Source organism: Nicotiana sylvestris, chromosome 6, assembly GCF_000393655.2.
Source record: "Nicotiana sylvestris chromosome 6, ASM39365v2, whole genome shotgun sequence".
Lineage (NCBI taxonomy): Eukaryota > Viridiplantae > Streptophyta > Magnoliopsida > Solanales > Solanaceae > Nicotiana > Nicotiana sylvestris.
The window spans coordinates 14,008,328-14,080,416 of record NC_091062.1 but is presented as its reverse complement, the minus strand read 5'-3'; the positions used below and the strand labels follow the sequence as shown (position 1 = coordinate 14,080,416).

Sequence of the window (72,089 nt, the reverse complement as noted above, 5' to 3'; positions counted from 1 at the left end):
CTTGTTGGTAGCATTCCTCTTTTTGCTACGACCGCTCTTGCCAGCAGTATCCTGGATGACATTGGCTTGGGTGTTGGCAGCATTAATTTCTCCGTTGTTCGCCATTCCCTTAGTGGAAACCTTCGCTCTAATACCACGTTGTCACGTCCTTAGTTGTTAACTAAGTACACGTGCAGCACTTGACAACTCGTTCACGATCTTGCAAAACTTGTTCACGTTCTTGATATGCCAAGTCAGCCTTACTACACTCAAGATCGCTAAGAGAATGGAAGAAAGAATACAAGAGAATTGTTAAAGGAAGCTTTGTATTAGAGAGAACTTGAATTGTTTGCTTGATGAATTACAAATAAATGGACCCCTTTATATACTAGTCTCCTAGGGGCTAGTGTGTAAATATTAATTATTACACAAGTCTTTGATATTTACAAGATAAGGGCTTTTTCTAGAATTCTCTACAAGCCTAGAAGATTCCAAGGACTTTCCTAGTAAATTTATAAGGATCTAGGTTCTTCCTAAGGAAATGCCCATACTTCTCTAGAATCTTCTCATAAATGCTAGTCTTCTTCTTATGTAAGCTTCCACATGGCATTAATATATGATAAATGGTGCCTATATGGAATGATGACATGGTGGGTCATCACATTATAGTTAGAAACAAATTGATGTGTAAAGAATGGTAATAGTTGTGACCTTTAGACTCTTGTGTTGATTAAACAATCATCAAGTGATCTTTCGAGACCATTTGTGTTGCTCAAATATTAGCTAAGGTTGTTGTGGGACCTCGACTCGATCTCTTTAGCAATCCAATAGCTTGTGTGGTAAGTTATTAATTTGCAAGTCCAAGTCCCGTGCCAATAAGTCTAGAACTTGCCCTGAATGTTTGTCTAGGCGAAATCCTAAGTGTAGCTCGACTTGAGAAGTGATTGTAGGATCTCCTTGATCCAAATTGAGACTTGAAAGAATCCATAGCCCACCAAATATGCTATCCCTAGTCAACCCCTTGAGCCATAGCCCTTGTTATTTCAATAACCATGATACAAGCCTTTGTCCGTTCTAAAATGACCCTCTCTTGGTACCCGATCTTTTCTTAGCACAATTGGCAAAAGTATAAGTTTGGGGGGAGAGACGAGGAGTGGAAAAGTGATAAAAGGTACCAAATGAAGAAAGGGCAAGGCAAAAGAAAAAGAAAGAAAAGCCGAAAAGTCAAAAAGAAAGTTAACAATGTAGAAAAAATGAAGGGATTCAATAAAAGCAAAGGTAAAATGCTTGGAATGGTTAGAAAGGAGAAAAATGATTGACATGAACAAGAAAGAGTGACAATGTCTCTCTCTAGTCTGCTAGGGAAGAAGTAAAAGACTCAAAGAGTCAATAAAATGTGAGCCAAAATGAAGAAAATGAAGTGCTTAAAGAAAGATGAAACTTTCATAGACCGATATATCCTACCTTGAACCAAAAGGCTTCACTACATTTCCGCAAAATACCTATATGATCTTGAGTTGAGTGAGCTTACATTAGTGGTGATTCACATGAGGGGCAAGCTTATAGTACTTAGAGCTGGACTTGTGACCTTCCTTTGAGAGAGATGAGTGTAATTTTCCTCAATCCTTGTTCTAAGTGTTACAATCAAAAGTGAGGTTTGCATATGGAGAGTCGAGGAGTATGAGTTTGGGTTCCACAATGACCAATATAGTAGAAAAAGTTTCCATGATGAGTTGAGTCAACTCTTAATGCTTTTGTGTCGCTCTAAAGCCGTGGTGCTAAAAAGGTTATGTGTTTTTAATAATGCATTTGAGTTGAGGGTAATTGTTAGTCCTAATTGATGCTTGATGAGGTCACCTTAGGATAGCTGGAAGTTTCCTTTCTTTTATCTTGATGAGGTGGGAATTACTTTATTTGCTTGAGGACAGCAAAAGCTTAAGTTTGAGGGAGTTGATAACTAAGGATTCTAGCTTATTTTATGCTTCTTTTTCTTAGGTTTTGGTTAAAAAATGTGCAGAAGTATTCTCAAAAACTAACTTATTGTGCTTGTTTGCAGTGTTTCGTCAAAATGAAGCAAGAAAGTCATAACCAGCTTATAAAGGAATGAAACATGCACAAGTTCAAAGCTAAGCTAAAAGCGCTGATAGCAATGAAATAGTGTGGTCGCGAAAGTTGAACCACTGAGGCGACCATAATTACACTCTCAGCGGATTGAGGTTCAGAGAATACAATTTTGGGCTCAACAGACACCGCTGCCCGCGGTGAAATTGCACGGCAGCAGAATTACCTGACGCGACCGCGATCCATATTCTGCTGAGGGCGAAAGTTAGAATCAGAGAACTGGAGATTTGGGCTAAAATGAAAAGCGCGATCCGCGAACATATTTCGCTGCGTGGTTGAAGACTACGCTGAGGCGGTTGATTTCTTGCTCCCAGCGGAATCAAGTCCAGACCAAGCTCAGAAGAGAAGAAACGCGGTCCACGCTTGCTTTTGCACGGCCGCAGAAGTCCAGCACTGAGGCACTCAATTTTACGCTGTCAGCGGAACCTCCGTATGGGCATTTTTGCCCAGTAAATTCAGCTGTGTATAAATAAATCTTTTTCAGATTTTTAAGGTATCTGTTGTTTTGTGGAGAACGTGAACAACCGTTTTTTGCTTTTTAGAGTAATTTTAGAACATCTTTAGCAATTAATCTTAGATGTTACTCTTGTAATTACTTTTTATGACTTATATTTCATCTCCATCTTTGATTTCTTTCTTGATTATGAGTAATTAAACCCATTAGCTAGGGTTGTGACCCAACCCTAGTGTGGGTATTTAATGGGTCTTCAATTTTAGGGCTTAATTGTTTATGGGTTAGTGATATTTAGCTTGTTTCATGTTTTAATTGTAAAATTGGTGGTTGCAAATACTGATTCATGCCTTTATGACTTAGACTCCTCTTGAGAAAGAGGGTCTAAGTCTAGGAAATTCAGACTAACAAGGAATTGGGGTGCATTCAGAGATTGATAGCCTCAATTAAAGGGTTAAACCTAGAGATAGTAATACCCGACTTGAGCCAATTTTACTCGTATTGTTTGAACACCCAATTGAGCTTGAGAAAGCCAATTCGGACAAAGTTACTCAAACTACCGAGAGATGTAGAGTGAGTAATTATGTGTAATGGTTATATCGCGACCCCAAATATAACAAGCTTGTCCTAAATTTTAGATCATATTAGATACTTGCCTAGGTGTAAGTCACTTCCCTAGTGCCTTTTATTACTTGAGAAAACTCTTATAAAAATATTGTACTTAGATTCTTTTCAGCATTCATTAGCATTAAATTAGAATAGTGACAAACCCAAATATGTTTAGAAGTGCAATTAAGACAACACACATAGCTAGATTGGATAGAAACCCGATTCCAAACCAATATTAACTCTCTATGGATTCGATCCCGATCTTTCGGGTAAAAGCTGCATCAATCACTCTTGCCATTCTATAGTGGTATAAGTTTGGAACCGATCAAGGCACCCCCTCGAAACAAAGGCCATGGCCAATATACTCAGGGACTAACTTTTCGGACAAGTTCGAAAAGTTATCGGGAAACAAGTCCAAGTGACACATCCGAAGGCTACGGCCATATTAAAGACTACGGTCATATAAAAAGGCTACTACCAAAATAATGTGGCTCAAATACGTTCGACTTCCGCTATATATTAAAGGCCTTAAAACACTTTGAAAATATCGGTTAAATCAGGCTACCTGATCGCTGCCGACTCGACACTACACTATGGTAGGAAGAGCGAATCGCAATAAATTTTACCCGAATAGAGGTCCGGGATCGAATTTCTACAGGGAGCTAGTAGTGGAGTTGTATTTTCTGTCTAGCCTAGAGTTGCGGTTGTGCTTCTAATGTCACTTCAAGCATCTTTTGATTTTTTTTTGTATTTATAACTACTATTATAAAACTATGGATTAAAGCTAGATTATGCTAGGAGAATATTGCTAAGTTGTAATTACTGGGAAGGAAGAGCACTAGGGTCATGGCATTACCTTGGTGGCTAATTGACGGGTAGATGTTACTTAGGTTCGATTGACTTATTTGGGGCTTATGCTATAACCGTTGCACAATTTTACCCACTCTCACACCTCTCGGTAGAGAGAGTGATTTTGCCCAATTGACTCTCTCAAGACCAATTGGGTTGGCAAATTAGACCAAGCAACTAGGGTTAAAGTAGGGTGATTACTCTCTCGAGATTTAACCCGTTAATTGGGACTATCATTTCTCATGAGTCCATCCCAATTCCTTGTTGGGTCAATTTTGAGGTCATAGACTCTCTTTCTCAAGAAGAGTTAAACTCACAAAGCTTGAATCGGTGTTTGCAACCACCAATTCTAAATTAAATCATAAAATCAACCCAAATAACGAACACTCATAGTCAATCTAACACTAGGGTTGAGCCACAACCCTAACTAATGGGTTTAGCTACACATAATTAAAGAAGAAACTGAATAAATAGATGAAGAACTACACATATTAATTAATTACTAAGAAGAAACTACAATAATCTATTGTTAATGGGAAGCAAATATGCCAAAAATGGCTACAACACCAAGCGCAACTGTTCTTCTGTTCTCAGATCTGACCACCCCCTTTAAAAAAATAGTAAAAATGTTCTATTTATACTAGGCTGGAAAAACTAGACAAAATACCCATGTGGGGTCAGTGCGGGCCGCACAAAATAGACCGCGGCCGCACTGGCTCTTGGGCTTCGGTTGTTTGATGACTTGAACTGGGGGATATGGACCGCGTGGGAGTGTACCGCGGCCGGGAAGACAACTGGCGCGGTCCGCGCAGACATGACCGCGAACCGCATGAGGACAAATGCCCTTTGCTGAACCCTATGAACGCAGACCACACAGAGCAGGAGTGCGGCCGCGAAGCTTCTCCGCGGGCCACTTGAATCCTACCGCAACCGCGTGACCTTAAGCTTGAAAATGTCCAGTCTCTGAAGCTCCTAGTGCGGCCGTGATCACTGTTACACGGTCCGCACTAGGCCCTTTTTTTCTTCACTTCTCTTGGTCTTTGATACTTGAGTAGGTTTCACTCCTTTTTGAGCCGATCTTTGACATTTCGTCACTTTGTCAATCAACTCTGCAATCAAGCACAACTTGTGAGCATTTTGGGACTGTTTTTGTATCAATTTATACCCAAAGCATAGGCAAGTAGGGACATAAACACTTTAAAATCCTAACTTATCAACTCCCCCAAACTTAAACTTTTGCTTGTCCTCAAGCAAACAAAATAAGACCCACCCCTTAAAGGAACATCCAAATAATTCCAGCTATCCTAAAATAACCTCAACAAGCATCAATTGGGACTAACAATTGCCCTCAATACGAATGCATCATTAACACATTTAAAACTTTGAAAACTATGGATCAAGTGTGACACAAGAGCATCAAGGGTTGACACATTTCATCAAAGAGCTTTTCTCACTTACTTTGGTCATTGTGGAACCCAAACTCTCACATCCTCAACTCTCCCTAAGCAAACCTCACCTTTTAAATATTGACACACAAATCGAAGAAAATGAAATTTCACTCATCTCTCTCAAAAAGGAAGGTCACAAGTCCGGCTCTAAGTACCATATGCTTTCCCCTTATGTAAGTATCCACTAATGTAAGATCCCTTCAACTTGAGATCAAATAGGGCTTTTGTGGAGTCATTGTGAAGGCTTTTAGGCAAGGGTAGCACATATTTTTATTCACGTGGGTTCAATCTTCCCTTAAGCAGTTCTTTTGATTCATTTCGGCGCAACTTTCTTGGCTCTTTTTGAGGATTTCACTTCTTCACAAGGGGTTAGAGAGACACATTATCACTCTTTCTTATACAATTCAAAACATTTCTCCTTTTTCTACTTTCTCCACACCTTTTTCACTTTTGTTTTCCTTGAATCCCTTTTTATTCTTATTCACATGGGACTTTCTTTTTGTCCTTTTTCTTTTCTTGCTTTTTTTTTCATTGCCTTCTTTTCTTTCTTTTGTACCTTACTGCTTTGCTTCCTTTCTTGTCTCTCCCCCCAAACTTAGATTTTTGCCATTACGCAAGGGAAGATTTGGGTGCCGAGAGAGGGTAATCGTTTAGAACGGGTATAGGTTTGTAGCATTGGTTCTTGAAAGAAAAAGGTTTAAGGCTCAAAAGGGTTAACTAGGGATTATTTCATTGTAAGGCTATGAAATTGTTCAACTTAGCATTTGGATCAAGGAGAGCCTATAATCATTTCTCAAGTCAAATTTCACCTAGGATTTCGCCTCAACAGACATTCAGGGCAAGTTTTAGACCATTGGCTCGAGACTTGGACTCAAATTTCAATTCCTCACCACACACGCTAGGGATTTGCTAAAGACATCAAGTCGAGGGCCCTCAATGACCTTAGTTATGATTTAAACACACAATGGTCCAAAAAGACCACATGATGATCATTTGGTCAACGCAAGAGTCTCAAAGCCACGACTTTCACCATCCTGAACACAACATTATGTCTTTGACCATGGGATAAAAGGCAAATGTACTAGGCCCAAGTGAAGCTTTGCTTGAGGTGCCTTTAACTACACTATCAAAAACAAAAGAAAAATCAAAGAAACGGACTCAAACCATTAAGAAGGTTGTCACGCCATCTACCATTGGGAAGAGCCACCCGGTTCGCTCAATACTCCACCCTTGAAAAGAACCGTGGCATTAAGAAAACCAAGGGCTTATTGGAAATGCCAAAATCAAAACAAGCGGCTACTAGCCTAACTACAAAGCTAAAAACGAAAATTTTGTGAAAATAGAAAATAGAATGAATATGTACAATATGGGAGTAGAATATACAACGGGGGATGAATATATACAGAAATGTAAAGTTATATACAACCCAAAGTAAAAAAAACACAAAATCAATAAAAATAAACTAAGAATCTATATATATACAGTCATCCAGAAAAAAGTAGGGCGCACCCCCACAAATAAAAGCTGGCATTGTCCTCAATGCCAACTATCAAATAACTATCAAAACAAAAGAAAGGATATATGATCTCCCTATGCCTGGTCCGTTTGCATGGGATCTTCAGTAGTCCCCAAGTCCTCTGTATGTACGGGAACCTCAGACTAGTTCCCGATCTCCTGCTGCTCAGCTGTTGGGATTGGGGCCTGCTCCTGAACCGGCTGACTGATAGGTGCATCACTGGAGGGGGTCTCATGTGGGTCTGGTAGCTCAATAACTGCACCAACTAAACTGGGGAGCTTCCTCTTCTTTCTTGGGGGTCTGGGTGCTTGCTCTTGCTCCTACTGTGGCTGTGGCACTTGTGCTACTGCTCTGTTGCTGGGGCTGGATCCCCGAATAACAAGTCTAAAGGCATCAGGTCTGCCAATAGCCTGTCTACATCAGTCCGTAGCACTCTCACCGACTCCTTAGACTCCCTTGACTTCCTCATCTTCTTGTGCTCCTTGGCAAGCTCCCTCAAAGCCTTGCCATGTGAATCCACCGCCATAGTCAAGGCGTCCTGAGTCCTCATAATCTTCTCTTGATTTTCCAGGAGCTTCTTTAGTGTGTCCTCAATGGACTGAGGAAATGAGTAGTGAAAGGTGTTGAATGGGCCTCAACTGTAGCAGGCAATGTAGACAACTTGGATGTCGCAGCTGACATCCAATTGTTCAAACTGGATAGTGTCCGGCTCAACTGCTGGGCCGTGAAAAGATGAGTCTGGGAAGAAGGGACCCCGTGTCAACTGAAGTACTGGGGCTAGCAGAGGAGGAGGGTCGTGGAGGCAAATCATCATCAGTGGTGATAGTAGGCATGGTGGAAGGCTCTGTGGGGGCTCAACTGAAGACACTACCACCACTGGCTCCTCAAACTGGCCAGCTGGAGTAGAGGAAGGCGGCTTGTAACTTTTGTCTTTGGGGTTGTCTGGACCCTTCAAACTGTACCAAGAGAATGGAGCCACAGGTTTTACCTTGATGTCAAACGGTCTGTTCTCCACCTCCAAGTCCTGGAAATACAAAGTAAGGGTGCTGGGAAAAGGGTAGTTCCGGTCATGCTCGACCCCTACTGCAGAAATGGTGCGGGACATCACATTGCCCACATTAATAGGATGAACTGCCATAATAGAAGCAATAAGAACCGCCCGGGCAATTGAAATAGTCTGGTCATGAGTAGTCGGATCGATCCGACTGCATATAAAGGTCAACCACCCTCTAGCCTCGAAGTTGAAAGTTCTCCGAAGTATTTTGGTCCCTGCTTGTAACCATTCTGGAACTGTACCCGGGATTTCCGGGTACGAAGCTAACCACGGACAAACCTCCTCACCCATTGCTAACTTTTCATTGTACAGGGACTCATCTTCGTCAATGAACCCCAAATACTCATTCAACGCCTTCCCAGTGAAAACCACATTTTTGTTTCTCACTTTCGTCACTTTAGTGCCTTTCATGATATGAGCCACGTTGTTGTAAAACTCCTTGACCATATGCTCATTTGCCTTTAAACAATTGTCTTTAAAGAACTCCCAACCCGCTCGAGCCTGGAACTGTCTATGCACATTGGGGTTTAGGGGTAGAAGGTCTTTGTCAATAAAGCTCTGCTCAAGTATTAACTTCTGTGACGGCCACCATTCTCTATATTTGTGGAACGCCACCTGGCTGACAAATCGATCTTCCCAAACTTCAAGTTTTCTAGTTCTCTCAACACCCCCAACCTGGGGCACCCCACTGTCCGGTACCTCATTATCACTATTATTTCCGCCTTCTGCACTCTCCTAGATACTGAAGTTGTGGGGGAGGTGGAGTATTCACCACTGCCTGCTGTTGAGCCATCGGACGACTCAGAATGTATACGTTGTGGGGCTTGGGCAGTATGTGAAGCCGGGATTATAGTAGCTAGCCCTGAATCAGAAGAGAGGTCCTAAGAGGGTACGTACTCACTCCCCGATTGGTCGTCTATAACAATTTGTTTCCTTATTTTCAGTTTAGGTCGGGAAGTGAGTTTAACTTGTTTCCCTTTTCCTCACCGGGAGGAGTCACCTCGGCCGGGTTGTTTAGCACCTCTTCCTCGTTGTTTTACCATTGTCTGCAAACAAACACATCTAACATTGTTAGTTGAAGCACAGGCAGTGAAACATGTGACTGAATTAAAATTGCAGAAGCAAAATGAAAGTTGCAGACACTGCTGCAGAACCAGGCACCGCGAATCGCACCACCAGGAATGTGGCTGCATTGGAGGCACCGCGGACCGTGCTAAGGCGACCACGGGACGCACTGAACAAAACCCCAGGAAGAGTCTTCTTTGAATCTCACACCGTGGTTCGCACAAAATAGGGTCGCGGCCGCGGTGGGCCAGCGCGGACCGCACAAAAGTTACTGCGGCTGTGCTGGACACAAGTTGTTCCTCAGTCATTCAAGCATCGCGGAACGCGTGGAAGCACAACGTGGACCGCTTTAGGGCACCGCAGACCGCACTAAGGCGACTGCGGGCCGCACTGGGTTAGGTTTAGTGAGTAAGCTGGGGATTGCATGCTTTTGTTCTATTTTTGTTCAACTTTTTACCCCTACTTGTCCCTGCTCATGTACCCAATCCTTAGTTATTTCAAACTAACATGGAAGCTACCCTAGACTAACAATTCGAAGACAATTGTGAAGGCAAAGAAGTTACATACTACTGGCAAGCAATTAAAATAAAAATAAAAGAGTAATAATAAAAAATGCATGAAATGTTACCAGGATTATGAAGAATGAATGCAATCTATCCACACAAGCAAGAATCTCAGTTTTGGACGGGGATGAATAGTAGAATTAGGGTTCTGGGTTTCCAATTTGCAAAAAGGGTAAAATGAGACCCTTGATCTCTATTTATAGAGCCCCAGTAGGACCCGTACTTACCTACCAGCACGGCCGCACAAAAGTGACCGCAGACCGCACTGGGTTTATTTGTGTGACCCCTCATGATGAAACCTACGCGGACCGCACAAACGTGTACCACGGCCGCGTTAGCCCACCGCGGACCTCACTAACTTGACCGCGGCCGTGGTGAAGAATTTTAGAGAGTCCCCCTTTTGACTCATGCCAGCGCGGACCGCATAAATTGCACTGCGGCCGCGCTGACAATCTTTAGAGACTATGCCATTTTCCAACTTTGTTTTCCACTTCTTCAACACAATCCCTGCAACATCTCATAAACAATTAGCTAAAAAATCCTAAGCTACACATGGGTTGCCTCCCAAGAAGCGCCTGATTTAATGTCGCAGTACGACGCATGTTACCACCACATCACTTTAGATGAAGAAGCGCCACTACGTGGCTTCCATCAAACTTTTTGAGATAATGCTTGACTCGGTGACCATTGACTCTGAAGACTTTACCGTTTTTGTTTTTTAGATCAAGAGCATCAAACGGGGTCACGAACACAACTTCAAATGGCCCACTCCATTTTGACTTGATCTTACCCGGAAACAGACGTAACCAGGAATTAAACAAGAGAACCATATCCCCAACTTTGAACTCCTTGCCCCGAGCATATTTATCGTGAAAGTACTTTATTTTGTTCTTATATAAGGACGAGCTGGAGTATGCATGGAATCTAAACTCATCGCGCTCATTAAGTTGTTCAACCCTCAGATTTGCAGCAACATCCCATTCTAAGTTCAACTTCCTCAAGGCCCATATAGCCTTGTGCTCCAATTCCACCGAAAGATGGAAAGCTTTCCCAAACACCAACCGGTACGGGGACATACCAATCGGAGTCTTGTAAGCTGTCCGATAGGCCCAAAGAGCATCATCCAATTTTTTCGACCAATCGGTCCTATTTGCATTTACAGTTTTAGACAAGATACTCTTAATTTCTCGGTTGGAGACTTCCACTTGACCGCTAGCTTGAGGATGATAGGGGGTAGTTACTTTGTGATTAACTCCATATTTGTCTAGTAGTGAATCAAAAGCTTTGTTGCAAAAGTGAGATCCCTCGTCACTAATGATAGCACGGGGAGTGCCAAACCTCGTGAAGATACTCTTTTTAAGAAATGCCACAACACTCCGGGCTTCATTGTTGGGCAAAGACACGACTTCAACCCACTTGGAGACATAATCTACCGTCACCAAAATGTAAGTGTTTCCACAAGAGCTCATGAAAGGACCCATGAAGTCGATGCCCCAAACATAAAAAATGTCTACCTCGAGAATTGTATTGAGGGGCATTTCATCCCTTTTTGAAATGCCACCGGCTCGTTGGCATTCATCACATCTTTTGACCACATCACCGGCATCTTTAAACAAAGTAGGCCAATAAAATCCGCAACTAAGCACTTTAGAAGCCGTTCTCGCCCCACCATGATGGCCACCATAGGGTGAGGAATGGCAAGCTTCCAAAATACCCAATTACTCCTCTTCCGGGACACAATGTCGAATCACACCATCGGTGCAAATCTTAAACAAATAGGGCTCGTCCCAATAATAATCCAAGCTATCCCATTTGAGCTTCTTCCTTTGGTTAGAAGAGAGCTCACACAGGATGATTCCGGTAACAAGATAGTTTGCAATATCGGCGAACCACGGTATTCCACTCATTAACACCGCAAGGAGTTGCTCGTCGGGAAATGTATCATTGATCTCAAGGCCGTCACAAGGCCTCCCCTCCTCCTCCAAACGGGACAAGCGGTCCGCCACTTGATTCTCGCTACCCTTCCGGTCAAAAATTTCTAAATCAAACTCTTGAAGGAGAAGAACCCATCTCATCAATCTTTCCTTTGAATCTTTCTTGGTCATCAAATACCTAAGGGCGGCATGGTCGGTGTGCACAATAACTTTATCCCCTATAAGGTAAGGACGAAACTTTTCCATAGCTAAAACAATAGCCAACAACTCCTTTTCGGTGACTGTGTCGTTCCTTTGAGCCTCATTCATGGTTTTGCTTGAGTAATACACCGGATGGAACATCTTGTTGATCTTTTGGCCTAAAACCGCCCCCACCGCAACGTCACTCGCATCGATGGTAAGCTCCAATTTGGTGCGGTGATGATGGGGGTAGTTGTCAACTTATGTTTAAGTAACTCAAAAGCGTCCATGCATTTCTCATCAAAAACAAACTTGGCATCTTTCTCTAGCAATTTACACAACAGGTTAACTACCTTAGAAAAATCTTTGATGAACCTCCGATAGAAACCCGCGTGGCCAAGAAAACTCCTTACCCCTTTGACAGAAGTAGGGGAGGAAGCCTTGAAATAACCTCGATCTTGGCCTTATCAACTTCAATTCCTCGCTTTGAGATTTTGTGACCCAACACTATACCCTCTTCTACCATAAAATGGCTCTTTTCCTAGTTTAGAACAAGTTTGGTATCTTCACACTGGGCCAACACTCTATCCAAGTTTACCAAGCACTCCTCAAAAGAATCCCCAACCATGCTAAAATCATCCATGAAGACCTCCAAGATATCCTCCACCATGTCGATAAAAATAGCCATCATGCAACGTTGGAAGGTCGCCGAAGCATTACATAATCCAAATGGCATTCTAGAGAAAGCGAATGTGCCATAAGGACATGTGAAAGTCGTCTTCTCTTGGTCCTTCGGGGAAATGAGAATTTGATTGTACCCCGAGTAACCATACAAAAAACAATAGAAAGCCCGGCCCGCAAGACGATCAAGCATTTGGTCAAGGAATGGCAATGGGAAATGATCTTTTCTAGTCACTTTGTTCAGCTTCCGGTAATCCATGCAAACTCTCCAACCTGTCACTGTCCGAGTCAGAATAAGCTCATTGTTGTCGTTGGTCACCACAGTCATTCCACCTTTTTTCGGTACACATTGCACCGGAAAAGTCCATGAACTGTCAGAAATAGGATAAACCACACCTGCGTCAAGCCACTTGATAACCTCTTTCTTTACTACTTCTTGCATAGACTCATTTAGTCTTCTTTGATGCTCAAGTGAAGGCCTCGCATCCTCCTCCAATATGATTTTATGCATGCAAAAGGCGAGGCATATACCCCGAATATCAGCTAGAGTCCATCTGATTGCCCTTTTTTGCTTTTGAAGAACCGCCAAGGTGGCCTTAACATGCATGTTAGTAAGGAAAAAAGAAAGAATGACAGGTAAAGTAGAATTTGAACCCAAGAATTCATACTTGAGGTGTAGAGGAAGTGGCTTCAACTCGAACACCGGTGGCTCCTCAATTGATGGCTTCGTTGGTGGAGTTTTGCGGTTTTCAAGATCTAAAGATAGCCTTCTTGGCTCATAAGAATATTAACCCATACCATGCAATGCATTCACGCACTCCACTCTACTAGCATCATCATTGACATCCATGTTAAGAAGCACGGCCTCAAGAGGATCTTCAACATTGATCATGGAATTTGTGTCATCCACTATCACAGTTGTGACAATATCCACAAATGATCACACCTCCGTGCTATTGGGTTGTCTCATTGATTTGCAAACATGGAATACCACTTTCTCATCTCCCACTCGGAATGTCAATTCACCTTCTTTAACATCAACTAATTCCTTCCCCGTAGCTAGGAAAGGTCTTCCAAGAATAATCGGTACTTCAAAATCCACCTCACAATCTAATATGACAAAGTCGACCGGCAATATGAATTTATCAACACAGACAAGAACATCATCGATTATGCCCAAGGGTCGCTTCATCGATCGATCCGCCATTTGAAGTCTCATTGAGGTAGGTCAAGGTTGCCCAATTCCCAAAGTCTTGAAGACCGAGTACGGCATCAAATTAATACTAGCCCCCAAGTCACAAAGGGCTTTAGCAAAATCCGCACTTCCGATAGTACATGGGATAGTAAAAGCTCTGGGATCCTTAAGCTTGGGAGCCATTGAATGCACTATGGCACTCACTTGATGAGTCATCTTAGTTGTTTCACACTTCACCGACCTCTTCTTTGTAACCAAATCTTTCATGAACTTTGCATACCCCGGCATTTGCTCAAGTGCCTCAACCAAAGGGACATTGATTGTGAGACTCTTCATCATGTCACTGAATTTTTTGAATTGATTGTCACTCTTTTGCTTTGCTAACCGTTGAGGATAAGGTGGAGGTGGCCTAGGCAAAGGTGCCTTGGCTTTTTGTACAACCGGCTCGGGCATGTCAATCACGTGTTCCCTAGACGGGTTCATGACATCTTGAGTCTCTACCTCGGCCTCATCATTAATATCAATCCGCACATCATTATTTGCATTTTGATTAACCACATCATCAACAATAAAAGGTACATCATCGTCCCGTAACTCAACATCTTCATCCATAACTTGCTTTTGCATTGAGGCATTCACATCACCGCCTCTCCTACTTCTTGTTGTAACCGCCATCACATGATTATTATTCCCACCCTTCTGATTCACCACCATATCACTTGGTAGCGCAACCTTGGGACGAGTATTCAATGCTTGAGAGATTTGGCCTAATTGCACTTCCAAGTTCCGGATAGATATGTTATGCGAAGCTAGTTGGGCCTCAGAATCTTAGTTCTTTTTCATCATTTGCTCGAACATGCTTTCAATTCTCCCCATATAACTTCCGGACGAACTCGGACCTTGATAAGGAAAGAGGGTGGGTTGTTCGGTTGTTGGTACATGGGGGGCCTTTGAAAGCTTTGCCCCCGATTACCTTGGTTCCCGCTATTGTTCCACCCTCCTTGATTGTTGTTGTTGCCCCAATTATTGTTACTACCATTCCAATTTCCTTGGTTGCTTTGATTACCCCAATTGTTGTTTTGGTTGTTGTTATTCCAATTACCTCCGCCTTGTTGTTGATTGCCCCAATTTCCTTGAGGATGCCATTGTTGATTTGAAGAGTTACCTCTATTCCCTTGGTAGTTGTTGACATATTGGACCTCTTCGCTTTGATCATCATAACACTCATTTGAATAACCACCACCATCATTGTTGTTTTCATATTGTTCACAATTACCTTGAGGTTGTTATCCTCTTTGCCTCCTTTTCAACATAGAAATACCTTCCATTGCATTGACTTGGCGCGGGTTTTGGACTTGTTGCAATTGCGCCTTTGCCAATTGATTCATAGTTGTTGTAAACTCAGCGATGTCTTGGCCATGATCGTGCAATTCCTTGTGCAAATAGATGATCGTGGGGCCACCTTGGGGCACATTTGCTCGGATTTGCCATGCCGAAGAGGTGTCGGCCATTTCATCAAGTACATCACATGCCTCTTGGTAAGAAAGTTTCATAAAGTTCCCTTCAGCCAATTGGTTCACAATGCATTGATTCGTGGTGTTGATGCCCCGATTAAAGGTTTGTTAAATCATAGCCTCGGTCATGTCGTTATTAGGGCACTCTTTCACCATTGTTCTATATCTTTCTCATATCTCGTGCAAAGGTTCCGTTGGCTCTTGCTTGAAAGGTAGAATTTCATCCCGAAGAGCTGCCATATGACTTGGAGAAAAGAACTTGGAAATAAATTTGTCTGCCAATTCATCCCATGTTGTAATAGAATGATTGGGGAGCCTTTCTAACCAATCCAATGCTTTACCCCGAAGAGAGAACGGGAAAAGCCTCAACTTCAATGCATCCTCGGACACGTTTGTCTGCTTGCTACCCCAGCATGTATCCACGAACCCCTTCAAGTGCTTGTAGGCATTCTGATCGGAGGCACCGTGAAATACCCTCTTTGCTCGAGCAAGATCAGCATAACATTTGTGATTTGAAAGTTCCCAGCCTGGATTCAGGGAGGAACAATAGCACTAGCGTATCCTTGATTTGGTAATGGGAGCCACTCTCGGTGGTGCCGGAGGAGGGTCTGGAATATGGTTGTTCTCATTTGCATTCACATTGACATGTTGGCCTCTCCGTGGAAGTTGAGGTAAGACCTCATTTGGTTCTAGATCCTCTACCTCCTACCCCGCTATCACATTGCCGAGAGGGTCATTTGCATTAAGAGCCATTGTACCTGATTGATCGACACAAACAAAATTAGTAAACAAGAAGGAAATAGAAGCAAAACACAAAACTAACTAAACAGATAGTCAACATCGTAAGCTCCCCGGCAACGGCGCCAAAAGGTTGATCGATGCTGACTCGACACTACACTATGGTAGGAAGAGCGGATCGCAATAGCTTTTACCCGAATAGAGGTCTGGGATCGAATTTCCACAGGGAGCTAGTAGTGGAGTTGTATTTTCTGCCTAGCCTAGAGTTGTTGTTGTGCTTCTAATGTCACTTCAAGCATCTTTTGAGTTTTTTTGTATTTATAACTACTATTATAAAACTACAGATTAAAGCTATATTATACTAGGAGAATATTGCTAAGTTGTAATTATTGGGAAGGAAGAGCACTAGGGTCGTGGCATTACCCTGGTGGCTAATTGACGGGTAGATGTTACTTAGGTTCGATTGACTTATTTGGGGCATATGCTATAATCGTTGCACAATTTTACTCACTCTCACACCTCTCAGTAGAGAGAGTAATTTTGCCCAATTAACTCTCTCGAGACCAATTGGGTTGGCAAATTAGACCAAGCAACTAGGGTTCAAGTAGGGTGATTACTCTCTCGAGATTTAACCTGTTAATTGGGACTATCATTTCTCATGAGTCCATCCCAATTCCTTGTTGGGTCAATTTTGAGGTCATAGACTCTCTTTCTCAAGAAGAGTTAAACCCACAAAGCTTGAATCAGTGTTTGCAACCACCAATTCTAAATTAAATCATAAAATCAACCCAAATAACAAACACTCATAGTCAATCTAACCCTAGATGGAAACACCCATCAATTACCCATACTAAGGTTGAGCCATAACCCTAGCTAATGGGTTTAGCTACACATAATTAAAGAAGAAACTGAAGAAATAGATGAAGAACTACACATATTAATTAATTACTAAGAAGAAACTACAATAATCTATTATTAATGGGAAGCAAATATGCCAAAAATGGCTACAACACCAAGCGCAGCTGTTCTTCTGTTCTCAGATCCGACCGCCCCCCTTTAAAAAAATAGTAAAATGTTCTATTTATACTAGATTGGAAAACCTGGACAAAAATACCCCTGTGGGGTCAGTGCGGGCCGCACAAAATGGACCGAGGCCGCACTGGCTCTTGGGCTTCAGTTGTTTGATGACTTGAACTGGGGGATGCGGACCGCGTGGGAGTGTACTGCGGCCACGAAGGCAACTGGCGCGCTCCGCGCAGACGTGACCGCGGACCGCATGATGACAAATGCCCTTTGCTGAACCCTATGAATGCGGACCACACAGAGTAGGAGTGCGGCCACGAAGCTTCTCCGCGGGCCATGTGAATCCTACCGCGGCCGCATGACCTTAAGCTTGAAAATGTCCAGTCTCTGAACCTCCTAGTGCATCCGCGGTCACTGTTACGCGGTCCGCACTAGGCCCCTTTTTTCTTCACTTCTCTTGGTCTTTGATACTTGAGCAGGTTTCACTCCTTTTTGAGTCGATCTTTGACATTTCGTCACTTTGTCAATCAACCCTGCAATCAAGACAACTTGTGAGCATTTTGGGACTGTTTTTGTATCAATTTATACTCAAAGCATAGGCAAGTAGGAACATAAACACTTTAAGATCCTAACTTATCACTACCCTCGGCAAAAGCAAAATATAAAGGGCTTCGATAAATTCAACCCTCGAATAATTTAAAAGCTTCGATAACATCAGCCTTCGAAAAAACCTCAAGAGGTATTCGATTATGTTTACACAAACTAATTACTAATAAGGTTCCAATATGTCGAACCTTCAAAAAACCCAAACGGGTACAAAAAACACATGCTAAGGCATACAAAAAATTTCACTAAGTCTTTTAGCCAAAAAGAGGGAAAAATTATAGCCACCTTAGAGGCCGAATCAGCCCAACTTAAAGAGACTAAGGGCCGATGTATAAAAGCCTAAGGGCGAACTTAAAAAAGCTTAAGGGTCAAAACATATAGAGGTCGAGACCCCATTCTCACTCAACTCAGAATCGGCAATTTCGACATCCCGAGCTCACATAAAATCAATTTAAACTTAGCTCGAGGATTAACAAAACCTGAAGGGGTATCATACTAATCAATAAAAACCTAAGGGTTTATTATGTTAGGAGTCTGAACCAGTACTCGGACTGATTATTTGAATTATACAATCAAAATCTTCCACAAATGAGAACAAAATAAAATTCAACACAAGTTGAGGATAGAGCAAAAAGATACTTTATATTCATAAGAGATGTTTTACAAAACATATTACAACTAATATATTTTTGGGGTCACATCTCCGAAAGCGCCATCCTCAGGAACTGTACCCTCGACAGCTCTATCTTCAGGAGCCTTCTCTCCCTTGGGAACTTCTTCTTCACCTTCCCCGTCCCCAGATCCACTCGCAACATCCTCATCATCGGAAGAGACAAGAAACCTGGCATCGGTTTCCCGCGCCTTTGCTTTAGCTATCTCCTCGGCAAGGTCAAATCCTCAGGCGTGGATCTCTTCGAGAGTCTCCCTCCGGGCTTGGCACTTGGACAAATCATTACTATGTTTTTCTCGGTCGGAGGCCTTTCTCAACTCAACTTGAACGACCGTAGTATCCCTTAAGTATACAGCGATGCTTTTATCAACCACAGCCTTTGTCTTCTCAGCTTCAGCCTTAGCCTGTACATCTTCGGCACGGGCTCTAGCGAGCTCTGCCTCTGTGAGCACGTGATTTTTGCCCTATATATGAGTTATTCCCAAAAATTCAAACAAAAATGATTTTTCCTTATTTTTACAATTTTTGTGAATTTTTGTGTCATTGTTTGTTAATTGTTTGCATTTTATTTGTGCATGTTAATTCACATGAAAATACAAAAAATATGCATTTGCATTTAGGATATAGTTTCATATTTTTAGGATTAATTAGGGATTAATTTGTTTTTGAACAAAACATGAAAATTACAAAAAATAGTTCACTTTAGCATTTTTATTGTTTTAATTGTGAAATTGTCACAAATTAGTTTTAAAGTTTTTAGACATTAATTAGCTTAGTTTTGTTTTTAATTTTTTGAAATCTTTGCAAATTAGATAATTAGTAACAAAAATGAGGTGGAAAATAAGGATGAATTAATTTGGAAAATCAAAATACAAAGAGAAGAACAATTGAAAATGAGGAATAAAAGGGCTGTCTCTAGCAAAGAAACAATTGGGCCTCTTCTGAATTGAGCATCAGCCCAAACAATCACGCCAAATAGCCCAGTCCCGTTCATTAACCCGGTCCGGTTCCTAAATAAGTCCAAACGACGTCGTTTCCAGAATCAATGCTAGCCCTCCATTCTTGATCTAACGGTTGATAGTATCCTAGGATGTTTGACATAAATATGTCCAAACGAGCCCCTACCCCCCTCTCACCTCATCGTCTCTCACAGAGACAAACAGATCCGCCACCGTTAGCCGCCGTCCTCCGCCTACCGGAAATCGCCCCACGGCGGTTCCGGCAAGCCAAATGACCCCATTTACACACCACGAACTCCTCTCAACCTCCCCTTTCCAACCAGCACCATGGCTTATCTCGAATCTTAGCCATGGTCTTCGAATCTTCAATCGAAAAATGGCTGGGAACCTCCAGTCTCCGATGACCTCCAAAAACACACCATAGAACCGCCTCAACCTCCTCTTACTGAATATCCAAACCTCTTCCTTCGAATCACAACCTAGCTCGTCGAATGTAGATTTGAAATCAAGAACCCTAGCGCCGCCACAAAATTCCCTGGTGGCAGCGCCACTTCCAACTGGTCCCAAAGTCATACCATACACTCCCCGTTCTTCCCTCATCACTAATCTCTACACAAAAACCCTCGAATCTTACCAGGCCACCCCAATTTCAAATCTAGGGTTCACTACGCCTAGTCACTCCGTGATTTATCAAGGTCGAGCTACCTCAGGCTAGTATTATAGGTTTATTTCGAGAGAAATGGACGTATCGTACTAACTTGAAGTTTGTTTCGAAAGTTTGCATGAGGGCCAAAATTCAGTGAGTGTTTCTTCTCTGTATTTTATTTAGTTTTCTTTTTCGATTCAGTGTTGGGTCTGTTCATTCAGGCATAATTTTAATTCACAACTTAGTCGCCATAATGGGCGTAAATGTTTTGGTTAATTTTTAGGTTAATCTTCCTTTCTTCGTCCAAATTCTGATCTTATTTTGATTCTTTTGCTAAGTTTGAATGATCATTATTAATTGGTCAATCAGCCACTAGTTTAATTTGATTTTCCCTTTGTTTTGTTCATGTGATACTGATTTGGGACTTGACCGGACTTCAGTAATTAATTAGGTGGCATATGTTTGGTAGATGCTTTCAGTTCACTAGTATAAAGTTCATATTGCTTTTAATCTGCTCCAGTAGATGTTAGTTGCTTGATTTCAGTTTTTGATTTTATTGGTTAATCGATAGTGCAATAATGGTGTTATTTGATATTTGATTAATTCAGAGTTTAATTAGGTTTAAGGTTTGGATACAGCTGGTTAATGCCTTTATTAGTTAACTTCAGTTAAGTTCTTAGCTAAGGGCAAATTGGCTGATGTAGTTAACTAGGGTTGGTAATTTTAAGAGGCAACAAGGGTAGTTTGGGCATTAGAAAAGGGTAATTTTATTAGGTTTGGTAATTTCAAAACAGGGGTAAGGGTGATATAGGCATTGTATAGCTAAAAGAACCTTCTAAGACATTCCAAATGGGGCTTTAGTGTAAGTTTTAATAATTAAGGGCATTTAGTTGGGTAACTATCACACCTCCTTTTTCGCCCGTGCCGCCCGCAAGGGGCGCGGAAGGGAGTTTTTTCCAATTAAAGGACAATCGAAACGGGATTTATTTATTTATTTCAGAGTCGCCACTTGGGAGATTTATGGTGTCCCAAGTCACCGGTTGAATCCCGAATCGAGGAAAATATTGACTCTGTTTAGCAGTCTGCGCGCCAGAAATCCGGATAAGGAATTCTGTTGACCCGGGAGAAGGTGTTAGGCATTCCCGAGCTCCGTGGTTCTAGCACGGTCGCTCAACTGTCATATTCGGCTTGATTATCTGATATAATACATGTTGAACATATGTGCGTATTTTAACTTTTAACCATTTTTATCTTATTATTATTTTAACAGAGAATTGCAACATCGTGAAAATATATCTCGAACCACGTCACATCAATGTACCCGTGGTTATCGACATATTTCGACTCTGTTGAGATTTGGATTTGGGTCACATAAATGTGCACCCGAGTTTAAGAAAATAAATTGTTAAAGGCGCGCCTAAAGCGACTAGCGTATCATTATTTTGGGTAAGGCCGTGAAATTTGCTAAACGAACGATCTCGAAGTCTATACAATTATTAACCATTTATTGAGGGCCCCGCAACTTGTGCGTTTTATTGGGTGAGGCTCATCTCATTTATTTTTTTTTAAAAAAAGGATAATCCTAAAGTGCCTACATTTTTTTATTAAATTTGTCTCTAAAAATGAAAGAGAAAAGGTCCTAATTTATTTACATGCTTACGAGTTGATATAGTCGGGTTCCGAATGCAATTTGTTAAATCGGAATGTAAACACAATATGGACAACCCGTTGACCAACGTGGACACAGGCCCAACGTGTATGGCACAAAATTGGACCTGGGCCATCTCATTCTTATGTTACTACCTAGTTATATTATACTAGGCATGTTCACAATTTGTCAAATTAAAAAAAACTTGGCAATCTAATTTTAATCCTAGACCATTTACATGCTGAAATTAACCAATAGTTTCTAGCTAAACAATATTCCTACAAGTTCCGAAACGGTCTATTCATTTAATGGGCTAACTGTTGAATGTTTAAGAATAGTCTAAATCAGCTAACATGCTTTTTGAGACATGATAATCATCCAACAATAACAAACTAACTGGACAGAGTTACTACACCATTTATTTATTTTTAGGCAATACATAGACAGTTTGTCCACTAAGCTACTGTTAGATGTTCCATTATATATATTAAACAACTACATGATTCTGATTTAGAGGAAGCTAAATAATGTATATATACAAATAAAATTCAGAATATAACTAAGTAATTCAGAACTTCAACTCTTCATTTCATATTCATGCTTCATGTTTCAGTTTACAGTAACCAACGTGTCAGTTGTGTACCTGATATTGGAAGCAAAAGAAAAGGAAGATCAGTAGGAATGCAGTAGCATACAACAACAGCAACAACAAACAACCAGTAGCAGTAATGCAATAGCCCAGAAACAGAGTTTGAAAACCGATGGAGCAGTAACCCAAAAGAAACCAACAAGACTTAGGAAAAACCAAGCGAAGACCCAGAAATCCCAATAACTCTCACAGACAGGACAGAATGAACCCAAAAAAACAGAAGAGACAATGGGATAATTCTGATTTTCTGTTCTTTAAGACTCGAAGTAGAACACTCTCAAACTATTGACTCTCTATGATTTCTAAAAATTAGTTCTTTTCTCTCAATCCTCAACTCTCAAGATTAGAAGTCTGTTTTTATCTCCTCTTTAGTTCTGAAATTTTTATCTCCCAAATTCCGTCCCCCCTTTTAAGTGTCAAATGAGTCCTCTTTTATATCCAAACCAAGACTCCTCCTTTTCTTTTTACCTATTTCCTTTTACTTTTTTAAACTATTATTACTACCCCTTTTGCCTCTTTTACTTTTTAGCCCAATATTCTTCTACTATGTGTACCTTTTAACTTTTATTATTATTTATTATTACCTATACTATTTTTGATTTTTAATTAAGTAAAAGCAGTCAACACGGACCCCACGGTTCCCCCCTTTTCATTGGTCAAAGAAGACCTCATTATTAACCCCCCTCCTTTTTACTTTACATCATTATGTCTTCTCCCCCACTACCATATGTCTTGTCCCCCACTAAAATATTTTAATATTATTAAGCCTAGTGGACGGAGCACTTCAAATTAAATAAATCTACAATTGGTTAATTCCCGTATTACCCCTAAAACTACTATTACTGCCCTGATTCAAAAATCTGTTCAAACTTCAAAAATTATCCAAGAACTAAATCAAATTAACAGCTATAACCAATTCACCTAATCAATTAACCAAAGTATAGTAGCTATAACCAATTCTTAATCAAATTTAATCAACAAATTCAAACTAAATGTTGAACAACAAAGAAACAACTGGAATTATTTTGACTGAACAATATCCTTAAACAACAAACCTACTTCCAGATTCAACAACAATAACAAACAAGCATGTTCAAATTACTGAGTTTAAATTCAAATTAAGCTTAAACGGAACAAATAAACAGATTCAAATCACTAAACTAAATAACCAATTGAACCTCAAACTAAATATAACAATATTACAGTCAAGACGAAGGATTCAAGTTATCAAACTAACATACTTCAATATTAAAACTAAATCCTTTTAAATGAATAAAAACAAACTGAAGAAATAATTAAGTGAACTTCAACTTAAATCTAACAGCATTATAATTAAATTAACAATTTCTATATTAAAAATAAACAAGAACAAATGAAACAAACTGAAGAAATAATCAAGAAACGATAAACACGAACAAAAAACAAGAATCAAACATTTACTGATTTCAGATCCGAGAATATCAAAACAAAATACGGACAGAAATGAAACTTAAACCCACTAACCGGATCGGAATGACGATGAACTCGAATGAAAACAAATCTGCCCGGAAACAATTATCGCACCAAAATAACACGACACCGAAGACGACCACGAACGGACGATCGAAGAAGATGGTCGTTTGGTGTCGTTTGAAGACGAAGCAGTGGCTGTTTTGGTGGTCGTCCATGGCTGGACGTAGCAGAAGGCAGTAACAACGACGGGAGGGCGGTTACTGCATCGCCGAGCTGGAGCTCGATGGAGGAGGGCAGCTATGGAGGCGGTGAAGCTGTAGCTGCTACTGCTGAACATGGAGCTCGACGGGAGGGCAGCAGCAGGGCTGGCGTGACAGTGGAGCTGGAGGTCGATTGGGCAGTGTCGACGGTCAAGTGGTCATGGTCGACGAGGGTGGTGAAGGGGTGGTCGTCGATGGTCTAGTTCACGTCGTTACTGGTGGAGATGAGGAGGTGGGAGGCGGACAGGTTCTTTAGGTTTTTGGGTTTGTTTTTGTGAAATGAAAGATAGGGAGATAAGGGTGTTGGGTCTTTTGGGTTATGGACTGGGTCGACCAGGTTTGAAATGGACCGGGTCATAGGGGAAGGTTGGGTATCTTTGGGCCTGTGGTTTAAAATTGAAGAAAAGGCCCAATCCGGTCTTCTTCTATTTTTGTTCTTTTCTATTTATTCAATTTCCTAATTAATAAAGCTAAAAATGCTGAGATTAAATTATAAAACACAAAATTATCTAAAAAAAACTAATTAACTCCTAACAACAATTATCACACATTTAAATAGCAATTAACGATAAAATCACACAATTTGGACGTTAAATGCTAAAAATGCAACGTACGTTATTTTTTATGATTTTTTTATTTTGTAAAACAAACTTAGTTAAATATTAAATGCAAACGCGACATATTTTTATATTTTTATTAATTTAAACAAATAAAACATGCACAGACAAAAATACAAATAATTATCCAAAAGTGCCACGAAAAATTCAGAAATTGCACACAAAGGAAAATTGTTTTATTTGAATTTTTTGGGAGTAATTCTCATATAGGGCAAAAATCACGTGCTCACAGCTGCCCCTCTTTGTCCGAAAACACGAAGAGTTTTCGTGCAAAGATAAAGTAAGCGGATACGAGCGATTTTTGCCCGTTTGATTACTCCGTGTGAAGCATCTTTTTGAAAGGATTTGACCAAACCTTTGCTTCGAAGGCTTCCTACATATCCTCGGCTAAAAGGGAATTAGGCCAATGTAGTTCGGGAAGTTTTGGTAGCTGGGACTACCATGGCACTGCAATGTTACTGCTGTTGTATGCTGTTATTACTGCTTGCCGACCACTTTATTACATCATGCTGAAAGAAAACAAGAAGCTAGACTAAACTATAGTCTATGAATTACAAAATCTTATCCAGATCTTCACGCGCTCTGGTTGTTTTGCTTTCTTGTCGGCTTGTGTTTCCTCTGGTGCCTTTCTTTCGAAAACTGCTGGGGATGACACTGGCCTTTTGCTTTTACAAGTGTCATCATTTTGTTCGGTCTGCTGGGGATACTGCTCCCTAAAGCTTGTTATGCTGGGGATTTTTTGTTTTAACCCTTCTCATTACTGACTTCTGAAAGATGACACAACCTCCATTCTTCAGGCGGGATCCTGACTTCTTCAATTTAAAAATATAACAACCTCTGTTCTACAGGCGGGCTCCTGACTTCTCCAACCTTAAAAATAATTCAACCTCCGTTCTACAGGCGGGCTCCTGACTTCTCCAACCTTAAAAATAATTGAGCCTCCATTCTCCAGGCGGGCTCCTGACTTCAACAACTTCTTAAAAATAATTCAGCCTCCATTCTTCAGGCGGGCTCCTGACTTCAATAACTTCTTAAAATAAATCAGCCTTCATTCTTCAAGCGGGCTCCTGACTTCAATAACTTCTTAAAATAAATCAGCCTCCATTCTTCAGGCGGGCTCCTGACTTCATCAGCAACTTTGAAAAATAAATCATTTGGCAATGATTTATGAAAATATATATTTTGGCAACATTTATACAAACAGGACCACTCGGGTCGAAACCAATTAAATGTCCCTATTCGAGGGCGGATGAACCCAAAATATCCTATTCGAGGGCGGATGAACCCAAAATATCCTATTCGAGGGCGGATGAACCCAAAATATCATATTCGAGGGCGGATGAACCCAAAATATCCTATTCGAGGGCGGATGAACCCAAAATATCCTATTCGAGGGCAGATGAACTCCTATTCGAGGGCGGATGAACCCAAAAATATCCTATTCGAGGGCGGATGAACCCAAAATATCCTATTCGAGGCGGATGAACCCAAAATATCCTATTCGAGGGCGGATGAACCCAAAATATCCTATTCGAGGGCGGATGAACCCAAAATATCCTATTCGAGGGCGGATGAACCCAAAATATCCTATTCGAGGGAGGATGAACCCAAAATATCCTATTCGAGGGCGGACGAACCCAAAATATCCTATTCGAGGGCGGACGAACCCAAAATATCCTATTCGAGGGCGGACGAACCCAAAATATCCTATTCGAGGGCGGACGAACCCAAAATATCCTATTCGAGGGCGGACGAACCCAAAATATCCTATTCGAGGGCGGACGAACCCAAAATATCCTATTCGAGGGCGGACGAACCCAAAATATCCTATTCGAGGGCGGACGAACCCAAAATATCCTATTCGAGGGCGGACGAACCCAAAATATCCTATTCGAGGGCGGACGAACCCAAAATATCCTATTCGAGGGCGGACGAACCCAAAATATCCTATTCGAGGGCGGACGAACCCAAAATATCCTATTCGAGGGCGGACGAACCCAAAATATCCTATTCGAGGGCGGACGAACCCAAAATATCCTATTCGAGGGCGGACGAACCCAAAATATCCTATTCGAGGGCGGACGAACCCAAAATATCCTATTCGAGGGCGGACGAACCCAAAATATCCTATTCGAGGGCGGACGAACCCAAAATATCCTATTCGAGGGCGGACGAACCCAAAATATCCTTTTCGAGGGCGGATAGACCCATCTTCAAAACTCGAAATTGTCTTACCTCCGACTGTTTTTCTTAAAATCGTGCTGTCTTGCTATCCCTTAAAACTTGAATTGATTTCCTCGTTCCTCCGAGAAAATTTTCGACAATGGCAGAATATTTTCTGCCCCAGTTTTGGTGTTTTTCCTTGTGGCATGTTTTTCACCATTAATAAGATTTCCTTTTCCTGCTTCAAATCAAAGAAAATTTGTTAGTTTTAAAACATGATGAGTGGTCGTGTCACTATTGCTGGGGATGGTTTTTCCCTTTCCCCCTTCCCCGCTCTGTGTTTCATTACGCTATCAAAACTTGCTGGGGATTATTTTGCTGGGGATGAATTTTCCTTTTCTTCCTTCCCCACTCTGTATTGTCCGACCCTCTCGGAACTTGGTCGAAAATCTGTCGGGGATGCTCCTACATCTCGATGATCTACTGGGGCCCTCTTGGAATTAGGTCCACAATTTTCTCAACCATTGTTTTCATGTTTTTCTCCAACTTCCCTGGAAATTTGGTCCTCTTGGGATCTAGACCCATTCATCATTTAATCTTGCGACCAACTTCTTTTCGCTTTATCGCCTTATCTTTGGCTTGTCCTATTCGCATTTTGCTTTGCATCATTTTGGCAACTGGTAGTAAGCTCTGAAAATCCTTTTCAAAAACAAACTGTTGGGGAGGTAAAGTCTTTAAACCAAGAAATGAAAAAGTGATGATCTCAAAAAATAGAAAAATAAGAAGTCTTTCTGAACAGATGCTAGGGAAAAGGAAAGAAAAGAACTTATCTGAATGATATAACTGATCCCAACGATCATGTCGTGCATTCCGGATTAATCAACCCAGTCTATTTGTATCAATCAACCTTTCGGATGGCCTCATGTTGCTGGGGATAAACAGGCACTCAACTCTTTGCCAAATGCGGATCCTTCCCGCCAATCTTGTCTTGTCGCCTCATAGTGCCCTTCGAGAGGTTTTCACTAATAAGACTCTCTCGTTTCTCTCAACTCCCGTTGTCTTATGGTGCCTGTGAAGGTTTTCACCGATAAGACTCTCTCGTTTTATTTCTCTCATCTTTCGTCGCCTTATGGTGCCTATGAAGGTTTCACCAATAAGACTCTCTCATTTTATTTTATTTTTCAGCTGGGGATTGGAGTGCTGCCGATATGACTCTCTCTGCTAGGGATTCTTTCGGCTATCAATTCATTTCCAGCTCATGATCCTCTTCTTTGCTGGGGATCAGAGTGTTATTCCCGACTTCCATTTGCATGACTTGACACTTCTCGGAGACTGATCGGGAGGTCTTTTTTTGGACATCAATATGGTTTTTTGGGTATGGCTAAAAGGAAAAGGGGTATTAAAAAAAGCTCAAAATAATTTTGATGGGTAAAACATTACAACTCTTGGAATCAAACTTTCTTTCCCAAAATTATAAACACAACTTCTGCCCCAGTTTTTCTTGCTTGGGGATTTTTATTTTTTTGTTACACTATGACCGAGCCGTGAGGCGCTACGTATCCTTCTTTGAGGAATCAGGTCAAACGTAGTTCCCAATTCCTTTTTTTTTTCTTGTGACTTTTCTTTTGTCTTTATTATCATTTTTTTTTATTTTTCTTTCATTTTCATTACTGATTCCAAAAAGAGGGATATGAAAGAATAAATAAGGCTCAAAAGGGGAAGCAAAGGATAAAGTGTTTGGATAGAAGAAAGAATTGCCTCCGTCACTTCATTCTCCGATAAATGCTAAGTACAAACAAACAACAATTACAATTACAAGAAATCATACATAATATCTCTTAACTGCGTCAGAATTGATAGCCATGTCGATGCATTTCCCTTCGATATCTGTAAAACATAAAGCACCATTGGGCTTGCTTTGTTCAGATTGCGATAATCAACACACACCCTGATTTTTCCATCTTTTTTGGCCCTGGCACCACATTAGCCAACCAATCAGGATATAGAGCGACCCGAATAACCTTAGCATTCAGCTATTTGGTTACTTCTTCCTTAATCTTCACACTCATGTCGGTTTTGAACTTCCTCAATTTTGCTCGACGGGAGGAAATGCCGGGTCAGTGGGCAATTTGTGAACCACTAGATTGGTGCTTGAATCCGGCATGTTGTCGTATGACTATGCAAAATGTTTTTGAATTCAATAAGTGCTTTGATTAGTTCTTCCCTGATGTTTGGTTCAATGTGGACTCTTATCTTAGCTTCTCTGATATCATCCGCATCCCCTAGATTGACGACTTCCGTGTGAATTGAGTTGTTTTTTTTTTTCAAATTGGCTCAACTCTCTGTTAATTTCTTCGAAGGCTTCATCCTCATCGTATTCCGACTCATCATCACAATCTTGTACTATAAGTTCGAAATCAGATTGATTTTTTAGACTAGGTTAAAGATCCGTCGTGCATGCCATGTCATTAGAACCAGTATAAAGAGAACTGTTCAGAAGAGAAAAAGAAGAAGCAAAATTAAAACAAAATAAGGAATGAAGAAAAAAAACTTTCACTTTATTAAAATACGAGATAGCAAGGTTTCACACTTTGGCGAGCACAAAAAGAAATCTGGATTACAACCCTGGAATAATCCAGACAACAAGAAAGAAAATCAGAGCCCACTACCAAGACTCCCTTCGGATAGGAAGAGGAGTAACCATTCAATTGTTGATTTTTGCTTTCAGCCCCACAAACTGCACATCTGCCTTGCTGGGCCCTTCCCCCATCACCATAACTGGTTTGTCATCTACCTTTCCCAACTGTACCACTGCCTTTCCACTGGTCAACTTTTCGATTGGACTTGCACAAATCATCATTACCGTTTGTGAGGGTGTTTTAGGTTTCCCTCCTTCGTGCACTAGTTCGATCATGTGGGTCTCATGGTGCACTGGCAACGGGTTTTGATTGATGTTGGGTGCCTCTGGTGTTTGAACCTCAATCTTGTTGGTGTCAATAAGATTTTGCACTGCATGTTTCAATTTCCAACCCTTCTCGGTATCATGTTCGGGAGTCCCCGAACAATAGTCACAGCTTACCGAGTGGTCCATATTTTTGGGAAGGGGATTTGGCAATCCGGGCTCAACAGGACTCAACAAGCCTAACTGCCTTAATTTGTGGAACATGACAGTATAGGTTTCTCCCAACTCAGTGAATGTTCTCTGTATTCTTTCATTTTTGAAAGCCTGATTTCCCCGGAAACCTGCCCCTGGAGGGTTCCTGTAGGCCCTTGGCGGCGGATAGGTGTTTTGTGGAGGTGGGTATGTATTTTGTGGAGGTGGATATATGTCTTGGGGAGCCGGCGCGTGCCATTGCGAGCGGGCCGGAGGCTGAGTGTATGTCTGGGCTTGGTGTACGGAGAAGTGTGGTTCTTGTGGCGGGTAGTAGGGTTGTGGAGGGTAATTTGGAGTGTGAGGGTAGTTTGGGTAATTGGGTCTAGGTAGGTAGCAAGGGGAAGGACCTCTCGATCTGGACCAGTTGCCTGCCTCTATTGTCGCGACCTCTTCTCTCTTTTTCTTTCCAAGCGCACCTCCTGTGCCGCTTTGAATGGCCTGAGTCGTTGCCTTGATTGCCGAGTAACTCAGGATCTTATTGGACTTAAGTCCCTCTTCTATCATAACTCCCATTTTCACTACTTCATTGAAGGATTTTCCAACTGAAGTCACCAAGTGACCAAAGTACGTTGGCTCTAGAGTTTGCAGAAAATAGTCCACCATTTCGTTTTCCCTCATTGGAGGATCAACTCTGGCTGCTTGTTCTCTCCACCGGAAGCTCTCCCCGGGCTTCTTCTCAAACTTTAGCAATGTGAGACGGTCAGGGACTATCTCAAGGTTGTATTGGAAGTGTCCTGCAAAAGCCTGTGCCAGATCATCCCAGGTGTACCACCTGCTCGGATCTTGTCTTGTATACCACTCCAGTGCTGACCCACTTAGGCTTTGGCCAAAGTAAGCTATCAACAGCTCGTCTTTGCTACCATCTCCTCTCATCTTGCTACAAAAACCCCGTAGATGGGCCATAGGATCGCCATGCCTTTCGTATAAATCGAACTTGGGCATCTTGAACCCTGCTGGCAATTGGACGTCAGGGAAAGGGCATAGATCCTTGTAAGCCACGCTGACCTGGTGGCCTAACCCGTGCATGTTCCTGAAGGATTTCTCCAGGCTTTTGACCTTTCGAATCACCTCCTCGTGTTCTGTATTCTTAACCGGTTTCTCAACTTTCTCTGGGATCCCAAATTGGGGTGTATATGTGTATGGCTCAGGAGCTTTAAAAGTGGGTTCAGGAGGAAAATATTGGGTGTCGTGAACTTGGAACAGTGGTTCACTAGACGATCTTTGTAATGTGGCTGGGGGAGGTGCCACAAAGACAGGAACATTTGGTGGTGGGGGGTTCTGATTGGGTGGCGGAGCTTGGGGATCATAGGCATCTCTCCCCTGATAGTAGTGGTAGCTTGGGAAGCTTGTTGAAGGGTCGGGGGAAGGGTATTCCGGCGTGTGTCCCGGTGGGGAGTAGGAGTGACAACTGGTTCAGGCCCCTTTTGCACCTTAGCCATGGCTAGCTGCATTTCATTCATTTCCAATCTCATTTTTTCCATATTGGCCATCGCCTCCTTCAGCATCTGATGTGTCGTCCTTTCCGACTCAACACTATTTTCTGAGCCAGTCATGCTTTCTGGTATAGGCCCTTTTGATCTTGTTTGATAATGGTATGGTGCCAGTACGCTTTAACAACTAACTGTTTGGAATTGGACAAACAACAAACTTGTTAGCGTTAGAGTTTTAACAGATATTGCAATTGCACGTTGGGGGATGCAATGTTCTTAGGCAGTTAGCCATTTCTAACATGTTTTTGCTCCTACCGCATACATCCTCCCGGCTTGTTTTATTTGTGCCTTTTTCAAGTGTTTCGGAAACCCTCCATTCCCTATTTTTTTCTTTTTTCTTTTTTTCTCTCTCTCTCTCTCTTTTCTTTTCTTTTATTCACTTTCTTTTTTTTCTTTTTTAGCGCTGGTCGAACCTTATGTAGATTGCCTACGTATCATGTCCCCGCATGAATCAGACCTTGCGTAGTTCGGACCAATAAAAGATAAATAATAATAAAATATTTTTTGGAATTTTCAATTTTCATAATAAAATAAACTTGATTACAAAAGTTTAAAAATTGACCATACTAACAGACTTTGATAAAAGACAACAAACGGTCTCGAAAATCAAATAACCCGCATACTCTAATCAAAGAATTACAAACTCAAAAACAAACAGCCAGATTCCTTCCCCTATATGCCAATTTTAACCAAATGGTTGTTTTCCAGACGTGGCCCCTTCTCAATTTCACATGAATTTTAAGGCCGGGAAGGATTATTTTACGACCTTTCACAAACTTGTTCGTTCTTTTACGAAAATAGCCCTTCGACAACTGAAAGATACTCTAAGGCTATCTCGGCAAGAATGGTTTTAAGACATCACCGAAGCCGGGCCGGCTTATTTTAACTAAAAACCAAACGGTATTCACTTGACCAATGACTATTTTCTTGTTTTTCAAATAATAAAAGACCTGGTTTTGCAAACACGACCTTTCAGCACTTCAGAGACGAAGATTTTAAGGTTGTGCGGGATAACTGGTCACAACCCAAAAGAATGACCAAAGATGGTCGTTTATGCAAAGTCAGCCTTCCGGCGTCCCCTTCGAGAATATTCGGCTATTTTTGACAAAACGGCGTGACCCAACTTTTTTATGACTCTTTTCTTGTTTTTGTTTTTTTCAAATTAGAATAAAAGACCCAGTATTGCAAACACGGCCTTTCAGCGCCTCAGGGACGAAGATTTTAAGGTTGTGAGGGTCAAAAATAAAACATAACCAAAGGTGGTTGTTTATGCAAAATCAGCCTTCAAACGTCCCGTTTGGGAACATTTGGCTAATTTTGACAAAACGGCGTGACCCAACTTATTTATGACTCTCTTCTTGTTTTTTTTTCAAATTAGAATAAAAGACCCGGTATTGCAAACACGGCCTTTCGGCGCTTCAGGGACGAAGATTTTAAGGCTGTGAGGGTCAAAAATCAAAACATAACCAAAGGTGGTTGTTTATGCAAAATCAGCCTTCCGGCGTCCCGTTTGGGACCATTTGGCTAATTTTGACAAAAACAGCGTCACCCGACGTATTTATGACTCTTTTTTTCTATTTTTCAAATCAAAATGAAAGATCCGGTAAACACAGCCTTTTTTAGCGCCTCGGGGACGAAGAGTTTAAGGCTGTGTAGATAACCGGTCAAAATTCTAAAAGAATGACCAAATATGGTCGTTTATGCAAAGTCAGCCTTCCGGCGTCCCTTTTGGGGATACTTGGCTATATTTGACATGAGCGACATTACCCGACTTATTTATGACAAAAATTTGACATTTTTTTGGCTATTTTTGCAAAGGAGAGGTTGGACATCACCCGACTTATTTATGACAAAAATTAAAATTTTGACATGTTTTTTTGTGTGGCTATTTTAGCAAAAAGGGAGGTTGGACCCGATTAGGGCTGCCTACGTATCTCACATTCGGTGAGAATCAAACCAGCGTAGTTCGCCACATATAAACTAAACTTTGTAAACAATACTCCTTTCTTTTCCAATAAATCAAACTAATTTTTTTTTCTTCAAAATTTCGGCAGGGTTTTGACACTACTTGGACATTGGTTTTATTTTTCTAAAAAAATAAATAGTTATCTCCCTACACTGCTATATTTGTTTTTCTTTTTTTTTCAAAATTCCTAATTTTAGAAGCCGGTCAGCATGCAGATCTGAATCAAATAAATGTGCAAAACAAACAAGATGCAGCAGGATGGTCTTTTTCATTTCAGGTTGTTTGTCCTAGACGGACTCAACCCCTGTGTTGAGTCCCCTAAGTCAAATGCAACATGATGCAAATAAGCGTTCCTACTAGGGATCCGACATGAGGTTTTGTTATACTAGGTTTATCCTGGGTGTTTGTTCTAGACCTGGCTTACCCGAGCGGACAACTCGAGCCGAGGATGGGAACTACGTACCGGTAACCAAAAGATCATCCGATTTTGTAACTCCTCTGAATCCTCGTTCTATTTTGGAATAGGACACTAACAGAAAGAAGTCACGACTAGCGTGCACTCCTCAAGAGAGAGAAGAGAGGGATTCCGTAGCAGTTTTTATATGCGATTCAGATAATATTAAAGCGGTAAGAGTAACATTTTGCACATTTAAGCTAAAACATGTAATAAAATCAAATAATAAATGAAGCCAAATAATAACAATTATTCTAAGCTCGAATTTTTGAACCCTGAACAAGAGATTCTGGGTTACCATTCTCCAGCAGAGTCGCCAGAGCTGTCACACCTCCTTTTTCGCCCGTGCCGCCCGCAAAGGGGCGCGGAAGGGAGTTTTTTCCAATTAAAGGACAATCGAAACGGGATTTATTTATTTATTTCAGAGTCGCCACTTGGGAGATTTATGGTGTCCCAAGTCACCGGTTGAATCCCGAATCGAGGAAAATATTAACTCTGTTTAACAATCTGTGCGCCAGAAATCCAGATAAGGAATTCTGTTAACCCGGGAGAAGGTGTTAGGCATTCCCGAGCTCCGTGGTTCTAGCACGGTCGCTCAACTGTCATATTCGGCTTGATTATCTGATATAATACATGTTGAACATATGTGCGAATTTTAACTTTTAACCGCTTTTATCTTATTATTATTTTAACAGAGAATTGCAACATCGTGAAAATATATCTCGAACCACGTCACATCAATGTACCCGTGGTTATCGACATATTTCGACTCTGTTGAGATTTGGATTTGGGTCACATAAATGTGCACCCGAGTTTAAGAAAATAAATTGTGAAAGGCGCCCCTAAAGCAACTAGCGTATCATTATTTTGGGTAAGGCCGTGAAATTTGCTAAACGACCGATCTCGAAGTCTATACAATTATTAACTATTTATTGAGGGCCCCGCAACTTGTGCATTTTATTGGGTGAGGCTCATCTCATTTATTTTAAAAAAAAAAAGATAATCCTAAAGTGCCTACATTTTTTTATTAAATTTGTCTCTAAAAATGAAAGAGAAAAGGTCCTAATTTATTTACATGCTTACGAGTTGATATAGTCGGGTTCCGAACGCAATTTGTTAAATCAGAATGTAAACACAATATGGACAACCTGTTGACCAACGTGGACCCAGGCCCAACGTGTATGGCACAAAACTGGACCTGGGTCATCTCATTCATATGTTACTACCTAGTTATATTATACTAGGCATGTTTACAGTTTGTCAAATTAAAAAAAAAAACTTGGCAATCTAATTTTAATCCTATACCATTTACATGCTGAAATTAACCAATAGTATCTAGCTAAACAATATTCCTACAAGTTCCGAAACGGTCTATTCATTTAATGAGCTAACTGTTGAATGTTTAAGAATAGTCTAAATTAGCTAACATGCTTTTTGAGACATGATAATCATCCAACAATAACGAACTAACTGGACAGAGTTACTACACCATTTATTTATTTTTAGGCAATACATAGACAGTTCGTCTACTAAGCTACTGTCAGATGTTCCATTATATATATTAAACAACTACATGATTCTGATTTAGAAGAAGCTAAATAATGTATATAAAGAAATAAAATTCAGAATATAACTAAGATAATTCAGAACTTCAACTCTTCATTTCATATTCATGCTTCATGTTTTAGTTTACAGTAACCAACGTGTCAGTTGTGTACCTGATATTGGAAGCAAAAGAAAAGGAAGATCAGTAGGAATGCAGTAGCATACAACAACAGCAACAACAAACAACCAGTAGCAGTAATGCAATAGCCCAGAAACAGAGTTTGAAAACCGATGGAGCAGTAACCCAAAAGAAACCAACAAGACTTAGGAAAAACCAAGCGAAGACCCAGAAATCCCAATAACTCTCACAGACAGGATAGAATGAACCCAAAAAAATAGAAGAGGCAATGGGATAATTCTGATTTTCTGTTCTTTAAGACTCGAAGTAGAACACTCTCAAACTATTGACTCTCTATGATTTCTAAAAATTAGTTCTTTTCTCCCAATCCTCAACTCTCAAGATTAAAAGTCTGTTTTTATCTCCTCTTTAGTTCTGAAATTTTTATCTCCCAAATTCCGTCCCCCCTTTTAAGTGTCAAATGAGTCCTCTTTTATATCCAAAGCAAGACTCTTCCTTTTCTTTTTACCTATTTCCTTTTACTTTTTTAAACTATTATTACTACCCCTTTTTGCCTCTTTTACTTTTCAGCCCAATATTCTTCAACTATGTGTACCTTTTAACTTTTATTATTATTTATTATTACCTATACTATTTTTGATTTTTAATTAAGTAAAAGCAGTCAACACGGACCCCACGGTTCCCCCCTTTTCAGTGGTCAAAGAAGACCTCATTATTAACCCCCCTCCTTTTTACTTTACATCATTATGTCTTGTCCCCCGCTACCATATGTCTTGTCCCCCACTATAATATTTTAATATTATTAAGCCTAGTGGACGGAGCACTTCAAATTAAATAAATCTACAATTGGTTAATTCCCGTATTACCCCTAAAACTATTGTTACTGCCCTGATTCAAAAATCTGTTCAAACTTCAAAAATTATCCAAGAACTAAATCAAATTAACAGCTATAACCAATTCACCTAATCAATTAACCAAAGTATAGTAGCTATAACCAATTCTTAATCAAATTTAATCAACAAATTCAAACTAAATGTTGAACAACAAAGAAACAACTGGAATTATTTTGACTGAACAATATCCTTAAACAACAAACCTACTTCCAGATTCAACAACAATAACAAATAAGCATGTTCAAATTACTAAGTTTAAATTCAAATTAAGCTTAAACGGAACAAATAAACAGATTCAAATCACTAAACTAAATAACCAATTGAACCTCAAACTAAATATAACAATATTACAGTCAAGACGAAGGATTCAAGTTATCAAACTAACATACTTCTATATTAAAACTAAATCCTTTTAAATGAATAAAAACAAACTGAAGAAATAATTAATTGAACTTCAACTTAAATCTAACAACATTATAATTAAATTAACAATTTCTATATTAAAAATAAACAAGAACAAATGAAACAAACTGAAGAAATAATCAAGAAATGATAAACACGAACAAAAAACAAGAATCAAACATTTACTGATTTCAGATCCGAGAATATCAAAACAAAATACGGACAGAAATGAAACTTAAACCCACTAACCGGATCGGAACGACGATGAACTCGAACGAAAACAAATCTGCCCGGAAACAATTATCGCACCAAAATAACTCGACGCCGAAGACGACCACGAACGGACGATCGAAGAAGATGGTCGTTTGGTGTCGTTTGAAAACGAAGCAGTGGCCGTTTTGGTGGTCGTCCATGGCTGGACGTAGCAGAAGGGAGCAGCAACTACGGGAGGGCGGTTACTGCATCGCCGAGCTGGAGCTCGATGGAGGAGGGCAGCTATGGAGGCGGTGAAGCAGCAGCAGCTGCTACTGCTGAACATGAAGCTCGATGGGTGGGTAGCAGCAGGGCTGGCGTGACAGTGGAGCTGGAGGTCGACTGGGCAGTGTTGACGGTCAAGTGGTCATGGTCGACGAGGGTGGTGAAGGGGTGGTCGTGGTAGTTGTCGGTGGTCTAGTTCACGTCGTTACTGGTGGAGATGAGGAGGTGGGAGGCGGGCAGGTTCTTTAGGTTTTTGGGTTTGTTTTTGTGAAATGAAAGATAGGGAGATAGGGGTGTTGGGTCTTTTGGGTTATGGACTGGGTCAACCCGGTTTGAAATGGACCGGGTCGTAGGGGAAGGTTGGGTATCTTTGGGCCTGTGGTTTAAAATTGAAGAAAAGACCCAATCCAGTTTTCTTCTATTTTTGTTCTTTTCTATTTATTCAATTTCCTAATTAATAAAGCTAAAAATGCTGAGATTAAATTATAAAACTCAAAATTATCTAAAAAAAACTAATTAACTCCTAACAACAATTATCGCACATTTAAATAGCAATTAACGATAAAATCACACAATTTGGACGTTAAATGCTAAAAATGCAACGTACGTTATTTTTTATGATTTTTTTATTTTGTAAAACAAACTTAATTAAATATTAAATGCAAACGAGACATATTTTTATACTTTTATTAATTTAAACAAATAAAACATGCACAGACAAAAATACAAATAATTATCCAAAAGTGCCACGAAAAATTCAAAAATTGCACACAAAGGAAAATTATTTTTTTTGAATTTTTTGGGAGTAATTCTCATATAGGGAAAAAATCACGTGCTCACAGTAACAAGTTAGGAAATAAGGGACTAATCTGAAAAGAAATAGGGACTAATAGGGAAAACAGAAATCTGAGAGCTGCCCCTCATTTGGCCTATAAAAAAGCATGTAATGCCTTGAAGCGGGGGTCTTTTTTTTCCAGCCAGTTTAGCTCCAAAATACTCTCTCCATTTTAAATTCCAAGTCTGCAGTAGAAGTGAGAAACTTCTAAAATCTAGGTTGAAGTCTAGAAGTTCAGAAAAAATTCAAAAAAAAAACATTAGAAAACAGAGGAAAATCAAAAACATTACTGTTTCATTGCCTATTTCAGATTCTTCTTTGGTATTCTTCATTTTTGCTCGAGGCTCAAGTTCTAAAAGCATTCAGAAGTGTTTAATGACTAACTTAAGTGAATTTGGGCTTGTCTAGTTTGGATTTCAGTTGAGTTTTGTTCCAGTGAGGTTTCAGAGGCATCTAACTTCAGTTTTGAGGGCTAGGAGTGCATGTCAAGTGTGTGTTGAATTGATCTGTTGAGTCTGCTTGTATTTTTGGTTTTCAAAATCATTTCCTGGCCTGTTCTGTGATGCTATATTGCTGAGTTTGGTTGTTGTTGCTGTTCAAAGTAGCTGACATTCTTTACTTCTCATATTTCCCTTTCCAAGTACACCTGTACACCCTTGGTTGTTGAAATGAAATGAAGTTTGGATCAAGGCTCCTCTGTCGCATTCGTTGTTTAATAGCTGAACTGTAGTTATAATCAATCATGCCTAGTTGTTTAGTTTAATTTGTATGAGCTTAATTAGAATTATTTCCAATTGATATGAACTGCCTAGAAATTGGATTGTAATGATCTACTTGTATTAACTTTGGACTGCTTAAGCTTTTGGACTGTGGAAATTTTGGATTTGTGATTGTTTCATGTAGTGTATAGTTATTTAGTAACAGGTTTAATTGATTAAAATCTATGGAAACGAACTGAGGAAGCAGGAGTTAGTATTCTGTATTCGATAGTTCAATTATCTACTTATCGTTTGTTAGCTTGGGTAAATGCAAAGTAATTAAGGCGCATTGTGTTATCAAATCGTGGATCAAAAGCACGTTGTAGTAGTTTCCAAATGCTCCAGTTGTTGTTAAAATTGATTTTAAATCGTATAGTTTATTTCCAGAATCGAATCCGGGTTAGTATGTGATTAATTGTTAGTAAACATTTTTGGTAATCTACTAGTGGTAATTTCCGTTCAATTGATACCACCGTTGATTTGAAATAGTTGATCAGTGTCTTTAAAATTTGTCTCCTAGTAAAAATTGCTTGGCGTTTTGTTGTACATTCTTTGGGATTGAGAGTTTGGGCCCTGTTGGTCAGTTGAAGGCCCAGGCCATGGCTCCTGTTGATTTAATTGATGAAGAGTTCAGGCTGCGTAGACTGAGACTTGGGCTCGGGCACAATGTTAATAGCGCAAAACTGGGCACACGCAAGCCTTGTGAATATGGACTGTCAGTTGGAATTTTGGGATGTTTCCATCCAGACTCGATGTCTGATTCGCGCACAGCTGATAGAAATGGAAATGGGGCTCTTTACACAAGCCCAGTTCAATAAGCCCATAATTTGGGCTTAGGTCAAAGAGTTCAATTCAAGATTTAAGCAACAATATAAGTTTGAGTTTTGAGTTAGGTAGCGGGTTCAAATTAAAAGGTTCTTCCTTTTGTTTGGACCTGGACTTGAACTTGAAGCCCGAATTCTAAAAAAATAATTGGGTAGGATTTTCTTTATTTTTAGAGACAAATAATTAAAAAATCATAGTCACTTTAGGATTGACCTTTAAATAAGATGTTGAGACGAGTCTCGCCGAATAAAATGTGCAAATTTGCGGGGCCCTCATGCAATGCTTAACTAAACAATACTTAGAGAATTGGGAAGGGCCGTTTAGCAAATTTCACGGCCCTCCCAAAAGATAATAACGCATAGCCACTTTAGGCGCGATTTTAATAAAATTACCTTCCTAAACTCGGGTGTGCATTTCATGTGACCCAAATCAAAGCCCAAAATGTTGAATAAAGTGTGTCTAGGATTGTGGGTGCATTTCATGTGACGTAATCCAAAGACACATTTTAAACGACGTTCAACTTTCTTTTAAAAAAATGTAAATAATAAGCGGTTAAAAGTAAAATTTGGCACATAGGTTCTTCATGTAATAAAATCAGTAAATAAGCTAAATGCAACAGTTGAGAGACCGTGATAGAACCACGGAACCCAGGAATGCCTAACACCTTCTCCCGGGTTAACAAAATTCCTTACTCGGATTTCTGGTTCGCAGACTGTTAACAGAGTCATATTTTTCCTCGGTTCGGGATTCAACCGGTGACTTGGGACACCTTTAATCTCCCAGGTGGCGACTCTGAATAATTAATAACTAGATCCCGTTCCAATTGTCTTTTAAATGGAAAAACTCATTTACGTCCTTGGGGTGTAGGTAAAAAGGGAGGTGTGACAGCCTCTAACTCCTCAATTTTCTTAGCCTGGGCCAGACCCTTCGCTTTAATGCCTCGGAGTTGAGTTTCAGCCGAGGCTAGTTGGGCTGTAACGGCTTCCTTATTGGCAGCGAGCTGATCCATGCTCTCTTTCCATCGATGGCAATCAACTTTAATTTGATCAACCTCGTCTCGGAGCTGCCCAATCATCTCTAACTTTTGCTGCAACTGAGATATCGAAGTTTTAGCCTCCAAAGTAGGGACAAGAAGGTCATACTCAGTTAAAATCACAATTACCTGCTCATCTAGCTCAGACTCATTTTTTGAACATTGGTTAATTCAGTCCGGAGGTCCTTAAGTTCCTCTTCCTTTTGGCTACAAAGGAGCCTTAAGGCCTTCTCTTCGCCCGAAACTTTCCTGAGCTCGGTCTCACATTGGCTCAGCTCAACTCTAAACTTGATGATGGCATATACATGAAATGAAGACATGTCAATCAAAGGAAAAAAAGAAAAAATTACAAACAATGAAAGTTAGTATTTACCTGAGAGAGAAGATGTTGAGCCTCTTCGAAGATGGTGGAGGCATCATTAAGGTCGGAGGTATCCTCGACCCTAGCAAAGCAACCTTGAAAGGGATCTTCCTCGAGGACCTTGTTCGGATGGGGCGTACACAGAGCGTTAGCATCTTTGATTGCCCCCTCGGAATAAGATGGTAGAGAAAGAGAGTGCATGTTGTCATGGCCCCGAGCTCTTCACTCGGGGCGTTCTAATTAGCTTCGAGGGTTTTCGCACTCGCCCCTTCTGATATATTTGTTGAAGGCGGAGGAACAATCTCAACCTCCAGGAATGTGGGGCCTTGCCCGAATCTTCCTTTGGGGTTCCCTCACCATGGGATGATGTCTCTAGTTCGGAGGGCTTGTCGGTCTCGATTGGTTTCCTGGTTCGAGGCACCGACATTGACTCTTCATCATTCGGGGAATCGTGGGCTGAATCTGCATCCACATGAGCAAATCTCTTTCGTAGACTTCGATTGGGGGTTTTCTTGTCTTGAGTGTCTTTAGGCTTTGAAACTCTCTTTCTTTTGTTGTCCTTCCCCGATTTCAGAACCGAGACTTAATCCCTTACCCAGGTGGGGCTGGCCTCATTTCAGAGACATCTCAGATGCCTGCAGAAATAAATATAGATGAGTCGACGCCACCAATATATGAAAAGTATCTGAAACTTGGAAAAGCACTTACCATGATTCTTGGCCTCCCATTTGCCCCTCGACAAATCACGCCATTAACGCTCATCATATGAAGAGGTCGCGACCAACTTTCGAACCTAGTCCTCGAGGTTTGGGACAACGTGAGGTGTCCAAGCAGTAGCTACAGAAAAGGTAAAAATATTATGAGATGCGGAAACTGAGTATGTATAAACATTGAGAAGAAGGGCCCCACATATGATTAAAATTTTATCTCTCCAAGAACGACATTTTGTCCCGGGAAATGACATCCGAAGTCCGCACTGTGATGAAGCGGTTCATCCAACCTCGATCTTTGTCTTCATCATTGCTATCAAAGAAGGTTTTCTTTGTCCGACGTTACATCTTGATGATCCCTCGGAACAGCTGGGGCCGGAACAACCAAATAAGATGGTTGAGGATGAATTCCAACCCCTCGGCCTTTCCGAAAAAATAGTGTAGCATGGTCACGATGCGCGAAAGGGAGGGGTGGATCTGACTAAAGATGACCTCATATGTTTTACAGAAGTCGATCACTATCGGGTGGAGGGGATCCGACGTGAAAGGATAAGTGTAAACACTTAAAACTTCCTTCACGTGGGTGGTAATGCTCTCATCGGGGCCCTGGATCTGGACCACGACCTCATCTCCCCAGCCGCAATCCTTCTTCATATCTTTAAGATACTTCTACGATATCAAACTAATGTATCGGGATGCACGCACGCATCGGCCTGGGACATCAAGGGGATTTTCAACATTGAGGTCCTTCTTAATTACGTAAGGGCCCACGATGATTTCTTCAAGAGTCGGTGGCACCACTGGTTTGGCCGGCTGGGATGTAGAAGAAGACGACGCTTTATTTTTTTGGGAACTGATTTGGAAGTTTTAGCCATGACTCTAAGCTAAAGAGTTCGAACAAGAACTTGGCATTTTCCGGTGCTTGAAGGGGCGGTGGAAACAGATAATTATAAGAAGAGACGAAGAAGTGAAAGATGAGATGAAAGAATAAAGTTCTTTATTCAAAGAAATAGCCTCATATTTATAGAAGGGCGACGACGGTTCGGCGGCACTAGTGGCGACCAGTACTGACGTGCATTTAATGTTTTGGGAAAGCGGATCGACGGGACATTTCAGTCACTTCGGGCACCTACGTCACAGGGGTGACATCATCATTATGGACTCCGAAAATCGAGGTTCGAATCGTTTCTTATCATCTTATTCTAAGAAACGCAGGGACTATCTGTATACGGTCAAAATCGTATGCCTCCGATTTATAGGCTCGAGGGTCCATCCTAGGCCCGAGTCTGGGCGCGGTCGAGTTCGAGACCGGTGGATCAAACTCGAGCTCAAAGACAGAGTGCAATGCCCGGAGATAGGAGTTCGAGGAATACCGGGGCCAAGTATGCTCGACCCCGAAATAGTACCGTTATGAATTCATACCAGAATGAGCTAGATTCCTGCCACGTCCCCAAGGTTACAGTGCAAATTTCGGAATAGGATTGTACTATTCCGTACTAGGCGATTAGATATCTGTACCAAGAATATTCCTTACTGTAAATAGAAATATGCCTTATTTAGGGTTCCTCTATTATATAAAGGGGACCTCAATCATTTGTAACATCATCTAATCATTGAGAAAAGAATATACTCTCTACTTTTTCGCCTACTGTTCATCAGAATTGTCCTTAGTTTTATTGTTCTTACTCTATTTTTCTTGCTTAATTGTTCTTATTGTTCTAAGCTCACCTCGAGGTCACTAAGCTCGAGGTCACCGCTGTTGGGTAGCACTGGTTTGATTCATTTGTCCTTTTCATTTCTACTTCATATTTCTTGATTATCAATTGGTATTGAACTAAATCACATATCTTTAAAACTACAAATCAAATTTAATTGTTACTCTTATTTTCAAGGTAAACAATGTAACTTGTAAGCCTCATAAGTTTTTAATACTTCTATGTCTAGAGTTAAGTGATAATGTTAGAGAACGATTCTTCTTGGAAGGCAAGCGATTAATTAATCCTTTTGAAAAGTACATGCTCCCAGCATCCATTGCCCTTTAATTCCGAATTAATATTGTTCGATTCTCGATGAAATAAATAATAAGGGGCGAAAATTATTTATACCTTTAACTTTGGTTTAAAAATTAAAAATTTCCTCAACTTGAAAAAATAAACATTCTTGCCCTCAAATGTCAATTAACTTTTTTAAGTGCTTATTTTACCCCCACATCATCAACCTTTTTCTCTCTCTTTTCTTGATATTTTTAAATATATGTAATAGGCTTACCTATAAAAAATATAAATATTATTTTCGAGACAAAAAAGAAAAGTCAGAATAGTAATAAAGTATATAAGTTAATAACATTAATAACGAAATTAATGACTATAATAAAAAAAATAGCATTCAAAACACTAATATATGTTTACACAAGTGAATATAAAAGAAAGTGAGAACTTTATAAACATATTTCAGTGCAAGATATAAAAAATAAAGGTAAACTTTTTAACAAACTCCTAAAACATTATTGTCTATATGATAGAGAATAAGAGAGAAGTAGAACTTAAATATACGCAGATACACCTATTTTTGTACTGATAATTCACTTAATATTAGTTCTCGAGATAGAATTTAGGATGATACTTATCCTATGTTACGTTTAGCTATAGGTATTAGTTAATTACGAAAATTTTACACTAAAATGATATGATTAGCTATCTCATATAGAAAGTGGGATATCTAATTGTCTAATCTCATGGAATATCGTAGAATATTTTACCATTGTACCAAACAATCTCTTACAAACCACCAACAACAACCCAATGGGATCCCACAAGTGAGGTCTGGGAAAGGTAATGTGTACGCAGACATTCGGCTCGAGATGAAAAATAGGAACAAGTAAATAATAACAACAAGATCAGAAAAATAATATCAACAATATAAGAACAAAGATAAACCAAAAAACACAATAACAATAACAATAACACGACAAGGTACCATAAAACAGTCTCTTACAAATGAACATATCACCTATATATGTACTATTGTGAAGCCCTTAGTTTCATAAGAATATATCTTTTGTGGTCGCCTTTGGCATTTTGAAAGAATATTGTTGTGACGTCATTCATGACGTAGGGCGGGGCAGCAGGGCAAATCAAAGAGAAGGACTAGCAGATATATTTAGGCTGGAAGAAGGGAGCGTACATCATACTTTATGCGGACCCTACATTAAGAGTTTATATATAAGGTATTCTATAAGTTCACATAGTAACATGATTTTAGACTCAAATAAATATGCGAAATCTGTTATTAGGCCAAAAACAAAAATACGTATCATGAATTTGGATAGTAATACTCGTTTCGAGCCCCAACTTTTCTTCTTCGAGTCCACACGCTGAGAATAAGGAATATAACAAATCTAATTTGATGGTAACGTATAACGAATAACGACGTTGGTTTAAACGTGCCTGCAGCTTCCTTATTTGATGATTGAATTTGATAGTAACAGTTCAATTCTGGTCCTTGGAATTACCTCATTCGTTGCGTCCACATTTGAAACACCTAAGAATGTGATGCTATAGAGTGCGCAGACGAAATTAGTATTTAAAGTTTATATGTTCGGAATTTTAATTTTTTTTAATTATTAAATTTTAAATTAATAATTTGTACGTATACAATGAATTACTTCAAATAAATACAGGATTCTATCAAAGTAGGGATTCCAACTGGCACACATATAAAAGTTTGAACATATACAATGTTTCTGATAAGTAAGAGCACTTAAGAGAATACTAACGCGCTTATCATCAGCTAATTTATTTTGAAGTGAGAGAACCACTGGGAAAATATGTATACAGAAAATAAAACGTGAGAGGATAATACAAACATTTAAAAAAACTACAAGTATTGACCACAAAGAAAACGAGTTTTTGTGGAGAGGTGATTAGTGCTGACTGCTGACCAAATTAAGTAAGCCTCTATGCCTAATCTTTGCACTTTTGCTTCTTTTAATATGGCTAACTGCTATAAAAAAATATATTTATTTACGTGCATCAAAATAAAAAAAATACATAACATGCATTTTTTTTATATAAGATCTATCGTATCAATTAACGATCATGACTAATTAATATGCATTTTAATATATTACTAACAATAATAAATAAACATGATTTAGTAACTACACTATATAGGTTCAAACAAATGTAAATTACATTATGTAATTGTAAACGCAGTACATATATATAACAAGAGGCGGAGCTAGAGAAGCAGATATGTGTTCGGACGAACTCATTAACTTTTGCTTAGACCTTGAATATATGTAAAGAAATTCATTAAATATTTCTAAATATTTTAATTATGAACCTGGTCAGAGGCAGAGCCATATGCACCCTAGGGGTGTCAATCTACACCCCTTTATCGGAAAATTATACTATGTAGCTGGGTAATCTTTTAAAAAAATGTATATATACGATATATTGACACCTCTTGACTTCTTGGTGAGTTTATTTTTTTTTTATATTATGATTCCCTTTAATAAAAAGTCTTGCTCCGCTACTGAACTTGATGATTGAACGGGCTATTGATTCACTGACAATTTTAGTATCCATAATCTTTAAATTCTGCCTCCACCTCGATATATAACCAATACAAATATATTCATTAACATTTGTATAGAATTAAATAAGTAATTTAAAAAGGTATATGTTGTACTTTTGTTACGAGCCTTTCGGAAGTATCTTATAATAAAATTTCTCGACAAATATATCTTGTTTGTACCATTGTCACGTAAGAGAAACGGATCAATAAAATAATTAGTAAAACATAAAGAAAAAGGGAGATAAGCAAAGCTGACGCAAAGAGCGAGTGTCATAATATGTACAATTAGGGGCGAAGTCGGTCAAACTTAGTAGTTTTGGATGAAACCTTGTGTTTGTCATAAATAATTCATTGAATATGTATAAATTTTTAATTAATTAAAATTGAATAATTTAAAAGGACTAAAATACTGAACCCCGTAAACTTTAAATCTTGACTCTGCCATAGTTAATATATCCATGATTCGGCGTTCACGGGATATGATATTCAATATAAATTTATTACTGCTCATACAGATTAGAACGACTGCTAATATCTGGCTATTTCTTGAAGACATATATATATATATAGACTGAAATTACCGGGTGACGGTGACCCCTCTCCCTATAACGTGCATCAGCCTCTAGTTAAAACAATATTCATGTAAAACCTAAAAGGAGTTTATGTGTTCCTAATAAAACAGGTAATTAAAGCAGCACGCGTAATTAAGAACTAACAGTCTCACGATGCATGCTAGCTCCTTTTTCTGCGAATACTAGGAATTAAAGACTTCTGCGTTGACCAAATTAAATTAAAATACAAATTAAAAGAAGAAAAAACATTACAAACTTGGAATTCCCTGCATGGTTTTTGACTAGAGAGTGCGTGGACTCCAATTTTTTTAAGGGGAATTTTAGTGTAACTGGTAAAGTTGACTATGAGGTCATGAGTTTCGGATCATAAAAATAACCTCTTGCAAAAATACAGAGTAAAACTACGTACAATAGATCCTTGTGGTTCGGTCCTCCCGAAGCCCGCGCATATTAGTTCATAAGGCCACCCTTTACTCCATTTTTTTTAATGATTTCCTGTCAATTTTTACTACGAATAAGATGAGATTACATTTGTTATTCCTTTTGGACTCCCATATTTGTGTTGACCTGTCAATTTTTACTGTAATTAAAATTTATATTTTTACTAGGAATAAGATGAGAGTAGATTTGTTCCCTTTAGACTCCATTTTTGTGTTATCATGTCAGTTTTTACTCTTATAAGTGAAATGTTATTATCCATATGCGAATTGAGTATTTAAATTTGATGAGTTCAAGTGTTCAACCTTTAGGTTTGTACATTGAATCACTTACAGCTTGTTTGGATGGTTGTTACGCATCGTTTCATAATGTATCGTATCGTACTGTATTGTATTGTACTGTATCGTTTAATAAATACAATGTTTGGATAGATTGTGTCGTTTGCCATCGTTTCATGATATCACGCACTAGTATTATGAAGAATAAACTTGCAATATTATAAAGAAAAATTATGATGCAAGGTAAAATTACTATATAAAAAGATAGGGTAAATGATAAAATAAAATAATTTAATAATAATAAAGGGCGATATTGAGAGAAAAAGATAAGGTAACGACGCGACCACACCAAATCGGTCGTTACATAAAGTGGCACATTTCGTCGTTATGTAACGACGGATTTAACAATACGATACAATAAAATTTAAGTAACAATCAAAACAAACATTGTATTTAAAGTAACAATACGATACAATACAATGTGTAACAACCATCCAAACAAACTGTTACACATTTGAGATTATGTCGTTTTAATTTAGTAGTTTCAAAATTTTAGTAATATTTAATGTGTATATCTATATTCGTGTAAAAAATACTAGATTCAGTTGAACTCGTTAACTCTATATTTTACATCCGCCAGGCCCCCTCGTTTCAGAAGCTGCTTCTTGTATCCCTTTCAAGTGTCATCGTCCAAATATGAACGGTTCACTTTTGTTAAAATAGAAATTTGAAATACTCCTAATTTTCGAAGTTATATATACACACACACAATACATATATTTTTTCGAGGTTACCGAGGGCCAGTTGTTTGACAAAAAAAAGGGTGTTAAACCTTTTAGTTAAACTAATTAATGATGAAATACAGGATGAAAGATAAATCTTAACTAAACATAATTAATTCTAAATTCAAAACATTGAATATCACAGTCGAAGGAGGCTAAGTTTATATATGATTTCTCAAGATAATTGACAGGCATCAAATGTAAATAATAAGCTTACATCTTTGATATGTTTATACCGTACTTGTAAGAGCAAAGAAGGAAAAGAGGGAAAATTGATAACTAAGAGATTTATCTTTGTTGATTCGATAATGATGATTATAAAAAGTTGTAGCCAAATCTGGGCTGGGGTTTGTTGTTGGTGATCTCCTCTTGTTCTCATCTTTGATACATTGCTCCCCTCTTCTCTAGAATTGGAATACCCCCTCTCATTCTGCCTTATCTCCCTTATATATACTATCAATTTTTCCTTTTACCCAATGGTTCTTAACCAGCTTACCCTCTCATGACTGTACTCTTCCTCGCGCGTCTAAACGTTAGGTTCTGCTATGTAAGCCTTCTGACGGCTCGATCTCGACGGCGACCGAGATATTCGTTGCCATTACGCCTCGTGAGTATGATTACGGCTTGGTCGACCCCTTATTGTTCCTCTTAAGGACAACCATCTTGTGGTTAAATTTTGACCCATAGATTGTCCTACCCAAAGAGTAGATTCGATTGAGTAGGCCCGTCTCTACTTGAACCTGAAACCTTTGATTAAAGATTAAGAATAAATAATATTTATCACTTGATCACGACCCTTAATGGTAAAGTCTAAAGTTTTTACTACTAGCTAGCATAAGGAGACACGGAGGACGAATAGGGGTCAAAGTAGGTCCCACAAAAAGAGCAAAAACATGCTGACATGTCAAATAATGTCCAAACTACGTGGCACCCAAAAGCAACATAGCTCAAACTTATACCCAGCTTCCACGACAGAACAAAATATATCCACGAGGTTTTAAAATCACACGTGGTCCTCTCATTCTACAAAACCCACCACCGCGTAGTCCAAAACACGGCCTGTTGACTCTCACTCTCTCACTCTTTTCACTCTCAAAACATACACTATATATAAGCCGCCAATTCCAAATTCTTGTCAAAAAAACCAAACGAGGACACAAAATCAAATATTCTTCAATCAAAAAATAACAAAAATCACAACATTCTTGTTTTTTTTATTGAAGAATTTAACAACAATGGTGAAACCCAACGGAAAAGATTCTTGTGAAAATTCACCATCTTCATCTTCTTCATCGTCAAAGTACAGAGGAGTACGTAAGAGGAAATGGGGGAAATGGGTTTCAGAAGTTAGACTGCCAAATAGCAGAGAAAGAATTTGGTTGGGTTCTTATGATACAGCAGAAAAAGCTGCGAGGGCTTTTGATGCAGCACTTTTTTGTTTGAGGGGTAAAACTGCAAATTTCAATTTTCCTGAAAATCCACCGGAAATACTTAACGGTAGGTCCATGACGCCGGCGGAAATTCAAGTGGCAGCGGCTCAATTCGCGAATTCGGATTCGGACCCCCGGGTTGGTAATTGGGTTAACCCGAGAGAGAATTCGGATCCTTCATCGTCATCGTCGGAAATGTTTTGTGCGGAGAGTCCGTCGGTTTCGGTTTCTAATGGATTAGCTGGGTTGGAAAGTGAAAAGACGGAAATGACCCTGGATAATGGATTTGTGGACATGTTTTCTTCAATGGGGACAACAAATGACATGTCCAATTTTGGAATATTTCCAGGTTTTGATGATTTATCAGGTGAATATTATGTGCCACCATTGCCTAATTTGGACAATACTGCTGAAGAGAATTATATGAATTATGATGGGTTCCATTTACAAGGATCTTCATTTCTTTGGAACTTTTGACGATTCAATTTTTTTGGGACTTAAAAGAAATGGTTAATATTATGGTAGGAAAAGAGAATAATTAGAATATTACGATTGTAACTTGTAGACAATTCTGGACATTTTTTAGCTGCTAGAATTGCTACAAATATATGTGATTCTATACTTAGGAGGATATACTCTTGTTAAATTTCATCTGGCTGCAAAAGTTTTGTTCCATGTAAGTTCCATGGGTTGTTATTCTAGGAAATGGAAAGTTATTTTATACGTAATTCTTTTACAAGACAAGCCAAAGAATGATTAACTATCAAGATCAACTCTCCAACAGATTTTCGATTTACGAGGACATGACGCTTCATATGAAGTTGTGGAGGTCGAACATTAGGGTTGTAAGTTAGGAGGTAGCTGAGTCTATGTCTACTCCATACCATTGTAAGGCTAGTCTGATAGGATTTTTGTCTTATACTGCTAGTGGTTAATGTTGTGTTCTCACTACTTTTCCGTTTTCATATGCCGGGTCTATTTACTGGTTATTGCTTTTGATTTTCATCTATTTTCTGGTTTTTATAATATTGTTATTTCTATTATTTATGTTGATGTTACTGATATATTGTCTTTTTTTGTCTTCTTGAGCCGAAGGCCTTTCGGAAACAATATCTCTCTACTTTCTCGAAGTAGGGGTAAGATCTGCGTACACACTACTCTCTCCATACCCTACTAGTGAGATTTTACTGGATCATTATTGTTGTCAACTCTCCAACAGATTAATTAATTCCTCGTGATTGGGAGAAATAAAAATAAGTCAACACCTATTACATAAGTCAAAAGAGCTATTCCCTCCGGTCCAAAATAAGTGATTTTTTAGTTGTTTTCACACAGATTAAGAAATTCACCTTTTAACATTAATTAACAATGAAATTGACCATATTGGCCTTTACTTTCTCTTCACATAAACACTCCTAACACATACTCCAATACTATTAACTCCAAGGGCAATGTAGGAAAAAAATAATTCATTCATTCTTGAAATCTGAAAAACTCACTTATTTTGGACCACAAAATAAGGCCAAAAAATCACTTATTTTGGACCGAAGGGAGTAGTACTCACCAACTAATGTTTTCATCTGGAATACTTATTAGCTAGAAAGAATGATATTGAAAACTTGAGGTCATTGTCCTAATGTTCAAAATATGGCAGTTTAACTGGCTGGGGATCTGCTCTAGTTAGGGGTAGGCATAAAATCCGAAAAATCGAATTCCGAATCGAACCGAATTAATTTGGTATTTCGGTTTCGGTTTTTTCGATATTTCGGTTTATTTCGGTACAAAAATTTCGGTATTTCGGTAATTCGATTCGGTATACGGTATTAGATTTTTGATATTTCGGTATTTCGACATTTCGGTATACCGAAATACCAATAACCTTAAGTGATTTCGAAATTTAATGTGGCAATCTCAATCATCTCATTCTAACAAAATGAAAAGAAACCTTCTAACCAGAGGTTATTTTTGTCTGATATGTGCAAAGTTTTGTCATGGCAATATCAATGGTCACAAGACCCACAAGTTTATGGTTGACAAGCAATTCAACTTCCACCTGTAAATTATTTGAGTTGGAAGTTGGTGTGGTTTCTCTTTTCTCCTCCTTTTAGCTAAAGGGTGGAGTTCTAGTGCATGTTGATGAGTAAGTTCTTTGTTGTACTTGCAGTGACAACTCCCCTGGTGTATGACATGATGCTTTTAATACATTCTTTAGTGAAACCAGTGCAGGGAAGCATGTCCCAAGAGCTATATTTGTCAATCTCAAACCCACTGCTATTGATGAGGTGAGAACTGGGACTTATCGCCAGCTTTTCCAGCCTGAGCAGCTCATTTCAGGAAAGGAAGATGTTGCAAATAATTTTGCCAGAGGGCATTATACATGTAGTTATTCTGGAGAAGTCATTCTAATAAAATGAAAAGGAACCTTAAGTGATTCGAAATTTAATGACTACTATTTGTAATTTTGAAATGTTCCAACAATGGTTAAGAATTATCCTCTATTATGTTTCAGCTGGGAGCTCTAGACAGTAAAGATTTAGTTTAAACCGAAACTATACCGAAACCGTACCGAACCAAAATAAGAAATATCGAACCGTACTGAAATATTTTAGTACGGTATTTAGTATACACAAGTGATAAATCGAATACCGAACCGAAATTTTTAAATACCGAACCGAAATACCGAATGCCCACCCCTAACTCTAGTAATACTTGCTCAAGTTTTTTCCAGTCGAGTCTTAGATTGTTGACACGTGCCCCTTTAAATATAAAGGGACAAGATTTGTTTTATTAAACTAGCATTTTAACCATGGTTCTTTTCTTCTCATTCATACTTCATTTGATGAAAAAATATAATTTGTTTGTCTTTGTCATTAAATATTGAAATTAGCTTCTTTGACAAGCGTGCAAGCGATCACAATATCTCAATGGAAGTTACGACTAACATTACTGCTTTTTAGATCAATAGTACTTGATGATAGAGCAAACCTGATGTTGCATGTAAAAAAAAAAGTAGAAAAACAAAAGAAAGAAAAAGAGAGAAGAAAAATGATAGGCGAAAGAATTCAGCTTTGAATTGTTTTTCTTATGATGTAAGCGCTTACGTAGACATTCTTATGATCTAAGCGGTTACGTCGGCATTCTTATAATCTAAGCGCTTACGTCGGCAGGGCATTCAAATGCCTATAAAAGGGGTCTGCATTTTCATTTGCAGATTATCCCCTCAACTTCTTCTTTCTCTTCAATTAATAAAGAGTTATTCTTTGTGTGGCCGTGGAGTAGGCAAAAATTGCCGAACCACGTAAATCTTATCTTGTGCAATTAATTGCACTTCTCTTTTAAATATTTTTTCCCTTATATTAGCCTGATACGCTTTCCAACAACTAGTATCAGAGCACAGACTGTGTAATTTCGATAAAAAAAGTACGGTATTGGTATATGCACTATTAACATAAATTTCTTTTGTGAAAAATGGCATTAGAAGAAGGGAAGGTTAAGATTGAAAAGTTCAATGGTAAAGTTTTCGAATTTCCGATAAATGCAAATAGAGGATTATTTGTACTACAAAAGATTACACTTACCTTTAACCGAGGTAAAACTAGATAATATGGCCAAAGCGGATTGGGATCTATTAGATCGCCAAGCTCTTTGTGTGATTTGTTTGATGCTAACACGAAATGTGGTGTTTAACATCATTAACAAGAAGACCACTGCATGCCTTATGAATCCGTTATCTAATATGTACTAGAAGCCATCTGCTTCAAAAATCTATTTGATGCGTCGATTGTTCAACTTACAGATGACAGAAGGTGGATCTGTCACAAAACATATCAATGAGTTTAATATAATATTAGTTGAGTTCTGTTAATATAACATTTGATGACGAAGTCACGACATTGATTCTACTATCATCTCTACCGGAGAGTTGGTCTGCAACGGTAATTGCAGCTAGCAGTTCATCGGGAAGTACCAAGTTCAAATTGAATGATATTATAGACTTGGTTCTAAGCGAAGATATTCGCCGAACAAAATCAAGTGATTCCCCATAATCTGCTTTTAATACCGAAAACAGGGGGAAGCACCCAAAGAGGACAAAGTCATGGTCGTGGCAGATCAAAGTCAAGGATAAGAGGGCAATCCAAAAATCGCAAGGACATTACTTGTTGGAATTGTGATAAAAAGGGTCACTACAGTAGTCAATGTAGAGAACCAAAGAAGAAGAAGGAAGAAAATTAAGCAAATATAATTGTTGAACAAGTTGGTGATGCACTAATTTATTATACAAGCAATCCTGTCGAATCTTGGATTCTGGACTCAGGTGCATCTTTTTACTCTACATCATGCAAAGAATTATTGCATAATTATATTGCTGGAAAATTCAGAAAAGTTTATCTGGCAGATGGAGAACCTCTGGACATTGTAGGAAAATGTGAAGTTCATATAAAGATTTCACAAAGCACATTATGGAAATTGAAAAATGTCCGACATGTTCCTGGCCTCAAGAAAAATCTGATATCTATGAGTCAGATTGATAGTAAAGGATATACAGCAACATTCGGTAACGGATCATGGAAGATAACCAAAGCAAATTTCGTTGTGGCACGAGGCTTCAAGAAGGGAACACTATATGCAACTGCAATACAGAGAGATACTATAGCAACAGTTGATCATGGTTGTGATACAACATTGTGGCACCGGAGGCTCGAGCATATAAGTGAGAAGGGAATGAAATTGTTGGCATCCAAAGAAAAGTTGCCAAACCTAAAACATGTTGAATTAGATTTGTGTGAAGATTACATTTACGGGAAATAAAAGAGATTTAGTTTTTCAAAGGCGGGAATGATGCCAAAAAAAGAGAAGCTGGAACTAGTACATACAGATGTGTGGGGACCCGCTCCTGTAACTTCTCTGGGAGGCTCACACTATTATGTCACCTTCATTGATGATTCCACAAGAAAGGTATGAGTTTATTTTCTGAAAAATAAATCTGATGTGTTTGTTACCTTTAAAAGACGGAAAGCTGAAGTTGAAAATCACACATGTCTAAAGTTAAAATGTCTGAAGTCTGATAATGGAGGAGAGTATGATAGTCAAGAGCTCAAAGCATTCTGCTCGGAGAATGGAATCAGAATAATCAAGACAGTTCCTCGAACACCGAAATAAAATGGCGTTGCTGAGAGGATGAACATAACCCTGAATGAACGAGCCAGAAGTATGAGAATACATTTTGGATTGCCCAAATATTTTTGGGATAGGGCTGGTAACATGATAACTTACCTCATAAACAGGGGACGCTCTGTACCACTGAATTTTGAAATCCCTGAGGAGGTATGGACAAGAAAGGAGGTAACTCTCTCACATCTTTAAATTATTATTTGTGTTGCTTATGTGTATGTAAACTTTAATGATAGAGATAAGCTTGATCTTAAGCCAAAACATATTTTTGTATTGGTTATGGTGATGATAATTTTAGTTGTCAATTTTGGGATGATCAAAATAGAAAGATCCTAAGACACATGAATGTCACATTTATTGAAAATGTGATGTACAAGGACAAGCTAAAAGTAGAACCAACCAGCACCAGAAAACAAACATGTGAAGTAGTTGAGTTAGAAAAAATCTCAGAAAATGAAGTGGTAGAAGGATTACAACTGATTCTGAAATTGAAGATGAAGAACCCGAAGCCGAATTTGGATCAGGACCAAAATCGAAAGCGGAGATAGAATCAGATGTAGAACCAAATCTGGAGTCAGAACTTGAATCAAATTCAGGATCAGTTACTCTTGAACCTACATTAAGGAGATCTAAAAGAGTCACGAATGCTCCAGACAGGTTAACTATCTCTCTCCACTATTTACTTCTGACTGATGTTGGAGAATCAGAGTATTTTGTTGAAGCAATGCAGGTGATAAACTCTGATAAGTGGAAGTTAGCCATGAAAAAAGAAATGAATTCTCTTCAAAAGAATAAAATATGGATACTTACAGAGTTACCAAAAGGAAAGAAGGCATTACAGAATAAGTGCGTGTATAGAGTCAAGGAAGAGCATGATGGTAAGAAGAGAAAGAAGAACTATTAGTAGTAAAAGGCTTTTAGCAGAAGTAAGGAAATTACTATACCGAGATCTTCTCTCCTGTAGTCAAATTAACAACTATCAAGTTGGTACTAAGTATCGTAGTTGCAGAAAATTTGCATTTGGAGTAGCTAGATATTATAACTTCTTTCTTGCACGGTGACCTTGAAGAAGACATCTACCACTGAAGCAGAGTACATGGCAATCTCAGAAGTTGGAAAAGGGATGATTTGGCTCAAGAATTTTCTTAAAGAGCTAGGTAAAGAGCATGACAATTGTGAGCTTTTCAGCCACAGCAGAGTGCAATTCATCTTGCCAAGAATCCAGTATTTCATGCAAGATCAAAGCACATCCAATTGAGGTATCATCACATCCGAGAGTTGATAAGTGAATGAACTATTTTCCTGCAGAAGATACCAGGATCAAAAAACTCGTCAAACATGTTGACCAAAGTTGTCGGTGTTGACAAACAGAGGTTGTGCACTTCCTCAGTTAGCCTTCAAGAGATAGCGTGAAGGTGCCACCAGAGAATAGCAAATCTTTTTTTTAAATTTCTTTTTTGATGTAACATAGGTTTGAGGGGGAGATAGATAGGAGCTAATATGTTGTTGGATGTGAAAGAAAGAAAAGTAGACAAAACAAAAGAAAGAAAAAGAGAAGAAAAATAATAGACGGAAGAATTTATCTTTGAATTCTTTTTCTTATGATGTAAGAGTTTACGTCATCATTCTTATGATCTAAGCACTTACGTCGGCATTCTTAGATCTAAGCGCTTACGTTGGCAGGACATTTAAATACCTATAAAAGGGGTGTGCATTTTCATTTGCAGATTATCCCCTCAATTTCTTCTTTCTCTTCAATTAATAAAGAACTATTTTTTTGTAACTGTGGAGTAGACAAAAATTACCGAACCACGTAAATCTTATCTTGTCTTGTACAATTTATTATTTTTCTTTTTTAAATATTTTTTCCTTCCTATTAGCTCGACAAGCTTCCCAACCCTTGAAACACGATGGACAAGAACAAGCTTTTCTTTATAATTTGAAAGACAATTGATATTCTGTTCAGATTGTACTATTTAGCTTTCAGTCCTCTATAACCTACTAGTATCACTTGTGCCATAATTAAAGCACATAGACTATCATTTACAAAGAAAATGAAGGTCAAAGGGCCTAAAACGTTTTTTTTTTTATATTTGTATTAGAAAATGTAACCATATTTTAAATATATTGCACATACTGATTGCGTTTTAAACAACAATCTTAAAAATAACTTCCTGATATCAGTACTGTAGATTTGTCCCAACCTTAATTAGCCTTAGATCAGCCTTGAGCTGGGTCAACCAATAAGAAAGTCTTGAGTTGGGGTAGCCCCACTTTCATGTATGAGGTATTGTAAATTTTTTCAAACTATCATAAGTAATATCAATAAAAATAATTTTTAGGAAACAAAGTAATCTAAATTTAATTTTTTGGCACTTATGATATATTTGTTATTTTCTCATTAATTTTTTGCCGAAAACTTGTAAGGTAGACTTTTGACTAACAGAATTTATTTATTTATTTAAACAAACTACTTTTTAGTCATTTATGTGTCTATGGATTAATTAGAATCTTATCGTGCTAAGCAATTGGACTTCAAAAGATTGAATAATAATTTTTTTCTATAAAAAAGATATATTATATTTTTAAAATATATTAAGTTCGTCAATAAAAATACTTTGAGATGCTTATTGCTTGGCTCGAGAAATATAAATTCTTATATATTGAAGTCTTTTTGGATATGAAACAAAAATAGGTTGTCCCAAAAAGTGTTTGATGGTTATTTATTGGTGCTTAATCGTCGTTTCTACTGCATTTCTTATACATGCTCTATTTATGGAACCTTTTGCGCGAGGAGCAGATACCACCATTGTACTTTGCAAGGTTGCCAAATATTGCATGAATATTTGATCCTTCTTTTCCACAATCACTCACTATGCTCGTTGTCAGGTTTCCACACACAATCAACCAATAAAGTATTGGGTTGTCTTACCCTTTTGTTGCACCTCAAATACCAGGCTCAAATCCTTTGTCTTGTCCATCTTTGAATGTATTTGTGAAAAACTTCAAAACAGAGTTCCACTTAGAGTTTGTTTTTGTTTGTCATTCCTTCGCATGGTGTATTTGTCCCTCTTGTGCATGCTCGTTATATCCTACTATGTTTTGTAGTTTTGTTTCTGATTTCATGAATTAGTATACTTATTACTCATAATTTATCGGAAGATATTTATCTAAGTATTCTATTATAATAATTTATCACAATATCGATTGGTCTTTATTGGATATGATTCTCAATGTCTTCATATAAACATGGTAAGTGTGATTAGAGAATTTCACATGTTAATATTTTAACAAATAATTCAATTTGCTACGTCAAATTAATTTAAATAAAAATGACAGGTATAAATACATTAGTAGTGTGAAATATCCTACAAAAGAAAAAAAAAATAATAATATTAAGGGCCTCATTTCAATCGGAGAGTTTCTATGCCCAAATTCATGTCGAAATGACACAATGTAGCTATTCTATAGGACTGTTATTTGAAAATTAGTCAATGTGTCATGAATTTTAGTTTTTCAATCTAATTTTTGAGGTCATAAAGTTCTAAAGTTAAAATTTTTAGGACAAAATAATTACTGACTAACTCTAAATAACAACCTTAAAATGGCTATTTGCATACTCTCCCCCCCCCACCCCCACCCCCACCCCCACCCGAAAGAAAAATCCTTTTAGCTAACCGGATGAAAATAAACAAATGGACCCAATTCGATCTAACATTTTCCCTTGTAAGCAACTTGAAATTCTACCAGCCTTGTTTTTTGCAGTAACAAACATTGGTCTTTTTTGCTTTAGCAATTGGTATCTTTATTTTAAAACTGATATATATTGGGGTATAACATTGTTAGCACCCGGAATTTTCATTCGGGACTGTGATGGTGCCTAACATTTCACTTGTTAGGCAAATTAACATTAGAGAATCTTTAAATCAATTTTAATCAATTCCATAAGTAACACCGACTAAATTGAAATGAACTAAAACAAAGTACGAAGCAACATAATAACCAATAATATCTAAGTACAACCAGTATCCGGAGTCACAAGTACATGAGCTTCTAGAGTCTCTACAAATATGACTTAAAATAAGTACAACTTTCTCGAATGAAAAGAACAATAAATAGGGAAAATGGAAGGGGACTTCAAGGTCTGCGGAGTCAGCAGATCTACCTCGAGTCTCCAAATAAGCTAATCCGAGCCGATTCGCCTCACGGACAACTGGACCAGTATCAAAATCTGCATAAGAAGTACAGAGTGTAGTATGAGTACAACCAACCCAATGTACTTCGTAAGTGTTGAGCCTAACCTCGACGAGGTAGTGACGATGCTATGAAAGGACATCCACGTAATTAAATCTATACAGACTAAAATATACGTACAACATAACAACAATTAGAGAATTAACATGTACTATTCGGAGGGGACATGCAAAAAGGGGTACAAGATACAGTACTACAACATGAAATGACAACATGAAGTAGTAGTTAAACCTTCGACCAAAGAGACGGATAACATAACGAATAGAATTATACGACATCCCCCTTCGAGCTTTTACTCTCAGCCTCACTATGAAACAGTAATAATGGCTCGGCATCACCCTTCATGCTTTTACTCTCAGCCTTACTATGAAACAGTAATAATGGCACTGCATCACTTTTCGTGCTTTTACTCTCAATTTCTCAATAAAATGATAAATACAGCACAACATCACCCTTCGTGCTTTTACTCTCAATTTCATCATGAACAATAGATACGGCATAACATCACCCTTCGAGCTTTAACTCTCAAATATGGCACGGTATCACCCTTTGTGCTTTAACTCTCTTCCTCACCATGTATAAATCAATAATTGCAACAACAATCGGCACGACATCACCCTTCATGCTTTTACACTCTCCCTTACCATATAGCAATGAACATATAACAAGTTGGGAGATAGAATAAGCAAGAATAAACCTTACATCAACAACGGTTCCACAATATCAACCTCAACTTCAAGAAACATTACTCAATTAACACAAATAGCCGCAGATGCGGAAAGAACGATCAATTTAGTAATAAACTAGCCTAAGCATGGATATCATAATCAAAGAAGGGAGTAAATTACAAGAAACAAGTTTCACCCGCATGCTTTCTTCACATATACGTTGTACTCAACATTTAAACATGTAGCAAATAGCCAAACAAGTCCTAATCCCTCAAGTCAAGGTTAACCACGATACTTACCTCGCTCCAAAAATTAGCTCAAAGCTCAACCACGACTTTGCCTTTCGAACAAGCCTCCGAACCAACCAAATCTAGCAATTTATTAACCAAATGATTCAAAATAAGACTTAGGAACTATCCATGAATGAAAGGTTCAATTTAGGTCATTATTGAAAAAGTCAACAAAAGTCAACACCCCGGGCCCGCTTGGTCCAAACCCAAAATTCGGACTAAAACTCAATTACCCATTCAGCCCCGAGCCCGATTATGTAATTTGTTTCGAAATTCAATCTTGATTTGAGGTCTAAATTCTAATTTTACAAAATCCCTAATTCTACCCAAAACCCCAATTTTCACCATGAAAATCCTAGATTTTAGGTTGAAATCTTATGAAATATAATGGAAGATTGAAAGAAAATAGGTTAGGATCACTTATTCAATGAATTGGGCAAGAAGGGCTCTTGGGAAAATCGCCTCTAAGGTTCTCTAGGTTTGAAACCTTGAAAGAATAGGAGAAATCTAGTTTAACTCAGTTTTTGACCAGGCGCAGATGTCGCAATTGCGACTTTGAGTATGCAATTGCGAACCCCGCAAATGCAAAAAAACCATTTCAATTGCGAAACCTTCACACTCTGCTATCATCGCATTTGCACTGATTTGTTCACAAATACGAATTGTGGTCCTCCGCAATTGCGACCCTTTTGATTGCAAATGCAAACCTTAGCTGACCCACCCTCTTCGCAATTGCGATCAAGATAGGAGATTGGGACCTTTACAATTGTGAACACTGACCTCGCAATACCTGCACCAGAACAGATAAACACCAGCATTGTTTCTAAGTCCAAACTCACTTCGTGGCCTATCCAAAACTCACCTGAGCCCTAGGGGCTCCAAACCAAACATGCACATAAGTTCAAAAATATCATACGAACTTGCTCGCGCGATAAAATAACCAAATTAACACCCAGAACTATGAATCATACACTAAATCAAATGAAATTTTTAATGAAACTTAAGAACTTCTATTTTAGCAACCGGACGTCTGAATCACGTCAAACCAGCTCCGTTTATCACTAAATTTGGCAAACAAGTCATGAATATAGTAATGGACCTATACTGAGTTCAAGAACCAAAATACGGACCCAATATCAACAAAGTCAAACATTGGTCAAATCTTGAAATTCATTAAGCCTTTAAACTTCAAACTTTGAACAAAATTCGATAACTCTAGCTAGGGACCTCCAAATTCGGTTCCGGGCATACGCCCAGGTCCCAAATCACGATACGTACCTACCGGGACCGTCAAAATACAGATCTGGGTCCATTTGCTAAAAACATTGACCGAAGTAATCTCAAATGGATTTTTAAGGCAAAATTTCATACTTTATTAATTTCTAACATAAGAACTTTCCAAAAAAAGACTCGGACTGCCCATGCAAGTCGAGAGAGGCTAAAATGAAGTATTTGAGGCTTCAAAACACAGAATTAGGGTTTAAAACTCTAGATGACCTATTGGGTCATCACATTTCTTCACCTCTAAAACAACCGTTCGTCCTTGAACGGATAGAGGAAAAGTACCTGGACTGGTAAAAAGGAGAGGATATCTACTCCGCATGTCCGACTCGGATTCCCAAGTAGTTGCCTCGACCTGTTGACCTCTCCACCACACTCGAACTGAAGGATAACTCTTAGACCTCAATTGCCGAACCTGCCGAGCTAGAATAGCCACATATTCCTCTTTATAAGTCAAATCCTTATCTAACTGGACTGAGCTGAAATTTAACACATGGGACGGATCACAATGATAATTCCGGAGCATAAACACATGGAACACCGGATGGACTGTTGATAAACTAGGTGGCAATGCGAGCCTGTAAGCCACCTCAACCACTCTCTCAAGAATCTTAAAAGGTCTGATATACCTAGGGCTCAACTTGCCCTTCTTTCCGAACCTCATCACACCCTTCATGGGTAAAACTTAGAGCAATTCCCTCTCTCTGACAATGAATGCAACATCACGAATCTTGCGGTTGGCATAACTCTTTTGCCTAGATTGAGCTATGCGAAGTCAATCTTGAATAATCTTAACCTTATCCAAGGCATCCTGCACCAAATCTATACCCAACAATCGAGCCACCCCCGGCTCAAACCACCCAACTGGCAAATGATATTGTCTCCCGTATAATGCCTCATAGGGAGTGATAAGTGGGGATTTTGACTACTTATTAGCGCCTTTTAGCTTTTGTTTTAGTCTAAAAACATTTAATTATTTTCACGAAAACTGATTAATTGTGCGTAATTGCAGAAATATTGGAAGGTGAACTCTCGAGATGAAATCCAACTCAAGAAGGAGTTATCTGAACTCGAGGACACAAAAGGCATAGAAGCTCAAAAGTGCAGATCACAGAATATCATCTGCGGCCGTAGAGTATGAAGGAAAGGCCAACAGGAAAAGTTGCAAAGAGAGGTCCGCACATGAATTGTGCGGCCGCAAAAGATGGGCCAGGAGCAAAGTTCAAAGAGTATGCATTCCAAGTTCATCAAAAGTGTGGAATGCACAAGGGTTGAACAGCCACAAAAGAAGAGCTATGCGGCCGCATATGTAATTATATGGACTATAGAAGAGCAAGATGCGACCGCAGTTACAAATCTGCGAACCGCAGAAAGAGGGCCATGCGGTCGTAGATCTGAATTATGCGGCCGCAAACTTCCAGTTCCTGACAAGTTGAAGAATTCGGCGGACCGCACATTAAATTGTGTGGCTACAGTACCTCTCTAAGGGCATTTTTGTCCAAAATTTTTAGCCCTGTGTAATTAGATTAGTTTCACATTTTTAGGTTAACCGTTGACATCAATAGCTACAATAGTCGGTTCTCTTTACTTGTTTTAAGAGTTTTTCATATTTTCGAATATTTTATCATTTTGATTTTAAAATATGAGTTTAATTATCAGTTCTTCTTCTATTTCTTCAATTTCAAGGATGAATTACTAGATTTTTACTAGGGTTGTGACGCAACCCTAGTGTGTAAACCTTATGGATGTTTGATTTAGTGATTGCTTATGATTGGGTATTTATTATTTATCCTTGGTCATGCTTTAATTTGTGGAATTAATGGTTGCAAATATTAGTTCATGCCTATTTGACTTAGTCTCTACTTGAGAAAGAGAGACTTAGTTTAGGAAAACTTGGCTAACAAGAAATTGGGTCAATCAAGAGATTGATAATCCCAATTAAAGGGTTCAACCTAGAGATAGTAATAACCCGACTTGAGCTTTTATCAACTATTTTGTGCAACACCCATTTGGACTTGAGAAAGCCAAATTGGGCAAAGTCACTCTCTAACTGAGAGGTATTTGAGTGAGTAATTGAATGTTGATAGCTATAATACACCATGATCAACAAAACATGCATTAAGGCTTATATCCCATTAGGTAAACACCTAGGTAATGGTCATAGCCCTAGGATTTTACAAAACTTGAAAAACAACAAAAACAATTTCCTAGTTTTATTTGTTTACTTTGCAATCTTAGCTTAAAATAGGCGTAGAACCAACACCAATCTGTGGAAGTGTAAATTGAGATAACTCAAACTCATACACTGCAATATATACTCCTAAATCCCACGTATAGCTCCATGTGGAATTCAACCCCAACTCCTTGTTGGGTATTACTATTGCTATCGATAGTTTCATAACCTTGATTTGAGGTGTGAATTTGGATGAGACCAGTTTTTGGCTCCATTGACGAGGAGCCTAAAAGGCGCCTGAAAAATGGATTTAGCTATATATTTTGTTTTGTGTGTGTATATCTTCTTTTCCTTCCGTGTTACTAATTTTGTTGTGAATCAAGTACAGGTACAATTATGGTGGTAAATAAACTCGAAAACATGTCTTTGGGGGATGTGGATATTGATGATGACCAAGTTGAAGAGGTTCCTCTTGAATCTCAAGCAAATAGACAAGGTCGGGCGCCTCAAGACAACGTCCCAATTCCATCCCCACCTCCACCAAGAGCGGCTCCACACCAGATATTGCCGAATATAGGGTATGCAAGTGCCATAGTCCTGCCCTACATTAGGGCAGACAACTTTCAAATCACGAATGTAATGCTCACATTGCTAGAGCAACGGGGATTCTTCATCGGGGCACCAAGTCAAAATGCATATAAACACTTGAGGGGGTTTGTGGACACTTGTTGGGGGAGTAAACAGACAAACTTCTCCGAGGATGCTTTAAGGTTAAGGCTATTTCCCTTCTCTTTACGGGGGAAAGCCTTATATTGGTTGGAAAGATTGACAAATCATTCCATCCATACATGGGATGAGTTGGCGGAGAAATTTATTTTCAAGTTCTTTTCTCCCGGTCATATGACTACTCTTAGAGACGAGATTCTAGCATTCAAACAAGAGCCCAATGAGCCGTTACATGACAATGGTCAAAGAATGCCCTAATAATGACATGACATAAGCTATGATTTAACAAACTTTTTATCGGGGGATCAATACGACCAATCAGTGCATGGTAAATCAACTTGCCGGTGAAAATTTCATGACAATGCCATACGCGGAAGCTTGTGAGATTCTAAATGAAATGGCGGATACCTTATCAGCATGGCAAAGTCGGGCTAATGTTCCTCAGGGTGATCCGAACGTGATTCACCCCCATAAAGAGTTGTACGACCATGGGCAAACCATTGCCGAATTGACCACCACTATGAATCAATTAGCAAAGGATCAACTTCAACAGATGCAAAGTCCTAAGCAATTCAATGTCATGGAAGGAGTAAGTATGATGGTGAATAAAAGAAGGACCAAGGGTCCACAAGTGCAAAACTGCATGGAGAATTATATGTAAGAAGATAGTGGATTTGATCAAGATGAACCTTACAATGAATAAGAGAAGGAAGTGCAATATATGAAAAACTTTCAAGGGCAAAGAAACAACTCTCAAGGACCGAATAAACAACAATGGCGACCTTAAGGTAATTTAAATTCTAACAACCGAGGTAATTGGAGTGGTGGTAACAATCAAGGGATTGGCATAGTAACAATAATCAAGGAAATTGGAATAATAACGACAATCAAGGAAATTGGAGTGGTGAAAATAACCAAGGCAATTAGAGTGGCAAAAATCAAGGAAATTGGGGAGGTAACAATCAAGGGGGATGGAACAATAATCAAGGCAATCAGGGGTTGGGTTTTCAAAGGCCCCCGATGTATCAACAACCGAGCAACCCGCCTCCTTATCTTTCCCATTGTCCAAGTTCTTCTAATAATGAAATGGGGTGTATTGAGAATATGTTCAAGCAAATGATGGAGAAGAATGTCGATTTCGATGCCCAACTTGTCTCCCACAATACATCAATCTGTAACTTGGAAGTTCAAATGGGGAAAATCTCTCAAGCTCTAAATACTCGTCCTAAGGGGGCACTAAAAAGTGACACAGTGGTGAACCCAAAGGGTGGGAACAACACGGGACATGCCATGGCCGTTACTACAAGGAGTGAAAAAGGTAGGAATGCACCCACCTCAAGCAAAAGGCAACTTGTGGATGAAGAGCAAGTAGTGCAAGAAAAGGAGATCCCGAACAATCCAATGATGAGGTTCAGATTGATATTGATAATAGTGTGTAAGAAACTTAAGAGGAGGTGAACCCATCTAGAGATCACATTATTGACATATCGGAACCGGTAGTGCAAAAGGATAAGGCACCATTGCCTAAGCCTCATCCCCCATATCCTCAAATGCTTGCCAAGAAAAATGGCGAGAATAAGTTCAAAAAGTTCATTGACATGATGAAGAGTCTATTGATCAATATGCCATTGGTTGAAGCTTTGGGGCAAATGCCCGGTTATGCAAAGTTTATAAAGGATTTGGTGACAAAGAAGTGGTCGATGAATTTTTAAACTATAAAAATGACTCATCAAGTGAGTGCAATTGTGCATTCAACGGCTCCCAAGTTGAAGGATCCCGACGCTTTCACGATTCGTTGTACAATTGGAAGTGCCGAGTTTGCAAAAGCTCTTTGTGATCTTGGGCAAGTATAAATCTAATGCCCTATTCGATTTTCAAGACTTTGGGGATTGGGCAACCAAGACCCTCATCTATGAGATTACAAATGACTGATCGTACCATGAAGAGACCATTAAGAGGGACTGAATATGTATGGGTTCGTATTGATAAATTCATTCTTTTGGCGGATTTTGTCATTCTTGATTGTGAGGTTGAATATGAGGTGTTGATTATTCTTGATAGATCTTTCCTTGCTACGGGGAAGGCTCTGGTTCACGTTGAAGCAGGAGAAATTACCTTCCGGGTTGGTGATGAAAAAGTGGCTTTCCATGTGTGTAAGTCCATGAGGTAACCCAATATCAAAGAGGTGTGTTCTTTCCCAGACTTGGTGACCGATGTGATTGTGGATAAAACAAGTGTTGTGATGAATATTGATGATACATTGGAGGCTGTCTTGCTCAACTTTGATGATGATAATATGGATGGCTTCGTGGAATGTGTGAACTCTTTGCAAGGAATGGGGTCATACACTTATGAACCCCACAAATTGTCCTTGGATCTTGAGAATAGGACAACTCCTCCTACAAAGCCTTCAATTGAAGAGACTCCTATCTTGGAGTTGAAACCAGTGCCTCCACATCTTCGGTATGAATTTCTTGGCCCTTCTACTGCTTTACCGGTTATTCTTTCCTCTTGTTTGAATAACGTGCAGGTAGACTTTACATTAGCGGTACTAAAAAAGAGGAAGAAGGCTATTGGATGGACATTCGCGGATATTCGGGGGATAAGACTCGCATTTTGCATGCACAAGATTAACTTGGAAGAAGGTTCCAAACCATCTATTGAACATCAAAGGAGACTAAATGAAGCCATGCAAGAGGTTGTCAAAAAGGAGATTATCAAGTGGTTGGATTCCGGGGTTGTCTACCCCATTTACGATAGTTCGTGGACTTCTCTGGTTTAATGTGTCCCAAAGAAAAGGGGCATGACAGTGGTCACCAATGACAAGAATGAGTTGATTCCTATAAGAACGGTGACCGGGTGGAGAGTGTGTATGGATTATCGTAAGCTCAACAAAGTCATAAGGAAGGATCATTTTCCATTTCCCTTCCTAGATCAAATGCTTGATAGATTGGCCGGCCGTGATTTCTATTGTTTCCTTGATGGATATTCCGGCTAGAACCAAATTCTTATTGTTCCGGAGGATCAAGAGAAAACAACCTTTACATGTCCTTATGGTACTTTCGCCGTCAAGCGGATGCCATTTGGGTTATGCAATGCACTGTCAACTTTTCAAAGGTGTATGATGGCGATCTTCACGGACATGGTAAAGGATTACCTTGAAGTCTTCATGGATGATTTCTCGGTGGTCGGGAATTCTTTTGATGACTGTCTTGCAAACTTGGATAAAATTTTGGAAAGATGAGAAGAAACACATTTGATGCTCAATTGGGAGAAATGTCATTTCATGGTCGAGGAAGGAATTGTCCTCGGCCACAAGATCTCAAAGAATGGATTTGAAGTCAACAAGGCAAATATTGAGGTGATTTTTAAACTTTCACCTCCAACTTTGGTGAAGGGCGTACGGAGTTTCTTAGGCCATGCGGGGTTTTATTGGCATTTCATCAAGGATTTCTCTAAAGTGGTGAACCCATTGTGCAAGCTTTTGGAGAAAGATGTTAAGTTCCACTTCAATGATGAATGCATGAGAGCTCATGTACGATGCAAGCAATGTTGCGGTTGGGGCTGTTTTGGGGCAACGCATCAACAAAAAATTTCATCTGGTCTGCTATGCTAGTAAGACCATGAATAATGCCTAAGTCAACTACACTGTTACGGAGAAAGAGCTCCTTGCCATTGTATTTGCTATTGAGAAGTTCCACCCGTACATAATAGGTGCAAAAGTTATTGTCCACATGGATCATGCGTCACTTTGTTATCATATGAGCAAGAAAGATTCCAAAGCCCGATTGATGAGATGGGTGCTTCTACTGTAATAGTTTGATATTGACATCCAATATCAAAAAGGAAGTTAAAACCAAGTGGGGGACCATTTGTCTCATTTGGAGGAGGGGAGGAGGCCGCATGATAGCCTTGAAATCAATGACTCCTTTCCCGATGAGCAAATTTTGGCTATTTCAATGAAAGAGGTGCCATGGTTTGCGGATCTAGAAAATTTTCTCGTGAGTGGTATAATCCCAGTTGAGTTCTCTTCAAACCAAAGAAAGAAGCTCAAATGAGATTATCAAGACTATTATTAGGATGAACCGTACCTTTTACAGATTTTTACATATGGAGTGATTAGAAGATGTGTACCGGAGGAGGAGCAATGTGAAATCCTTGGGGCTTGTCATTCTTCGCATATGGTGGTCACCATGGTGGATCGAGAATGACAGCCAAAATGTTAAGTTGCGGTTTCTATTGGCCCGCTCTTTACAAAGATGCAAGTGATCTAGTCAAGCAATGTGAAGAATGTCAAAGGACTGGTGGAATCTCGAAGAAAAATGAAATTCCCCTCACCACCATTTTGGAGATTGATATTTTCGATGTGTGGGGTGTTGACTTCATGGAAACATCCATTTTGGAGTTCTCGTGGAAATACCTATATCTTGGTCGAGGTTGATTATGTGTCCAAATGGGTTGAGGTCGTTGCTCTACCCAACAATGAGGTGAGAAGTGTGGTGGCGTTCTTGTAGAAGAATATTTTCATAAGGTTTGGTACTCTGCGGTCTATCATAAGCGATGGGGGGTCACATTTTTGCAACAAAGCCTTCGACACCTTACTTACCAAGTATGGTGTCACTCATAAAGTCACGACTCCCTATCATCCACAAGCAAGTGGTCAAGTGGAAGTCTCCAATTGGGAGATAAAAAGTATTTTGTCCAAAACAATGAATGCTAACTGGACGGATTGGTCCAAGAAACTCGATGATGATTTATGGGCCTATAGGACGGCTTACAAAACACATATCGGAATGTCTCCATACTGGTTGTATTTGGAAAAGCTTGTCATCTTCCAGTGGAGCTTGAGCACAAAGCCATGTGGGCTTTAAAAAAGTTGAATCTTGAGTGGGATGTAAGCCGCAAACTTGAGAGTGGCAAATTTGAATGAGTTGGATGAGTTCCAATACCATGCATACACAAGTTCGTCCTTATACAAAGAGAAGATGAAATATCTTCATGACAAGTACATCTGGAACAAAGAGTTCAAAGAGGGTGATCTTGTGGTGTTGTTCAATTCACTGTTGATAATGTTTCTAGGAAAGTTAAAGTCTAAATAGAGTAACCCTTTCAAAGTTGTGGGTGTGACACCCTTTGGTGCATTAGACTTGAAGAATAAAAAATAAAGAGGTGTTTCGAGTCAATGGTCACCGGATGAAGCATTATTTGGAAAAGGTTGGTGATGGCCATGTTGTGGCGGTGATTCATTTCAAGTGGTGGTAATCTGCGTCGTGCCGCGATGTTAAATCAGGCGCTTCTCAGGAGACATCATGTTTCTTTTTCTTTTCTTCTTTGGTAGATAGGTGTCATTTTTATGCTAACTGGAGTTGAAGTGTCTGCAGGAATGAGTGTGCTTTATAAGAACTGTGCTCAAAAAATTAGCTAAGTAGGGAAGAAGTGCAGACCGCATGTAATTGTACGTACCGTATAATTGTGATTGCTACAGCAAAAGGGAACTGCGGCCGCATAATTGCAGTACGAACCGCACAACTTGAAAAAGGGAAATTGCAAACTCTCTGAAGTTTAGTTTGTCAGGGAAATAGCCAAAGTGCGATCGCACATCAAAATCTGCCGTCCGTATCAGAAATCTGCAGCCGCACCACAATTTGTGCGGATCGCAGATCAACAAAGGCTTTTGAGCCCAAGGTAACAGAGTGCGGACTACAAAAGGAATTCTGCGGCCGCACTCGTTCCTTTTGTTCCTCACGTCAGAGTAGGGGTGTGCATTCGATTTATTGATTCGATTTTGACCCTTATCGATAATTACTTATCGATTATCGATTTGTACATATGCTTATCGTTATCGTTTCAATAAGGTTTCGATTTTTTCGATTTCGATTTATCGATTTTTGGGGCTTATCGATTCAATTATCGATTACACCAATAAAAAAAATTGCGGGAGTCCAAAAAATTGAATTTATGCAAAAATTACAGAATTAAAGAGTCCAAAGACGAAATTAACCTCAACAACAAGGTATTCCAGGACATCAGCAAGGTAAACCGGAGCTCTCATGCCTATACGCTCGGCATACTTGCCGGCTTTAAGAAAACGGGCGATATGACCGACCGGAAATTGAAGACCGATTTTACTACTACGGGATGTAGCCTTCTTTATAGCTCCTGAACCTAGGGTTTTTCCTCTACCAGCCATTATTCTTTACTATAAAATAGAAGAATTTTGCTTTGAGATTTGAACTCTATAAGAAAAGATGACTTCAAAAACTGTGCAAATCCAGTGGGTTTTGATGTTTTATATAGAGGTGAAAAGATTTTAAATTGGACCAATTGGAGTAGATAAGGGTATATTTGTCTTTTTAGTATATCTTATCAGTTTATCGATAAACCGATACCCAAAGAGGACAAAATCGAAATCGAAATCGATAACTCGATAAGGAAAATTTCGAAATCGAAATCGATAAATCGATAACAAATAATCGATTCAATTTATTGATAAACCGATTCGAATGCACACCCCTAGTCAGACCCTTAGTATAAATAGGAGACCTAGGGTCACTGTGCAAGTTTTTCCCTCTTTGAGCTCTCAAATAGAGATGGCTATTGGGGAGGGGCAGGGCAAACTCTTAATGGGGCGGGGCGGGGCGGGGCAGGGTAGGGCAGGGTATTTTTGGAAAACTTTGATGGGTTAGGGCAGGGCAGGGCAAAGTATGGAGCTGCTGCTGAAATTGTTTAACAGTGGACAACAGAAGGAAGTGTTAATAGAATCATATAGCAACATGATTACATGAACAACGTTTTTCCTTCTTCATTTATCAGGTTACGTAAGTCGCGCTAAATCTCCTACAGTATTTTCTTTTACAATAGCATAGAATAACTTAGAATTCATGTCTCCTTAATTAAGCCACTTCTAATGTGTTTTGTTTATGATGACTTGAGTTGTTGTAAGCTTGATGAATCAAATAATATGCATTGATCCTTCAGTTATTTGTTAGTGCATTTAATTAGGTTTCCTTCTTCATTCATCAGAATATTTGTTAGTGTATTTGTTAGTGCATTTAATTAGGTTGGATATGGTATAAGAATGGAAAGACTGCATTTTCAATCCCAGAGAAATACATTTATTTTAGTTTCAGATCTTATGTTATTTGACTGAGCTTATTTATCCTTCAATTAAGTCAAGTCACAAGTGTGTGGATTTGATCCAATAACTATCTGATCTAACGAAAGCTAACGTTTGAAAATAAACAAAAAATAAGAGAAAAAATGAAAGAGAATCTAAACGGGGCAGGTCTTAATAGGGCGGGGCGGCACAGGGCAGGGCTGGGCAAAAATTTGGAAAAAGGCTAAACGGGGCAGGGCGGGTCAAAATTTTAGTGGGTCAAGGCTTGCCCTGCCCCGCCCCGCCCCGCCCCAATTACCATCTCTACTCTCAAAGTTCTAGATATTGAATTTTTTTGATAAGGTGGCTGCTCACCAACATAACAACTTTTGATCACTCATCTGCATTACTTTATATCTAGTATGCTCAAATTACTTGTAGAATTCTTCAATTTTTAGTTTAATTTACAATTTGTTAGTTAGTTTAGGCCGTTTGTCATTAGATGTCATTTTTACAACCATGTGGGGTTTTAATTGTGTTGGGTCAATTTATAATTGCTCTATGGGGGATGGGTAACTTGATTAACATGCTTAATTGTTAATACCATGTCGAATTTGTGCAAAAATTGAATAGCTTAGGAAGTCTACCCGATTTTATTTTGAAATCTACAACCACACAAGAAATTGTGTGGTTTATAGAAGTTGAGATTAGGGCAATTG

General features: G+C 39.1%; 2 protein-coding genes across 2 annotated transcripts; both read left to right on the top strand.

The window, feature by feature from the left end:
• The first annotated feature begins 49,423 nt into the window (after nt 1-49,423).
• On the top strand, nt 49,424-50,438 carry LOC104212324 (ethylene-responsive transcription factor ERF017). The gene has a single exon (XM_009761544.2). It carries the CDS (start codon nt 49,516-49,518, stop codon nt 50,185-50,187), a length of 672 nt encoding a protein of 223 aa, XP_009759846.1. The 5' UTR covers nt 49,424-49,515; the 3' UTR covers nt 50,188-50,438.
• A 2,740-nt stretch (nt 50,439-53,178) lies between these two features.
• On the top strand, nt 53,179-55,786 carry LOC138870285 (uncharacterized). The gene is made up of 3 exons (XM_070148079.1): nt 53,179-53,221; nt 54,026-54,379; nt 55,377-55,786. The coding sequence occupies exons 1-3, from the start codon at nt 53,179-53,181 to the stop codon at nt 55,784-55,786; spliced, it is 807 nt and encodes a 268-aa protein (XP_070004180.1).
• The last annotated feature ends 16,303 nt before the right edge of the window (nt 55,787-72,089 follow it).

Bases quoted from the DNA above. Each gene is read 5' to 3' on its own strand.
- LOC104212324 (XM_009761544.2), top strand. From the start codon at position 49,516: ATGGTGAAACCCAACGGAAAAGATTCTTGTGAAAATTCACCATCTTCA.
- LOC138870285 (XM_070148079.1), top strand. From the start codon at position 53,179: ATGGCATTAGAAGAAGGGAAGGTTAAGATTGAAAAGTTCAATG. The intron at 53,222-54,025 runs GTAAAGTTTTCG...TTCTGGACTCAG, and splicing joins TAAGATTGAAAAGTTCAATG to GTGCATCTTTTTACTCTACA. The intron at 54,380-55,376 runs GTTGTGATACAA...CTGAAATTGAAG, and splicing joins TATAGCAACAGTTGATCATG to ATGAAGAACCCGAAGCCGAA.